The sequence below is a fragment of the Entelurus aequoreus genome, linkage group LG27 (assembly GCF_033978785.1).
Source record: "Entelurus aequoreus isolate RoL-2023_Sb linkage group LG27, RoL_Eaeq_v1.1, whole genome shotgun sequence".
NCBI lineage: Eukaryota > Metazoa > Chordata > Actinopteri > Syngnathiformes > Syngnathidae > Entelurus > Entelurus aequoreus.
In genome coordinates this window covers 31,744,973-31,817,061 of record NC_084757.1, presented here as the reverse complement: position 1 = coordinate 31,817,061, position 72,089 = coordinate 31,744,973, and the positions used below count along the sequence as shown (strand labels likewise).

Genomic DNA, 72,089 nt, shown 5'->3' with positions numbered 1-72,089 from the left:
TTGAAACGGAAGTATTGGGACACCATTGTATCCCAATACAAAAAGCTCTGTTTTCATCGCAAAATTCCACAGTATTCTGGACATCTGTGTTGGTGAATCTTTTGCAATTTGTTTAATGAACAATGAAGACTGCCAAAAAGAAAGCTGTAGGTGGGATCGGTGTATTAGCGGCTGGCTGCAGCAACACAACCAGGAGGACTTTGACTTGGATAGCAGACGCGCTATCCGACGCTAGCCGCCGACCGCATCGATGATCGGGTGAAGTCCTTCGTCGCGCCATCGATTGCTGGAACGCAGGTGAGCACGGGTGTTGATGAGCAGATGAGGGCTGGCGTAGGTGGAGAGCTAATGTTTTTAGCAAAGCTCTGTCGAGGTCCCGTAGCTAAGTTAGCTTCAATGGCGTCGTTAGCAACAGCATTGCTTGGCTTCGCCAGGCGGTACAGCATTAACCGTGTAGTTACAGGTCCAGAGTTTGGTAGTATTGTTGATCTTCTGTCTATCCTTCCAGTCAGGGGCTTATTTCGTCTGTTTCTATATGCAGTTAAGCACGATGCTATCACGTTAGCTCCGTAGCTAAAGTGCTTCGCCGATGTATTGTCGTGGAGATAAAAGTCACTGTGAATGTCCATTTCGCGTTCTCGACTCTCATTTTCAAGAGGATATAGTATCCGAGGTGGTTTAAAATACAAATCCGTGATCCACAATAGAAAAAGGAGAAAGTGTGGAATCCAATGAGCCAGCTTGTACCTAAGTTACGGTCAGAGCGAAAAAAGATACGTCCTGCACTGCACTGTAATACTTCACTCTCACGTTACTCATCCACGAATCTTTCATCCTGGCTCAAATTAATGGGGTAATCGTCGCTTTCTCGGTCCGAATCTCTCTCGCTGCTGGTGTAAACAATGGGGAAATGTGAGGAGCCTTTCAACCTGCGACGTCACGCTACTTCCGGTGCAGGCAAGGCTTATTTTATCAGCGACCAAAAGTTGCGAACTTTATCGTCGATGTTCTCTACTAAATCCTTTCAGCAAAAATATGGCAATATCGCGAAATGATCAAGTATGACACATAGAATGGATCTGCTATCCTCGTTTAAAATAAGAAAATTTCATTTCAGTAGGCCTTTAACACCAATGAGTTGAATGATGAACATTATCACATAATTGATTCTGAAATTGTAAAAAACACAAATAAAGATAGGATACTATTAACTGCAACATGTGTGTTATGATCCGCTGCCCGGATCATATTTCTGTTTGTTTTCTAGTCATTTGTGTTTTTCTGCTAGTCTTGGACTCCTTCTTAGTATCTGTTTAAGCACCTCTGAGTTTGGTTACCATAGTAACTAATTACGTTCACCTGCCGCTGGGGTTCCCGACACGCACCTGTTGGTCGTCATTGACATTATTATTTAAAGCCTGTCTTCTCAGTCAGTCGTTCTGGCTTCTTTGTTTTGCATCCCGCGACTGCCACGTAGGTTTGTTCTCGTTTCCTAACTCCTGCTAGTAGTTACTATCTGTGCTAAGTGTTAGCCTTAGCTTCCGGTGCGCTCGGCACCTCGTCCTGTCGGGTTGTTTTCTGTTTTATACCAGTTTTGTGTTATTGGATAATTAAATCATGTCTTTACCTGCAAGTCCTGTCCGGTTTTCGTCCTTTGCATCTTGGGAGAACAAAAATCCCGCAGAACCATGCATCCAGAACGTGACAATGTGTGTGTAAAAAAAACATTAATTATTTGTACAATTTCAGAATGTGTTTGTTCTATTTTTAAACAAAGAAAACAATCTGCAGTTGTCTTTATTTTAAAGTTATCTTGCCGTGATTTTACCAGTCCGGCCCACTTGGGAGTAGATTTTTCTCCATGTGGCCCCCCATCTAAAATTAGTTTGACACCCCTGGCCTAGATCTTCCTGCGAAAAGCAGATACGAGAAAAAAATCTAACTTTGAAACAGAATAGATCCCTAAATATTTGTTGAGTAATATCAAGGATTATCCGTCGGTCGCGTTCCCAGACATGTGGAACTATCTTGAGTTCCAGACGTCATTCTACACGACAAAGGAGATGAAAGCTTAAAAAGGCATGGATGGCTACAATTTATTTGTGTGTGGCTGGGTCAAGTAAAATAGTATCAAGACTCTCGCGGATAAATCACGCATGGTTTTTGTTCGGGTAAGGTTGGATTTTATCATTCAACTTTGCGTCTTGCGAGGACGCGTCCATGTAAACAAACAACGACTAGGACCCGACAGCTGCCACCCGTGACTGCATATCCATTTAACCAACTAACTATTATTCAATCATCACCATATTGGATTTTTGTCATGTTGTTTGTTAATAAAAGTCCACAACCATAAAATACTTCCAGTAAGATGTCTAATAAGAGCTATAAATGATGCAGATATTATAGTTTTTATGCATATATTTGATTAGGCCAACCTCACATAATGTGGATCGTTGGCATAAGAGCTGCAAACTAAAATACAGTAACGCCTCATTTGTGTTCTATGTTCTGCAGACGTCCAGCGGGTGTCAGCGGGGAGTCATGAAGAGATTCCCTCCGGGCAGCAGGAGTGGCACACCAGTGTGGGACAGAAGGAGCTACAGGCCCCCTCCCACATTGAAGAGGAGCAGCCCTGGGAGCAGCTTCATGATGAAGATGAAGCTCAGTCCTTACAGCTTCATCACAGTCAAAGTGAGGAGAACAGAGGGGCGGAGCTTGTAACTCAACACATCACAGAAGCTGATGGAGAGCATTGTGAAGATATAAACTCAGAACCAGACAGCATCTTTGCTCCACTGTCAGACATGGGCGACATGATGTCAGACTCTTCTGATCACAGTGACCACATCCAAAAACCTTTGGAGAGTAAAAATGACCCTAAAGGTGATACGAGACATCACACTAACAACAAACACTTTGACTGCTCTGAATGTGGAAAATCATTTAAACAGAAGAGTAATGTTACAGTACACATGAGAATACATACTGGAGAAAAACCTTTTACTTGCTCTGTTTGTAAGAAGAGTTTCTCCAGAAAGCAAGACATGCTATCACACATGAGAACACACACAGGTGAGAACCCGTTTAGTTGCTCTGTTTGTAAGAAGAGTTTCTCCAGAAAGCATGTCATGACCACACACATGAGAATACACACTGGAGAGAAACCGTTTAGTTGCACTGTGTGTGTTAAAAGGTTCAGGTTAAAGCACCATGTCAGTAAACACAAGTGTGTAACAGTCATGGAAGCTGCAGGGATTTAAAAACACTTAAACAGTGATTGTGCTAAATGTACTTTAAAAACACAGCATGTTTAATATGAATGTATATTTTATGTTGTATGTAGTGCTTCTCATCTTCTAGTGTTATATGTTGTCCTGTAATTACTTTTTAAGTCGCGTGCATTTATTTAATATGATTTTTGTAGCTATTATTTTATTTTATTTGCTAAATGTTAATTTTTTTTGTGTGTCTTATAAAATCACACATTCTTTCCACTGAATTTTGTTGATGTTTTTAATCAAATTTAAAAATATGAACTAATAAAATTGTTAACAAAATGTGGACTCTGGTAGATTAGCAGCATTGTTACATCATGAATGTTAACTACTGCAAAACATCAACCAAAGAAGAAAAAGGCTGAAGTTTGCAACACATCACTGAACTTTAGAGCCATCGTGAGTGGAGTTGTTTTTTTTCATTGCTGCATTTGTACTTATTTCACTACACATCTTCACTTTTAATCCTAAAGTCTTCCTCAAATATATTGTTGTAGGCTTCTGAGATTAATGTTTCTGATGTGTGTAGTCTGTGGAAAGGGTTGTTGTCCCTTGTGGATCCAATTGTTCACTTGCACATATTCATCATCATCATCATCATCATCATCATCATCATCATCATCAGACGTCACCGGTCCACTACTGTACGAAACCTTAGCATTAATGTTTTAATATAAGTGTGACCTCATTATTCCTTGATAATAAGACTACAAATACATATTTAAAGGCCTACTGAAAGCCACTACTACCGACCACGCAGTCTGATAGTTTATATATTAATGATGAAATCTTAACATTGCAACACATGCCAATACGGCCGGTGCAATTTTAAACTTGCCAGGAAACTTCCGCTTGAAAACGTTGCGGTATGATGACGTATGCGTGTGACGTCACGAGGTCAAGGGAAGTGTTTGGACCCAATTCAAATACCTCTGTTTTCTTCGACAAAATTCCACAGTATTCTGGACATCTGTGTTGGTGAATCTTTTGCAATTTGTTTAATGGACAATGGAGACTGCAAATAAGAAAGTTGTAGGTGTGATCGGTGTATTAGCGGCTGGCTGTAGCAACACCAACACCAGGAGGTTGTGTTGTGTTTTGAGCAGGATAGCAGACGCACTACGGTGAGTACAGCTTTGGCTTCCAAACATTTGATCGCTTGCCCGTACGTGCGTGTCGATATGTGCATGTCACGTAGTAACTTTGGGGAAATATATGTTTCTTGCCGACTCTGATGGCGGCCGGGGTGTCGTCAAAAGCGTACAACGCCCGCCGCCGCATCTAAGTTAGCTACGCAGCTAGGTTAGCTTCTGTTTTTTTAGCTTCGCCAAGCTGAATATTATTAATGGTGTATTTACATGTTCATGGTTTAATAGTATTGTTTATCTTCTGTCTATCCATCCAGTCAGGGTTTTTTTTAATTTAGTTTCTATCTGCATTTGAGACTGATGCTATCACGTTGGCTACGTAGCTAGGTTAGCTTCTATTTTTTTAGCTTCGCAAAGCTGAATATTATTAATCGTGTATTTACATGTTCAGTCACTGTGAATGTCCATTTTGCGTTCTCGACTGTCATTTTCAAGAGTATATAGTATCTGAGGAGGTTTAAAATACAAATCTGTGATCCACAATAGAAAAAGGAGAGAGTGTGGAATCCAATGAGCCAGCTTGTACCTAAGTTACGGTCAGAGCGAAAAAAGATACGTCCATCACTGCCTCTCAAGTCCTTCACTGTAACGTTCCTCATCTACGAATCTTTCATCCTCGCTCAAATTAATGGGGTAATCGTCGATTTCTCGGTCCGAATCTCTCTCGCTCTATTGTAAACAATGGGGAATTGTGAGGAATACTAGCTCCTGTGATGTCACGCTACTTCCGGTACAGGCAAGGCTTTTTTTTATCAGCGAGCAAAAGTTGCAAACTTTATCGTTGATTTTCTCTACTAAATCCTTTCAGCAAAAATATGGCAATATCGCGAAATGATCAAGTATGACACATAGAATGGATCTGCTATTCCCTTTTAAATAAAAAAAATTCATTTCAGTAGGCCTTTAAGCACTGTATTAGAGTGCCTCTTGTAGTACTCCAACTCGCCACACTGTGAGAAGTGGGGGTGATCATGAGCTAGCAGATGCATGTTGCTATCATGTTTTATCAGCGAGGAAGACATAATTTGTTTTTAGTTTTTGTCAGATCCAAGTTTAAATGCTCTGCTGAATAAATTAATCACTGTGGCTGCCAATATGGAGGATTATATATATATTTAAGATCAAATACTTCTCTTAACAGGTAGAAAAATGACACCACAATAAAAGTGAAACAGCAGCAGGACTCAGTAAATATTTTATTAATTTACTAATTAATTAACTATAAAGAGTAACATGACAGTGGATATTTCAAAATAGTTCACTAAGAAGTGGAAAATGGGAATGCTACATAAAATCCTTAACATAGACTGATACTGATACTGTGTAATCATTTATTTATCATAAAATATTTTTGGGATAGAAATTGATGTCCCCCCAATGTTAAACTCATTTCTACGCTCACCGTGTGAAGACTGGAGGTTAATGTACTAATAAACTAAAAACATTTACCAAAAATGATGTGTATATATGTTTCCCAATAACAAGTCCGTCTGTAAGGAAAACAAACACATTTATTCAACATTGTTATGATATAAGATGAAAGATGCTAACGTTAAACTAACTAGCGAGGTGATGCTGTGAAGAGCTGCTCCGCAAAATTGGCATACAACCAAAAAATACTTAAAATGTTATTATTAATGTTCACTTTCAATGTATTTATTTGGAACACCTCAAAACTTTACAACCACAGCTTTTGCTCAAGTGATCAACCGTCCAAAATGAGTGGGAAGAAGCAGAGCTTGTCCGGTCCGCCCCAGTGTAAAAAAAAAAAAAAATGCCACTCAATGATGTGTTCAGTTCAGTTCAGTTTATTTATTTATATCGCACATTTAAAAACAACCTCAGTTGGCCAAAGTGCTGTACATACATAAGACATAAGGGGCACATAGTGTCACATTTACATGGTAACACAGTAGGATGAATAAAATACAATAGTAAAATATATCTTAAAATAAGTGCAGAATATATCACCTAAAATACTAAAATGCAATAAATAAAAAAGGATAAAAAGATGGATGGATGGATGGATGGATGTTTTTAGCCTAGATTCAAATTGTCTCAGAGACTGGGAGGATCTAATAGATAGTGGAAAGTTGTTCCACAGTCTGGGCCCTGCCACTGAGAAGGCTCCATCTCCTCTGGCTTTTAGCCTAGTTTTTGGGACAGCCAGGAGGAGCTGGTCTGAAGACTTCAGAGTCCTGCTGGGACAATAAGGCTGCAGTAGCTCATTAAGATAGGGCGGGGCTTCTTGGTGTAAGCATTTAAAAACAATAAGTACAATTCTGAAATGAACTCTAAAAGTAACTGGGAGCCAGTGAAGGGAAGCCAGTAAAGGGGTAATGTGCAGTAAGTGCTTCTTGTTGGGGTAGTGTTCTTGAGTATGTCATCAAGATAATAACCGGTCCTCAGTCCACGTCTGTTTCATTGTAAGTGTCGATACTTGTAATTGAAAATTGTTGGAAACGTCAAGAAAAAAACAATCCACAGTCCACGTCTGTTTCATTGACCCAACCTGTGCATTGACTTGATGTTCAGAAACAGTAAGTGCTTCTTGTTGGGGTAGTCGTACATACATATTCTACATGACCACTAATGTAATACTTTCAAAATGATACTGCTTATGCAAATCTGGCCAGAGCAGCTCGGTGGAAATGTGTCTATTCATAGGAAAACAACCACATTTTCATCGGTCGTTAACACCCGGGAATTACCTATAGAATTGATGGTTGTTGTCCAAAAATGGAAAAGGGGGATGGAGGAAAATTTTAGACCATTCCAAACCAATTGAAACTACTTGACAAAGAAGGTGGAGTCGAGTTTAAATGAAAAAAACATATTTAAAAGGACATTTGTTCCAGTCTGTAGCACTTCGCCGTCTCACAAGACAGAAGTAAGAGGGAGGACTCATCCATGCGCTTATGGGAAATAAATGGACAACTCCCAGTCCTCGTCTGTTTCATTGACTCAACCTGAGCATCGACTTGATGTTCAGCAACGGTAAGTGCTTCTTGTTGGGGTATTTGTACATGCATATTCTGCATGAACACTGATGTTTTTCAACTGACTGCTGAAAAACTTTAGCGACAATCTATTGATACCTGAAATTATTTTTGATCTGTCTTGATTTCAGACAAGCAAAATGTGATGGTTTGCCAGTCAGACTACCTAAACATGAGCACTGACTTGTCTTTGTATAGAGTAAGTACTATTTGTTGAGGTAACCTTGTTGAAATAATAAATTCCTATTAACTTTATTTTGAACAACACATTAAAATCCCCCTAAATAGAGACACTGATACTTTGGTAGTTCATAAGTGTTTCTCTTCGGGGTAGTTTCTGTTGTGGACTCACATAAGTTATATGCCCTTGTGTTTAATGCTCTACATGACCAATACTTCCCAAACAAAGGCGCCGACTAGATTTGAATTGCAGTAAGTGCTTCTTGTTGGGGTAGTGTTCTTGAGTACCTCATCAAGAAAATAACCGTTCCTCAGTCCACGTCTGTTTCATTGACCCAACCTGAGCATTGACTTGATGTTCAGAAACAGTAAGTGCTTCTTGTTGGGGTAGTCGTACAGACACAATCTACATGACCACTAATGTAATACTTTCAAAGTGACAAATTGTCGATACTTGTAATTGAAAATTGTTGGAAACGTCACCTTGAAATCACCTCAAATAGAGACGCTGATGCTTGGGCAGTCCATAAGTGCTTCTCTTTGGGGTTGTTTCGTGTGTGGACTCTCACAACTTATGCGATTGTGTTTAATGCTCTGAATTGTTCACCAATACTTCCCAAACAAAAGCGCTGACTTGTTTTTTACTGCAGTAAGTGCTTCTTGTTGGGGTAGTGTTCTTGAGTACCTCATCAAGAAAATAACCAGTCCTCAGGCCACGTCTGTTTCATTGACCCAACCTGAGCATTGACTTGATGTTCAGAAACAGTAAGTGCTCTACATGACCACTAATGTAATACTTTCAAAGTGACAAATTGTTGATACTTGTAATTGAAAATTGTTAGAAACGTCACCTTGAAATCACCTCAAATAGAGACGCCGATGCTTGGGCAGTTCATAAGTGCTTCTCTTTGGGGTTGTTTCGGGTGTGGACTCTCACAACTTATGCGATTGTGTTTAATGCTCTGGATTGTTCACCAATACTTCCCAAACAAAGGCGCTGACTTGTTTTTTACTGCAGTAAGTGCTTCTTGTTGGGGTAGTGTTCCTGAGTACCTCATCAAGAAAATAACCAGTCGTCAGTCCACGTCTGTTTCATTGACCCAACCTGAGCATTGACTTGATGTTCAGAAACAGTAAGTGCTTCTTGTTGGGGCAGTCGTACAGACACAATCTACATGACCACTAATGTAATACTTTCAAAGGGATAAATTGTCGATACTTGTAATTGAAAATTGTTGGAAATATCCACTTGAAATCACCTCAAATAGAGACGCTGATGCTTGGGCAGTCCATAAGTGCTTCTCTTTGGGGTTGTTTCGGGTGTGGACTCTCACAAAACATTTGCCCTCATGTTTAATGCTCTGAATTGTTCACCAATACTTCCCAAACAAAAGCGCTGACTTGATTTTTACTGCAGTAAGTGCTTTTTGTTGGGGTAGTGTTCTTCACCACTAATGTAATACTTTCAAAGGGACAAATTGTCGATAATTATAATAAAAAATAGACATTTTCTACATGACCACTAATGTAATACTTTCAAAATGATACTGCTTATGCAAATCTGGCCAGAGCAGCTCAGTGGAAATGTGTCTATTCATAGGAAAACAACCACATTTTCATCGGTCGTTAACACCCGGGAATTACCTATAGAATTGATGGTTGTTGTCCAAAAATGGAGAATGGGGATGTAGAAAATTTTAGACCATTCCAAACCAATTGAAACTACTTGAGAAAGAAGGTGGAGTCAAGTTTAAATGAAAAAAACATATTTAAAAGGAGATTTGTTCCACTCGGTAGCATTTCGCCGTCTCACAAGACAGAAGTAAGAGGGAGGACTCATCCATGCGCTTATGGGAAATAAATGGACGACTCCCAGTCCTCGTCTGTTTCATTGACTCAACCTGAGCATCGACTTGATGTTCAGCAACGGTAAGTGCTTCTTGTTGGGGTATTTGTACATGCATATTTTGCATGAACACTGATGTTTTTCAACTGACTGCTGAAAAACTTTAGAGAAAATGTATTGATACCTGAAATTATTTTTGATCCGTCTTGATTGCAGACAAGCTAAATGTGATGGTTTGCCAGTCAGACTACCTAAACATGAGCACTGACGTGTCTTTGTATAGAGTAAGTACTAATTGTTGGGGTAACCTTGTTGAATTAATAAATTCCTATTAACTTTGTTTTGAACATCACATTAAAATCCCCCTAGAGACACTGATACTTTGGTAGTTCATAAGTGTTTCTCTTCGGGGTAGTTTCTGTTGTGAACTCACATAAGTTATATGCCCTTGTGTTTAATGCTCTCCATGACCAATACTTCCCAAACAAAGGCGCCGACTAGATTTTTACTGCAGTAAGTGCTTTTTGTTGGGGTAGTGTTCTTGAGTACCTCGTCAAGAAAATAACCTACAGTCCACGTCTGTTTCATTGACCCAACCTGAGCATTGACTTGATGTTCAGAAACAGTAAGTGCTTCTTGTTGGGGCAGTCGTACAGACACAATCTACATGACCACTAATGTAATACTTTCAAAGTGACAAATTGTCGATAATTGTAATAAAAAATTGTTGGAAATAGCCCCTTGAAATCACCTCAAATAGAGACGCTGATGCTTGGGCAGTTCATAAGTGCTTCTCTTTGGGGTTGTTTCGGGTGTGGACTCTCACAAAACATTTGCCCTTGTGTTTAATGCTCTGAATTGTTCACCAATACTTCCCAAACAAAAGCGCTGACTTGTTTTTTACTGCAGTAAGTGCTTTTTGTTGGGGTAGTGTTCTTGAGTACCTCCTCAAGAAAATAACATACAGTCCACGTCTGTTTCATTGACCCAACCTGAGCATTGACTTGATGTTCAGAAACAGTAAGTGCTTCTTGTTGGGGCAGTCGTACAGACACAATCTACATGACCACTAATGTAATACTTTCAAAGTGACAAATTGTCGATACTTGTAATTGAAAATTGTTGGAAACGTCACCTTGAAATCACCTCAAACAGAGACGCTGATGCTTGGGCAGTTCATAAGTGCTTCTCTTTGGGGTTGTTTCGGGTGTGGACTCTTACAACTTATGCAATTGTGTTTAATAATCTGAATTGTTCACCAATACTTCCCAAACAAAAGTGCTGATTTGTTTTTTACTGCAGTAAGTGCTTTTTGTTGGGGTAGTGTTCTTGAGTATGTCTTCAAGATAATAACCGGTCCTCAGTCCACGTCTGTTTCATTGACCCAACCTGAGCATCGACTTGATGTTCAGAAACAGTAAGTGCTTCTTGTTGGGGCAGTCGTACAGACACAATCTACATGACCACTAATGTAATACTTTCAAAGGGATAAATTGTCGATAAATGTAATGAAAATTTGTTCGAAATATTCCCTTGAAATCACCTCAAACAGAGACGCTGATGCTTGGGCAGTTCATAAGTGCTTCTCTTTGGGGTTGTTTCGGGTGTGGACTCTCACAAAACGTATGCCCTTGTGTTTAATGCTCTGAATTGTTCACCAATACTTCCCAAACAAAAGTTTTGACTTGATTTTTACTGCAGTAAGTGCTTTTTGTTGGGGTAGTGTTCTTGTGTACCTCATCATGAAAATAACCCACAGTCCACGTCTGTTTCATTGATCCAACCTGAGCATTGACTTGATGTTCAGAAACAGTAAGTGCTTCTTGTTGGGGTAGTCGTACAGACATATTCTACATGACCACTGATGTAATACTTTCAAAATGATACTGCTTATGCAAATCTGGCCAGAGCAGCTCGGTGGAAATGTGTCTATTCATAGGAAAACAACCACATTTTCATCGGTCGTTAACACCCGGGAATTACCTATAGAATTGATGGTTGTTGTCCAAAAATGGAGAAGGGGGATGTAGAAAAATTTAGACCATTCCAAACCAATTGAAACTACTTGACAAAGAAGGTGGAGTCAAGTTTAAATGAAAAAAACATATTTAAGAGGAGATTTGTTCCACTCGGTAGCATTTCGCCGTCTCACAAGACAGAAGTAAGAGGGAGGACTCATCCATGCGCTTATGGGAAATAAATGGAAGACTCCCAGTCCTCGTCTGTTTCATTGACTCAACCTGAGCATCGACTTGATGTTCAGAAACAGTAAGTGCTTCTTGTTGGGGCAGTCGTACAGACACAATCTACATGACCAATAATATAATACCTTCAAATTGACAAATTGTTGATACTTGTAATTGAAAATTGTTAGAAACGTCACCTTGAAATCACCTCAAACAGGGACGCTGATAATTGGGCAGTTCATAAGTGCTTCTCTTTGGGGTTGTTTCGGGTGTGGACTCTCACAAAACATTTGCCCTTTTGTTTAATAATCTGAATTGTTCACCAATACTTCCCAAACAAAAGCGCTGACTTGATTTTTACTGCAGTAAGTGCTTCTTGTTGGGGTAGTGTTCTTGAGTACCTCGTCAAGAAAATAACCAGTCCTCAGTCCACGTCTGTTTCATTGACCCAACCTGAGCATTGACTTGATGTTCAGAAACAGTAAGTGCTTCTTGTTGGGGCAGTCGTACAGACACAATCTACATGACCAATAATATAATACTTTCAAAGTGACAAATTGTCGATACTTGTAATTGAAAATTTTTGGAAACGTCACCTTGAAATCACCTCAAATAGAGACGTTGATGCTTGGGCAGTCCATAAGTGCTTCTCTTTGGGGTTGTTTCGGGTGTGGACTCTCACAAAACTTATGCCCTTGTGTTTAATAATCTGAATTGTTCACCAATACTTCCCAAACAAAAGCGCTGACTTGATTTTTATTGCAGTAAGTGCTTTTTGTTGGGGTAGTGTTTTTGAGTACCTCATCAAGAAAATAACCGGTCCTCAGTCCACGTCTGTTTCATTGACCCAACCTGAGCATTGACTTGATGTTAAGAAAAAGTAAGTGCTTCTTGTTGGGGCAGTCGTACAGACACAATCTACATGACCACTAATGTAATACTTTCAAAGCGACAAATTGTCGATACTTGTAATTGAAAATTGTTGGAAACGTCACCTTGAAATCACCTCAAACAGAGACGCTGATGCTTGGGCAGTCCATAAGTGCTTCTCTTTGGGGTTGTTTCGGGTGTGGACTCTCACAAAACATTTGCCCTTGTGTTTAATAATCTGGATTGTTCACCAATACTTCCGTAACAAAAGCGCTGACTTGATTTTCACTGCAGTAAGTGCTTATTTTTGGGGTAGTGTTCTTGAGTACCTCATCAAGAAAATAACCCTCAGTCCACGTCTGTTTCATTGACCCAACCTGAGCATTGACTTGATGTTCAGAAACAGTAAGTGCTTCTTGTTGGGGTAGTCGTACAGACACAATCTACATGACCAATAATGTAATACCTTCAAAGTGACACATTGTTGATTACGTCACCTTGAAATCACCTCAAACAGAGAAGCTGATGCTTGGGCAGTCCATAAGTGCTTCTCTTTGGGGTTGTTTCGGGTGTGGACTCTCACAAAACATTTGCCCTTGTGTCTAATGCTCTGAATTGTTCACCAATACTTCCCAAACAAAAGCGCTGACTTGATTTTTACTGCAGTAAGTGCTTCTTGTTGGGGTAGTGATCTTGAGTACCTCGTAATCAATCAATCAATTCCTTTATTGTCATTGTCATAATAACACTTAAGTCATACATGTCAACGAGATTTTTTTTTAGCTTTGTCCAGCGGCATAGAAACTGCATTAAAGTGCAGGTTGACCATAGTTCACAGTTTAGCATTGTCAGGAAGATGGCGAATAAAGGGGGCGTGGGGGTGGGAACAGTCAGATGTCTGATGGGTGTTACGTTGATGTTGCAGTAATGCAGTGTCCAGAGCACAATTATTGAGGTGGTGAAGAGTGAGGTAATGAGATGGTCCGGGGCAGCAAAGGGGCAGGCTGTTCATTTAGCAGTCTCACAGCCTGGGGATACAGACTGTGAGACATTCTGGTGGTCCTGGCGCGAATCGATCTGTACCTTCTTCCAGAGGGTAGCAGGTTGAAGAGGCCATGTGCTGGGTGGTGTCTGTCCTTCAGGATGTTGTGTACTCGCTTTAGGCAGCGAGTTGTGTACATGGCTCATCAAGAAAATAACCAGTCCTCAGTCCACGTCTGTTTCATTGACCCAACCTGAGCATTGACTTGATGTTCAGAAACAGTAAGTGCTTCTTGTTGGGGCAGTCGTACAGACACAATCTACATGACCACTAATGTAATACTTTCAAAGTGACAAATTGTCGATACTTGTAATTGAAAATTGTTGGAAACGTCACCTTGAAATCACCTCAAACAGAGACGCTGATGCTTGGGCAGTCCATAAGTGCTTCTCTTTGGGGTTGTTTCGGGTGTGGACTCTCACAAAACATTTGCCCTTGTGTTTAATGCTCTGAATTGTTCACCAATACTTCCCAAACAAAAGTGCTGACCTGATTTTTACTGCAGTAAGTGCTTTTTGTTGGGGTAGTGTTTTTGAGTACCTCGTCAAGAAAATAACCTACAGTTCACGTCTGTTTCATTGACCCAACCTGAGCATTGACTTGTTGTTCAGAAACAGTAAGTGCTTCTTGTTGGGGCAGTCGTACAGACACAATCTACATGACCACTAATGTCATACTTTCAAAGGGATACATTTTCGATAAATGTAATGAAAATTTTTTCGAAATATTCCCTTGAAATCACGTAGGTCTAGATTCCATTAAACATTTAGCGCTCACATTTAAATATAGATTTACATTGAAAATTTAGCACTCACATTTAGATATAGATTTAGATTCAAGATTTAGATTTGAAATTAAGATTTAGATTGAATATTTAGCATTCACATTTAGATATAGATTTAGATTTAAGATTTAAATTTATATTGAAGATTTAGCACTCACATTTAGATATACATTTAGATTTAACATGTAGGTTTGAATTTAAGATTTAGGTTTAGTTTTAACATTTGGCGCTCACATCTAGATTTAGATTTAGAAGACATAGGTTTAGATTAACATTTAGATTTAATATATAGGTTTAGATTTAATGTTTAGCACTCACATTTAAATTTAGATTCAAGATTTAGGTTTAGTTTTAAGATTTAGGTTTAGATTTAACATATAGATTAACATTTAAGATTTATGTTTAGATTCAACATTTAGATATAATATTTAGAGACAACATTTAAATGTGATAAAAATGGTATTTCTCTAAATTAGGGCAGCTCAGAAAGAGTGATTTAAATACAAAAATAAGCCCAAAATTACTGGCATTTGTTTTGATAGAGTTACAATTCCACAAAAATGAAGTAAGGACAAGGCATTGCTTTTAATTTCATACAGTATTAGTTTTTACAGTGTAAGTACATGACTATAGCCCATGTGACATACTCCTGTGCAGTAGATGGCAGTATGCACCTTTCATGTCATTGCTGCAAGCTGCCGTTAAACTAAAGGAAGAATTAGTCAAAGGTTCTTTGATATCAAAGAGCTGCTACTTCAAAGAGCAGGATCTTTTAAAGCCGGATCGTTCGCGAACGACCCATCACTCGGTGTTGGCAGCAAATGGTAACAACGTCTTCATCTCATCTCTTTTTGCACTCCAACTAATTACTTACTTACTTACTTTTAAAATCAGCTTTTCATTCCGCGTCTTACATTTAAAACATGAGCCAAGACATAAAGCCGGAAGTTAGCAACACGCTGGAAAAAATGTGCGAATTCCAAAAGGTGAGAAAGTTGATGGAGGAGCGACTAAATGTTACTGCTGAAGAAATATTTGGAGTGTTGGAAAGAACCATAGCAGAGTACGAGGAGGAACTTTCTAGGACAAAGGAGGAGAACAAACGTCTACAAGAACTACTGGATGCTGTTTTCAAACCTCAAGTTGTGCTACACAGAGCAGGTTTGTTTATTTGACATTGTCTTCATGATGATTATCCTGTAGAAACAAGATTGTTTCTTTTAGATTTGTTTGTGTTTTATAACAGTCAGAAAAGAAAACTTCAGTCCAGAACAATTGGGAGATGACACCTTTTTAAAATGAGTGATTTATCTAGTTTCTATTTGACATAAAAATCATTGTGTTGAAAGCCTCTGCATGAATTTAGATATAGAAACAAGTTGCAAGGTTATAAATGTATGAATGGCTTTGATGTGTATATCTGGAGCTTTGTTTAAAATGAAAAATTATATTTTGTGTATTTTAAACATGACATGAGGGAAGAAGTTTCTATTTTAACTCAGTTACATACTCAGATTTGTTCCCTCCTGTTTGAAACTCTTCAATAATATATATTTGTATTCAGTCACGTGACTTCTTCCGGGGAAGTGAAAAATGTGGTGGTCAACCAAGCCAAGATGGCTGTTGTGCAGCAACCTGTGCGCGAACTCTCTGAGTACACAAAGGGCCTAGATCAGGGGTGTCAAACATACGGTCCACGGGCCGGATCAGGCCCTCCAACAGGTTTTATCCGGCCCGCGGGATGAGTTTGCTAAGTACACAAATGAGTCAACATTTTTGAATGAAAGAAACTGCTGTTCTAAATGTGTCCTCTAGATGTCACAATAGCAATTATTTGTATCTTTGTAGATGATGCTACATATGTAAAAAAACACATGATGTTAGTGCACCAGTCGGGCAAAATGAGCACACTACATAAATAACATGCTGTAATTTTTTTGATATTATTTTTTTATCTTGATAGATTGAAAATTAAAGGCCTACTAAAAGCCACTACTACCGACCACGCAGTTTGATAGTTTATATATCAATGATGAAATCTTAACATTGCAACACATGACAAAGCTGTAGGTGGGATCGGTGTATTAGCGGCTGGCTGCAGCAACACAACCAGGAGGACTTTGAGTTGGATAGCAGACGCGCTATCCGACGCTAGCCGCCGACCGCATCGATGATCGGGTGAAGTCTTTCGTCGCGCCGTCGATCGCTGGAACGCAGGTGAGCACGGGTGTTGATGAGCAGATGAGGGCTGGCGTAGGTGGAGAGCTAATGTTTTTAGCATAGCTCTGTCGAGGTCCCGTAGCTAAGTTAGCTTCAATGGCGTCGTTAGCAACAGCATTGCTTGGCTTCGCCAAAAATACAAATCTGTGATCCACAATATATAAAAAGGAGAAAGTGTGGAATCCAATGAGCCAGCTTGTACCTAAGTTACGGTCAGAGCGAAAAAAGATACGTCCTGCACTGCACTCTAGTCCTTCACTCTCACGTTCCTCATCCACGAATCTTTCATCCTGGCTCAAATTAATGGGGTAATCGTCGCTTTCTTGGTCCGAATCTCTCTCGCTGCTGGTGTAAACAATGGGGAAATGTGAGGAGCCTTTCAACCTGTGACGTCACGCTACTTCCGGTACAGGCAAGGCTTATTTTATCAGCGACCAAAAGTTGCGAACTTTATCGTCGATGTTCTCTACTACAGTAAATCCTTTCAGAAAAAATACGGCAATATCGCGAAATGATCAAGTATGACACATAGAATGGATCTGCTATCCCCGTTTAAAATAAGAACATTTCATTTCAGTAGGCCTTTAACACCAATGAGTTGAATGATGAACATTATCACATAATTGATTCTGAAAGTGTAAAAAACACAAATAAAGATAGGATACTATTAACTGCAACATGTGTGTTATGATCCGCTGCCCGGATCATATTTATGTTTGTTTTCTAGTCATTTGTGTTTTTCTGCTAGTCTTGGACTCCTTCTTAGTATCTGTTTAAGCACCTCTGAGTTTGGTTACCATAGTAACTAATTACGTTCACCTGCCGCTGGGGTTCCCGACACGCACCTGTTGGTCATCATTGACATTATTATTTAAAGCCTGCCTTCTCAGTCAGTCGTTCTGGCTTCTTTGTTTTGCATCCCGCGACTGCCACGTAGGTTTGTTCTCGTTTCCTAACTCCTGCTAGTAGTTACTATCTGTGCTAAGTGTTAGCCTTAGCTTCCGGTGCGCTCGGCACCTCGTCCTGTCGGGTTGTTTTCTGTTTTGTACCAGTTTTGTGTTATTGGATAATTAAATCATGTCTTTACCTGCAAGTCCTGTCCGGTTTTCGTCCTTTGCATCTTGGGAGAACAAAAATCCCGTAGAACCATGCATCCAGAACGTGACAATGTGTGTGTAAGAAAAACATTAATTATTTGTACAATTTCAGAATGTGTTTGTTCTATTTTTAAACAAAGAAAACAATCTGCAGTTGTCTTTATTTTCAAGTTATCTTGCCGTTATTTTACCAGTCCGGCCCACTTGGGAGTAGATTTTTCTCCATGTGGCCCCCCATGTAAAATTAGTTTGACACCCCTGGCCTAGATCTTCCTGCGAAAAGCAGATACGAGAAAAAATCTAACTATGAAACGGAATAGATCCCTAAAGATTTGTTGAGTAATATCAAGGATTATCCGTCGGTCGCGTTCCAAGACATGTGGAACTATCTTGAGTTCCAGACGTCATTCTACACGACAAAGGAGATGAAAGCTTAAAAAGGCATGAATGGCTACAATTTATTTGTGTGTGGCTGGGTCAAGTAAAATAGTATCAAGACTCTCACGGATAAATCATGCATGGTTTTTGTTCGGGTAAGGTTGGATTTTATCATTCAACTTTGTGTCTTGCGAGGACGCGTCCATGTAAACAAACAATGACTAGGACCCGACAGCTGCCACCCGTGACTGCATATCCATTTAACTAACTAACTATTATTCAATCATCACCATATTTCATGTTTGTCCTGTTGTTGGTTAATAAAAGTCCACAACCATCAAAGACTTCCAGTAAGATGTCTAATAAGAGCTATAAATGATGTAGATATTATAGTTTGTATGCATTTATTTGATTAGGCCAACCTCACATAATGTGGATCGTTGGCATAAGAGCTGCAAACTAAAATACAGTAACGCCTCATTTGTGTTCTATGTTCTGCAGACGTCCAGCAGGTGTCAGCGGGGAGTCATGAAGAGGAGTGGCACACCAGTGTGGGACAGAAGGAGCTACAGGCCCCCTCCCACATTAAAGAGGAGCAGCCCTGGGAGCAGCTTCATGATGAAGATGAAGCTCAGTCCTTACAGCTTCATCACAGTCAAAGTGAGGAGAACAGAGGGGCGGAGCTTGTAACTCAACACATCACAGAAGCTGATGGAGAGCATTGTGAAGATATAAACTCACAACCAGACAGCATCTTTGCTCCATTGTCAGACATGGACGACATGATGTCAGACTCTTCTGATCACAGTGACCACATCCAAAAACCTTTGGAGAGTAAACATGACTCTAAAGGTGATACGACACATCACACTAACAACAAACACTTTGACTGCTCTGAATGTGGAAAATCATTTAGACAGAAGAGTAATGTTACAGTACACATGAGAATACATACTGGAGAAAAACCTTTTACTTGCTCTGTTTGTAAGAAGAGTTTCTCCCAAAAGCATGCCATGACCACACACATGAGAACACACACTGGTGAGAAACCTTTTACTTGCTCAACTTGTGGTAAAAGATTCAACAGCAAGAATGACATGATTAGACACATGAGAACACACACAGGTGAGAAACCTTTTACTTGCTCTGTTTGTAAGAAGAGTTTCTACAGAAAGAACAACATGACCGCACACATGAGAACACACACTGGAGAGAAACCATTTAGTTGCACTGTGTGTGATAAAATATTCAGGTTTAAGCAGCAGGTCAGTCAACACAAGTGTGTAACAGCCATGGAAGCTGCAGGGATTTAAAAACACTTAAACAGTGATTGTGCTAAATGTACTTTAAAAACACAGCATGTTTAATATGAATGTATATTTTATGTTGTATGTAGTGATTTTCATTATCTATCGTTATATGTTGTCCTGTAATTACTTTTTAAGTTGTGTGCAGTTATTGAATAATATATATGTAGCTACTATTTTATTATATTTTATTATATTTTCTCATTGATATTTTCATTTGTTTTTTTCACACGTTTCCAAATTGCATTTTATTGATGTTATTATAATAATAATAATAATAATGGATTAGATTTATATAGCGCTTTTCTAGACACTCAAAGCGCTTCACAGAGAAGTGAGAACCCATCATTCATATTTACAACTCATTCATTCATCATTCATTCTCCGGTGTGAGCGGCACCGGGGGCAAGGGTGAAGTGTCCTGCCCAAGGACACAACGGCAGCGATTTTGGATGGTAAGAGGCGGGGAGCGAACCTGCAACCCTCAGGTTTCTGGCACGGTTGCTCTACCCACTACGCCATACCGCCCCCCGAATATAATTAAAAGTATGAAATAATAAAATTGTTAACAAAATTTGGACTAGATTAGTAGCATTGTTACATCATGAATGTTAACTACTGCAAAACATCAACCGAAGAAGAAAAATGCTGAAGTTAGCAACACATCACTGAACTTTAGAGCCATCGTGAGTGGAGTTGGTGGTTTTTATTGCTGCATTTGTACTTATTTCACCATACATTTCACTTTTAATCCTAAAGTCTTCTTCAAATATATTGTTGTAGGCTTCTAAGATTTGTGTTTCTGATGTGTAAAGTCTGTGGAAAGGGTTGTTGTCCTTGTGGATCCAATTGTTTACTTGCACATATACATCTTCATCATCATCATCACCATCATCAGACGTTACCGGTCCACTATGGACAAAACCTTAGCATTAATGTTTTAATATAAGTGTGACTTCATTATTCCTTGTTAATAAGACTAAAAATACAGACTTAAGCACTGTATTAGAGTGCCTCTTGTAGTACTCCAACTCGCCACACTGTGAGAAATGGGGGCGATCGTGAGCTAGCAGATGCATTTTGCTATCATGTTTTATCAGCGAGGAAGAGAGCATTTGTGTTTACTTTTTTGTCAGAGCCAAGTTTTAATGCTCTGCTGAATAAATGAATCACTACGGCTGCCAATATGGAGGATTATATATATTTAAGAACAAATTATTTCCTTAACTGGTAGCAAAATGACTCCACAAAAAGTGAACCAACAGCAGGACTCAGTAAATATTTTCTTAATTTACTAATAATTAACTATAAAGAGTAGCATGACAGTGGAAATTTCACAAGAGTTCACCGAAAATTGGAAATTGGGAATGCTACATAAAATTCTTTAGTGATGTTTAAGATGCAGATGAACGAGGTGGAACCGTGCAGTTAAAAAAGGGATATTTGTTGATAAACAAACAAAAACCGAGAGCAACAGGGAACTATGCAGAAAACAAAACAAACTGCTGAAACCCAGGCCTTTTCAGCATCCACACTTATAACAATTGATTCAATGTTCCATCCATCCATCCATCCATCTTCTTCCGCTTATCCGAGGTCGGGTCGCGGGGGCAGCAGCCTAAGCAGGGAAGCCCAGACTTCCCTCTCCCCAGCCACTTCGTCTAGCTCTTCCCGGGGGATCCCGAGGCGTTCCCAGGCCTGCCGGGAGACATAGTCTTCCCAACGTGTCCTGGGTCTTCCACGTGGCCTCCTACCGGTCGGACGTGCCCTAAACACCTCCCTAGGGAGGTGTTCGGGTGGCATCCTGACCAGATGCCCGAACCACCTCATCTGGCTCCTCTCGATGTGGAGGAGCAGTGGCTTTACTTTGAGCTCCTCCCGGATGACAGAGCTTCTCACCCTATCTCTAAGGGAGAGACCCGCCACCCGGCGGAGGAAACTCATTTCGGCCGCTTGTACCCGTGATCTTGTCCTTTCGGTCATAACCCAAAGCTCATGACCATAGGTGAGGATGGGAACGTAGATCGACCGGTAAATTGAGAGCTTTGCCTTGCGGCTCAGCTCCTTCTTCACCACAACGGACCGATACAGCGCCCGCATTACTGAAGACGCCGCACCGATCCGCCTGTCGATCTCACGAACCACTCTTCCCTCACTCGTGAACAAGACTCCGAGGTACTTGAACTCCTCCACTTGGGGCAAGATCTCCTCCCCAACCCGGAGATGGCACTCCACCCTTTTCCGGGCGAGAACCATGGACTCGGACTTGGAGGTGCTGATTCTCATCCCAGTCGCTTCACACTCAGCTGCGAACCGATCCAGTGAGAGCTGAAGATCCTGGCCAGATGAAGCCATCAGGACCACATCATCTGCAAAAAGCAGAGACCTAATCCCGCAGCCACCAAACCGGATCCCCTCAACGCCTTGACTGCGCCTAGAAATTCTGTCCATAAAAGTTATGAACAGAATCGGTGACAAAGGGCAGCCTTGGCGGAGTCCAACCCTCACTGGAAACGTGTCCGACTTACTGCCGGCAATGCGGACCAAGCTCTGACACTGATCATACAGGGAGCGGACCGCCACAATCAGACAGTCCGATACCCCATACTCTCTGAGCACTCCCCACAGGACTTCCCGAGGGACACGGTCGAATGCCTTTTCCAAGTCCACAAAGCACATGTAGACTGGTTGGGCAAACTCCCATGCACCCTCAAGGACCCTGCCGAGAGTATAGAGCTGGTCCACAGTTCCACGACCAGGACGAAAACCACACTGTTCCTCCTGAATCCGAGGTTCGACTATCCGGCGTAGCCTCCTCTCCAGTACACCTGAATAGACCTTACCGGGAAGGCTGAGGAGTGTGATCCCCCGATAGTTAGAACACACCCTCCGGTTCCCCTTTTTAAAGAGAGGAACCACCACCCCGGTCTGCCAATCCAGAGGTACCGCCCCCGATGTCCACGCGATGCTGCAGAGTCTTGTCAACCAAGACAGCCCCACAGCATCCAGAGCCTTAAGGAACTCCAGGCGGATCTCATCCACCCCCGGGGCCCTGCCACCGAGGAGCTTTTTAACTACCTCAGCAACCTCAGCCCCAGAAATAGGAGAGCCCACCACAGATTCCCCAGGCACTGCTTCCTCATAGGAAGACGTGTTGGTGGTATTGAGGAGGTCTTCGAAGTATTCCCTCCACCGATCCACAACATCCGCAGTCGAGGTCAGCAGAACACCATCCTCACTATACACGGTGTTGATAGTGCACTGCTTCCCCTTCCTGAGGCGGCGGATGGTGGTCCAGAATCGCTTCGAAGACGTCCGGAAGTCGTTTTCCATGGCTTCCCCGAACTCCTCCCATGTCCGAGTTTTTGCCTCCGCGACCGCTGAAGCCGCACACCGCTTGGCCTGTCGGTACCTGTCCGCTGCCTCAGGAGTCCTATGAGCCAAAAGAACCCGATAGGACTCCTTCTTCAGCTTGACGGCATCCCTCACCGCCGGTGTCCACCAACGGGTTCTAGGATTACCGCCACGACAGGTACCAACTACTTTGCGGCCACAGCTCCAATCAGCCGCCTCGACAATAGAGGTGCGGAACATGGTCCACTCGGACTCAATGTCCAGCACCTCCCTCGCGACATGTTCAAAGTTCTTCCGGAGGTGGGAATTGAAACTCTCTCTGACAGGAGACTCTGCCAGACGTTCCCAGCAAACCCTCACAATGCGTTTGGGCCTGCCAGGTCTGTCCGGCATCCTCCCCCACCATCGCAGCCAACTCACCACCAGTTGGTGATCGGTAGAAAGCTCCGCCCCTCTCTTCACCCGAGTGTCCAAAACATGAGGCCGCAAATCCGATGACACAACTACAAAGTCGATCATGGAACTGCGGCCCAGGGTGTCCTGGTGCCAAGTGCACATATGGACACCCTTATGCTTTAACATGGTGTTCGTTATGGACAATCCGTGACGGGCACAAAAGTCCAATAACAACACACCACTCGGGTTCAGATCCGGGCGGCCATTCTTACCAATCACGCCTCTCCAGGTTTCACTGTCGTTGCCAATATGAGCGTTGAAGTCCCCCAGTAGAACGAGGGAATCACCCGGGGGAGCACCCTCAAGTACTCCCTCGAGTGAATCCAAAAAGGGTGGGTACTCTGAGCTGCTGCTTGGCGCGTAAGCGCAAACAACAGTCAGGACCCGTCCCCCCACCCGAAGGCGGAGGGAAGCTACCCTCTCGTCCACCGGGTTGAACTCCAACATGCAGGTTCTGAGCCGACAAGGATTGCCACCCCAGCCCGTCGCCTCTCACTGCCGGCAACGCCAGAGTGGAAGAGAGTCCATCCCCTCTCGAGAGAACTGGTTCCAGAGCCCTTGCTGTGCGTCGAAGTGAGTCCGACTATGTCTAGCCGGAACTTCTCCACCTCGCGCACTAGCTCAGGCTCCTTCCCCCCCAGCGAGGTGACGTTCCACGTCCCAAGAGCTAGCTTCTGTAGCCGAGGATCGGACCGCCAAGTTCCCTGCCTTCGGCTGCCGCCCAGCTCACATTGCACCCGACCTCTATGGCCCCTGCTATGGGTGGTGAGCCCATTGGAGGGGGGACCCACGTTGCCTCTTCGGGCTGTGCCCGGCCGGGCCACATGGGGACAGGCCCGGCCACCAGGCACTCGCCGTCGTGCCCCAACTCCGGGCCTGGCTCCAGAGGGGGGCCCCGGTGACCCGCGTCCGGGCGAGGGAAATCTGAGTCTCGGTTCTTGTATTTCCATAGAAGTCTTCGAGCTGCTCTTTGTCTGATCCCTCACCTAGGACCTGTTTGTCTTGGGAGACCCTACCAGGGGGCATGGAATCCCCCGGACAACATAGCTCCTAGGATCATTGAGACACGCAAACTCCTCTACCACGATAAGGTGGCAGCTCAGAGAGGAGTGATTCAATGTTTTTTTTTATATATGATCCATATTATGTAGTGTCTTTCTTATATTGTCTTGTGTTTGGCGTTGATGTATAAAACCTGTTTGATCATTATGTATCAATATAGGTAAGAAATCATGATGGAAGTAAATAGTTTATACATTGAGAACAGATATTGGCCTGTAAGATCCACACTCATTTCTATCATTGCCTTCTTTTGGTATAGCTGCGCCCCGGGCTGATGTAACAGTTGGTTGGGGGGCGCATAATAAATAAAAAATAACATAACATAACATAACATAGCTGATGGACCTTAATTGCCTGCACCTGTCGAGCCCTTTTTTAATTTGAGTGACAGTTCTACCGGCGAATGGGAGCACACACATGGCCAGGGAAGCCAATCGGCAGCGGTGAAGAGGGCCGTCACTCCTGAAAAAAAAGAGTTTGATGGAACGGAGGCGAAGGTTGAGGGTGGCAGATTGGCCAGGAGGCAGGAGTGGAAGTGGACCAAGGATCATGGCTGACAGTGAGAGTGTCAATTGTTTGAATCTTTGTGGCCGTTGTGCATAATCTGATTTGTGACTGCAGGGTGTAGATGGAAAGGGGATAGTGAGGGGATGTATGAGGAAGGTATGGACATGGATAGGACTATAGAGAGGAAAGAAGGGCAGAGGAGGTCATGAAGGAAAGTCGAGTGCTAAAAGAGTGCACGAAGATGATGAAGGAGTAGAAAGGAGGAAAAAAATTATAATTGCAAGATTATATATACATTTAAAGGCCTACTGAAACCCACCACGCAGTCTGATAGTTTATATATCAATGATGAAATCTTAACATTGCAACACATGCCAATACGGCCGGGTTAACTTATAAAGTGCAATTTTAAATTTCCCGCCAAACTTCCGGTTGAAAAAGCCTTTGGAGGATGACGTATGCGCGTGACGTAGCCCGGGGAACAGAGGTATGCCTTCCCTATTGAATACAATACAAAAAAAGCTCTGTTTTCATTTCATAATTCCACAGTATTCTGGACATCTGTGTTGGTGAATCTTTTGCAATTTGTTTATTGAACAATGGAGACTGCAAAGAAGAACGTTGTAGGTGGGATCGGTGTATTAGCGGCTGGCTGTAGCAACACAACAAGGACTACTTACTTGGATAGCAGACGCCTAGCCGATGCTAGCCGCCCACACCGCACGGATGATCGGGTGAAGTCCTTCGTCGCGCCGTCGATCGCTGGAACGCAGGTGAGCACGGGTGTTGATGAGCAGAGCAGATGAGGGCTGGCTGGCGTAAGTGGAGCGCTAATGTTTTTATCATAGCTCCGTAAGGTCCGGTTGCTAAGTTGCTAAGTTAGCCTCAGCGTCGTTAGCAACAGCATTGTTAAGCTTTGCCAGGGTGAGATCTATTAACCGTGTAGTTACATGTACATGGTTTAATAGTATTGTTGATCTTCTGTCTATCCTTCCAGTCAGGGATTTATTTCTTTTGTTTCTATCTGCATTTGAGACAGATGCTATCACGTTAGCTCATGCTAAAGAGCTTTGTCGATGTATTAACCGTGTAGTTACATGTACATGGTTTAATAGTATTGTTGATCTTCTGTCTATCCTTCCAGTCAGGGATTTATTTCTTTTGTTTCTATCTGCATTTGAGACAGATGCTATCACGTTAGCTCATGCTAAAGAGCTTTGTCGATGTATTGTCGTGGAGATAAAAGTCACTGTGAATGTCCATTTTGCGTTCTCGACTCTCATTTTCAAGAGGATATAGTATCCAAGGTGGTTTAAAATACAAATCCGTGATCCTCAATAGAAAAAGGAGAGAGTGTGGAATCCAATGAGCCAGCTTGTACCTAAGTTACGGTCAGAGCGAAAAAAAATATGTATTTCACTGCATTCTAGTCCGTCACTCTAACGTTCCTCATCCACGAATCTTTCATCCTCGCTCAAATTAATGGGGTAATCGTCGCTTTCTCGGTCCGAATAGCTCTAGCTGCGTTGAAAACAATAGGAAAATATGAGGGAGTGAACAACTGACAACGTCACGCTACTTCCGGTAGGGGCAAGTTTTTTTTTTATCAGAGACCAAAAGTTGCGAACTTTATCGACGTTGTTCTCTACTAAATCCTTTCAGCAAAAATATGGCAATATCGCAAAATGATCAAGTATGACACATAGAATGGATCTGCTATCCCCGTTTAAATAAGACAAATTCTTTTCAGTGGGCCTTAAAGGCCTACTGAAAGCCACTACTACCGACCACGCAGTCTGATAGTTTATACATCAATGATGAAATCTTAACATTGCAACACATGCCAATACGGCCGGGTTAACTTATAAAGTGCAATTTTAAATTTCCCGCTAAACTTCCGGTTCGAAACGCCTCTGAGGGTTGACGTATGCGCGTGACGTCAATCATTGAAACGGAAGTATTCGGACACCATTGAAGTCAATACGAAATAGCTCTGTTTTCATCTCATTATTCCACAGTATTCTGGACATCTGTGTTGGTGAATCTGTTGCAATTTGTTCATTGCATTATGGAGAAAGAAGCTGAGCAAGCAAAGAAGAAAGTTGTCGGTGCGAAGTGTCTATTTTGCGAGGGAAGTCAGCAACAACACGTACACAGCCGGCGCTTCTTTGTTTACATTCCCGAAAGATGCAGTCAAGATCGAAGAACTCGGACAACAGAGACTCTTACCAGGAGGACTTTGATTTGGATACACAGTTGCGATAACGTGAGTACACAGCTGCGCTTCCAAACATTTGATCGCTTGCTATAACTAGCTCGAGCTAGTAGCTAGGAGCTAGGAGCTAGCATTAGGATTAATTTGTGGCATATTAAATATAAGCCTGGTTGTGTTGTGGCTAATAGAGTATACAGGTAAAAGCCAGTAAATTAGAATATTTTGAAAAACTTGATTTATTTCAGTAATTGCATTCTAAAGGTGTAACTTGTACATTATATTTATTCATTGCACACAGACTGATGCATTCAAATGTTTATTTCATTTAATTTTGATGATTTGAAGTGGCAACAAATGAAAATCCAAAATTCCGTGTGTCACAAAATTAGAATATTACTTAAGGCTAATACAAAAAAGGGATTTTTAGAAATGTTGGCCAACTGAAAAGTATGAAAATGAAAAATATGAGCATGTACAATACTCAATACTTGGTTGGAGCTCCTTTTGCCTCAATTACTGCGTTAATGCGGCGTGGCATGGAGTCGATGAGTTTCTGGCACTGCTCAGGTGTTGAGAGCCCAGGTTGCTCTGGCATTCTGCATCTTCCTTTTCACAATACCCCACAGATTTTCTATGGGGCTAAGGTCAGGGGAGTTGGCGGGCCAATTTAGAACAGAAATACCATGGTCCGTAAACCAGGCACAGGTAGATTTTGCGCTGTGTACAGGCGCCAAGTCCTGTTGGAACTTGAAATCTCCATCTCCATAGAGCAGGTCAGCAGCAGGAAGCATGAAGTGCTCTAAAACTTGCTGGTAGACGGCTGCGTTGACCCTGGATCTCAGGAAACAGAGTGGACCGACACCAGCAGATGACATGGCACCCCAAACCATCACTGATGGTGGAAACGAAAGCAAATTTTGCATTTCCTTTGGAAATCGAGGTCCCAGAGTCTGGAGGAAGACAGGAGAGGCACAGGATCCACGTTGCCTGAAGTCTAGTGTAAAGTTTCCACCATCAGTGATGGTTTGGGGTGCCAGCTGAATATCAGGTCCCACCCACGCGCTTCCAAACATTTGATTGCTTGCCCGTACGTGCGTGTCATGTACGTAACTTTGATTAAATATATAAGCTTTATGAACCTTGGGTTAGGTGAACGGTTGTTTGGGCTGAGTGAGTGTGTGTGTTGTGCAAGTGTTTGATTTGTATTGGCGGGTTATATATACGGGATCCCGTCCATATTACCCGCTCGAGCTATAACTAGCTCGAGCTAGTAGCTAGGAGCTAGCATAACAAACACCTAGGTGTTTTTATGCGGGATTAATTTGTGGCATATTAAATATAAGCCTGGTTGTGTTGTGGCTAATAGAGTATATATATGTCTTGTGTTTATTTACTGTTGTAGTCATTTCCAGCTGAATATCAGGTCACCCCCGGCTCTCACAGCATCTTCCACTCCCCACTAGTCCTTCACTTGCACTTTCCTCATTTAAAAATATTTCATCCTCGCTCAAATTAATGGGGAAATCGTCGCTTTCTCGGTCCGAATCTCTCTCACTTCATGCGGCCATCATTGTAAACAATAGGGAACTTTGCGTATATGTTCAACTGACTACGTCACGCTACTTCCGGTAGGGGCAAGCCTTTTTTTATCAGATACCAAAAGTTGCGATCTTTATCGTCGTTGTTCTATACTAAATCCTTTCAGCAAAAATATGGCAATATCGCGAAATGATCAAGTATGACACATAGAATAGATCTGCTATCCCCGTTTAAATAAAAAAAATTCATTTCAGTAGGCCTTTAAAGTCAGATCAAGACATGAACGATATTAGTTTGATGACACTGGTTAAAGGATTAAAGAAGGACTTTGGAGAGGTGGAGATGGCCAAAGTGCTAAAGGACGGAAGCCTTTTGATCAAATGTAAAAATGGAGAGCAAAAGAACAAAGCAATGGGATTGCAATAAGATAATAAAGGAAAAAATGGAAGTGGGAGAACGAAAGGGGGCTAGAGGAGTCGTGACAGGAATCCTAAGAGGAGAAAATGTACAATATTTGAAAAGAGAAATAAAAGGGGGAACTGTCACAATGATGAAGAGATTTATGGCATTTAGAAACTGAGAAAATATGTAATAAACTGTACAGAATAGGCAAGAAATAAGAATGAGAAGATCAAAATAATCGTCAAAGCAGCAGCAAAGTTGTTAAATGTAAAAGAACTATGTTGGGAGGGGCGGCGTGGCGAAGTTGGTAGAGCGGCCGTGCCAGCAATCGGAGGGTTGCTGGTTACTGGGGTTCAATCCCCACCTTCTACCATCCTAGTCACGTCCGTTGTGTCCTTGGGCAAGACACTTCACCCTTGCTCCTGATGGCTGCTGGTTAGCGCCTTGCATGGCAGCTCCCGCCATCAGTGTGTGAATGTGTGTGTGAATGGGTGAATGTGGAAATACTGTCAAAGCGCTTTGAGTACGTTGAAGGTAGAAAAGAGCTACAAGTATAACCCATTTATAACAGGTGCAAGGTGAACTACAGAGAGTAGGTGAAAAGGAGTCATGTGACCACAATCCAACACCATGTTAATTGTTCAGTGGAATGCCAGAAGTCTAATAGCAAACGGACAAGAATTAAAGGGATTTATTAATAATATGAAAACTAAACCACATATAATATGTATTCAGGAAACATGGCTGAAGCCCAAGTTGAACTTTATAATACAATTATATATAACAATACGTAAAGATAGGGATGATGGGCAAGGAGGGAGGTGTGCCATATTTATTAAAGAAGACATGCTTTATACAATATTAAAAGTAACACAAGAACTAGAAATAGTAGGAGTAGAAGTATGGAATAATAAAGAAAGGTACAAAGTGCTAAACTTCTATAATCCATGCAAGAAACTACAAATACATCAACTAGAAACAATAGTGGAGCACTGGAGTGGAAATATCACTTGGTGTGGTGACTTTAATGCAGTATAAAAGGCACCAAGCTAAAGTAAGGTATGTTCTTAAAAAGACCGCTGGAGAACATTTTGTGAGTCACTAAATAGAACTACTCCTTTAGGCCAAGTGTGGGGAACGATTAAGAAAATGTCAGGGATCAGAAGGGAACATAAACATCATGTGATGAAAGATGGGACACAGTTTGTAGTTGAAAATAAAGAAAAAGCAGAACTTTTAGCAAAAACATCTGTTAAAGTGCACAGTAATGATAGTTTGAGAAATGTAGAAAAAGAAAAGAGAGGATAAACAATTAGTTTAAATATTGGGGAAATGACGGAGGATAACGATAATGGCTTTAGCAACACTATATGTGACATTTTCTTTGGATGAAATGGTTCGAATATTGAAAAAGGTTAAAAATACGACCCCAGGAAAAACCAGGGGCCGTACTTATCAAGCTTCTTAGAGTGCCATTTTACACTTAAGTCCTGAGAATTTGCGAAATTTAGTCCTACTCTCAAACTTAAGAATATAAGCTTTTTATCAACGTTCTTAAGTCTAAGAATCACTCCTACTCTCCACGATATTTAAGAGACCTTCAGAGGTGTCTTAAGTGGTTAGGAGTTGCCAGCAGGGGATGGCACTGAGGCGAGAGAGACGTGCGCGAACGTTCAGGGAACGGAACGGAACAATGTTTTTGTTTTTAATTGATGACGAGCAGCTGATCAAACGGTATCGTTTAGACAGAGCGGATATTATTTTTGTCACAGATTTAATACTTTTCGATTCCTTGTTGATTTCTGCATGTGTCTGCAGTGGGCTAGTATATATAGAGCCACCCACACCAGTTTCAAATTAGTTGCCTAATTAATGAATTGGAAAGAAAATGTTATGACAGTAGCGTATGTGTGTGGCCGTGAGGTGAGTGACGTCAGTGAGTGTGTGGGCGATACAAGAGAGGGAGCGGTAGCGTGAGTGCCGGCGGGGACTAGTTTGTTTTGTATTATTTTGTAGTTTCTGGTCAAAATATACACTTCCATTGTCCACTTAAATATTTCCAAGATATTTCTTTCTTCTTAGACAACGGATTCCATTCCGTGATTGGTCATTTCTATGGACACAGAAATGACGTCACCTAAAATTCCGTTTACGGCACATAGTAATGTCGTAATTCAGCTCTGAGTGTGACACTTAAGATTCAGTCCTACACTTCGCTGAAAGTGTGAGTAAGACGCTTGATAACTAACTTTTAAGTGCAGCTTTCAGCGAAGAATTTATTTACTCTTAAGTCAACTCTTAGCAGACTTCTTAGGAGTAATTCTAAGAAGCTTGATAAGTACGGCCCGAGGTGCGTTACCAGGTGATCAAAAACTTAGGTAACATAGGCAAAGAAGTGGTCTTGAAATTATATAATAGGATATATGAAGAAGGGAAATGACCAGCTGAGTGGAAAGAAGCTGTAATAATTCCGATATGCAAACCAGGAAAAGACCCGGAAGAGGCAGGTAATTATAGGCCGATAGCATTGACCTCAAATTTGGGCAAAGTTATGGAAAGCATGATTAACGAAAGACTAGTCTATTATTTACAGTCAAAAGAAATGATAAAAAACTACCAAAGTGGATTTCGGAAAGTAAGAAACACAAACGACCAGCAGTCCAGCTGGAAGAGGAAATTAGAAAAGGACAAATAAATAAAGTATATTTTTGACATAGAGAAAGCTTCTGATATGTTGTGGAAATGCTGATAAAATTAGATAAAATTGGGATTACAGGGAAAATGTATAGATGGATAAAAAACTTCTTAACAAGTAGCAACATTTTAGTAAAAATAGAAAATGAATATAGTAGAGTATATGAAGTGGAAAATGGAACCCTTTAAGGGATTATAATAAGTCCAGTATTATTTTCAATATTGATAAATGAAGTGTTTAGTGAAGTGGAAGGGTTAGTGGATGTGGCACTGTTTGTGATGATGGAGTGATGTGGAAGAGAGGTAGAAATACTAATCATATAGAAAAGAAGATTCAAAATGCGGTAAATTATGTTCAAGAATGGGGAACAGCTTGGAGTTTAAGATTGTCTGTTGGAAAGACTAAAGTCGTGAATTTTACAAAGAGGAATGTTCAAAACAAGCTCCAAATTAAACTCTATGGAGAAAATATAGAAGAGGTACAAGTATTTAAATATTTGGGAATATGGTTTGATAAAAATATTAACATCAGCAAAATAGTGGAGAAAAGTAAAAAGGTGTTAAATATAATGAGGGCTTTGAGGGGTAAAGACTGGGGGGCTGATAGACAGACATTGAAATCAATATATATCACTTTAATTCCATCTGTTATTGATTATGGATGCATTATTTATCAATCTGCTTCAAAAACATGACTTGGGAAAATAGACAGGATCCAATCACAGGCATTAAGGTCAAGTTGTGGAGCTACTAAATCAACCCCAGTTGCAGCATTACAAGTAGACATGAATGAAAAACCTTTAGATATGAGGAGAGATCAACTCTCAGTAGTTTATTGGGCAAACTTAAAAGGGTCCAAGCAAGGACATCCAACTCACCAAGTAGGTAGGTAGGTAGGTCTTTATTGTCATTGCACAAGTACAAATAAACTTTGTTTTAAGCACAAACCCGTTCAAGATTAGACAAGCAAACAGTGTACAGGGTTACAGAACAGGAACGCTGATGGGTCGCCACAAGGCGCTCCATAAAAGTGTTACTAAACTGCCAAGAAAAAAAGAAGGAAACAATGAAGTTTCGGGTGGATAATAGGAGACATATGTGAAAAAGCTCAAATTGACAATACTAAAGTGGGGCGGTTCAGCTCGGTTGGTAAAGCGGCCGTGCCAGCAACTTGAGGGATGCAGGTTTGATCCCCGCTTCTGCCATCCTAGTCACTTCCGGTGTGTCCTTGGGCAAGACACTTTACCCACCTGCTCCCAGTGCCACCCACACTGGTTTCAATGTAACTTAGATATTGGGTTTCACTATGTAAAGCGCTTTGAGTCACTTGAGAAAAAGTGCTATATAAATATAATTCACTTCACTTCACTAAAGTTAGCCCTACAATACCAATCCCTGCAATACCACCGTGGACCCCCCACCCTGGGCGACCGGTGCAATGGACGTCGAGTGGATCTAGTTCATAGTGTGAGAGTCCAGTCCATAGTGGATCTAACATAATAGTGAAGGAAGGAAGAAGATATTAATACTAGAATGAGATTAGGACATACATATCTAAATAGTTGATTGAAAATGGTAGGAAACATAATACAGGCTGTGTGACTGCATGTTGTCATCAGATAGAAAGTGTAGCACATGTTTTAATACATTGTAGGAAATACAATAAAGGGAAATACTGGGAAATAAGTTAGCGAAAGAGAAGATTAGGTTAGCAGTGGAAGATATTTTAGGATTGCACTCAGAACACGTAGGTTATAAAGCATTATACACATATTTAAAAAACACTGGGTTAAATAAAATAATATAGTGTAGAGATCCACCTCGGTCCACACTCCATTTCAGAAGGTGGCGGTAATGCACACCAGAAGGTTGCTTGTCAACTGCCATTAAAGGAAAAAGAAGAAGAAGAAGGGGAAAAAAATGGCGGTTCACTCCTTCGTCTCTGAGACAGTCCTTCTCTTAGCAGCAATTGATACAGACTAAGTTATGTTAGGTTTCTGAAACTTGTATCAAGCATGTTCCTACTGCGGTTCGAAATAGTGGTACAGTATTTATACCAGTGTGACGTCACGTAACATTATCAGGTAATGAGAAGGGACTTTTATTTTGAAGGCGAGTTGCTCCCTCCTCTAGTTTCCGGTAGTCTCCACGTGACAGTCAGACGCTCACTCGTTTACACACGAGACAGATTGACGTGTTTCAGCGCTCCAAGTTTGTTGTTTCTTCCCACGAAGTGTCTTGGAAACATTGTCTGTAAGTCCTGGCTCTGTTTTATGACTGACATGAAGACGTTGTGTGAATGTAGAAATAGTACTGATAGCTTGTTCTCCTCTTTTAGCTTGTTGCTACTTAGCATGTAGCTTCTCTGCTCGCCAGCTCACTGCTCTAAGGGAGGGTGCAATGTTTGTGTCTCTCCTCCTCACTATATCATCTATATTATCCCCTGTTGTTTGCAACCATTCTGTGACGTTATGAGCTAGGCCAGTGTTTTTCAACCACTGTGCTGCGGCACACTAGTGTATTTGGGTTAAAAATATTTTTTGCAAAGCAGTAATTATAATCTGCAAATGATGTGTTGTTGTTGAGTGTCGGTGCTGTCTAGAGCTTGGCAGAGTAACCGTGTAATACTCTTCCATATCAGTAGGTGGCAGCCAGTAGCTAATTGCTTTGTAGATGTCGGAAACAGCGGGAGGCAGTGTGCAGGTAAAAAGGTGTCTAATGCTTAAACCAAAAATGAACAAAAGGTGAGTGCCCCTAAGAAAAGGCATTGAAGCCTAGGGAAGGAAGTGCATAACGAAACTAAAACTGAACTGGCTACAAAGTAAACAAAAACAGAATGCTGGACGACAGCAAAGACTTACTGTGGAGCAAAGACGGCGTCCACAAAGTACATCCGAACATGACATGACAATCAACAATGTCCCCACAGAGAAGGATAAAAACAACTGAAATATTCTTGACTGCTAAAACAAAGTAGATGCAGGAAATATCGCTCAAAGGAAGACATGAAACTGCTACAGGAAAATACCAAAAAAAGAGAAAAAGCCACCAAAATAGGAGCGCAAGACAAGAACTAAAACACTACACACAGGAAAACAGCAATAAACTCCAAATAAGTCAGGGTGTGATGTGACATGTGGTGACAGTACACCTACTTTGAGACAAGAGCTATAGTGATGCATGCTTGGTTATGGTTTGAATTCATATCCAACACTTGCGACAACGACTTTTTACTGTCAGCTGAGTTTTGTTTTTTAATGATTTCTGCTGGTGGTGTGGATCCGCATTTTTTCAACGCAAAAAATGTGCCTTGGCTCAAAAAAGGTTGAAAAACACTGAACTAGGCAATATAAGAACTACACTACCCAGCATGCAACAGTAGTGACGAGCATGCGCGGTAGCCCGGAAAGGTTGTATGTCGCCATGCCTACATATGTAAATCTTATTCATGTGTGGATTTGAGTGTTACACGGGCTATGTGCGGCTATTTACATAAGTTAATGTTTACATGCTATTGTATGGGCTGTGTGTGTATGTGTGAAAACATGTTATGCCGCACACATTTATGGAAATGTGCTTACTTAGTAGTGTTTATTTCACATATATTTTGTGTCTCTTTATACAGTTTCACAGTTTTAGTGGGATGCGGAGGGGGTTGGGTTGCTATCAGCATCATACTTGCCAACCCTCCCGATTTTTCCGGGAGACTCCCGAATTTCAGTGCCCCTCCCGAAATTCTCCCGGGGCAACCATTCTCCCGATTTTCACCCGGACAACATTATTAAGGGCGTGCCGTGATGACACTGCCTTTAGTGTCCTCTACAAACTGTCCACTTTTACACCATACAATCAGCGTGCCGGCCCAGTCACATGTTGTATGCAGCTTCTGCATACACACGAAAGTGACTGCAAAACATACTTGATCAGCAGCCGTACAGGTCACACTGACGGTGGCCGTATAAACAACTTTAAAACTGTTACAAATATGCGCCACACTGTAAACCCACACCAAACAAGAATGACAAACACATTTCGGGAGAACATCCGCACCGTAACACAACATAAACACAACAGAACAAATACCCAGAATCCCTTGCATCCCTAACTCTTCCGGGCTACAATATACACCCCCGCTACAACCAAGCCCCCCCAATTTCCCGAATTATAAGGTCTCAAGGTTGGCAAGTATGATCAGCATACTTCAGTCATCCACAATTAAAACATCTGAGAAATGGACATTAAAACAGTGTAGGTCTCACTTCGTAGGATATGTACAACGAGCGGTGAACATAGTGAGCTCAGAAAGTATAAGAACAAGTATATACATTTGATTATTTACAATCCGGGGAGGTGGGATGTGATGGGGGGAGGAGGTTAGGCTAGGGGTGTAGCTGCCTGGAGGTGTTGTTTTAGTGCGGTTTTGAAGGAGGATAGAGATGCACTTTCTTTTACACCTGTTGGGAGTGCATTTCTTTCCGTTGTTGACAGGAAGGAAGCGTTCGAGTATTGCCGGGAAAAGAGGGGAGACGCACATTGGAGTTGTTGTGTGGTTGAATCGCATCTTGTACAATAAAGACAAGACAAACTAAAGAAGTTGTATGAGCCTACATTCCTGGATTATTACAGTATTGTGTGTGTGTGTAACCGCCATTCTCTGTGTTGATGTCCTCACTCTTTATTTTGGTTTCCGAGGTATCTGAACATGTATTGTATGACTGCTAATGTTAAGGAAAGCAATGTCTACTGTTTACAACTTAAAGAGACTGCTGAAGTTTTAAAGGAGGAGTTATTTTGTCCGGTCTGAGTTGAAAATGTCCTATAAGCTAAACCGTTCTCCCTATGTGTGTTGTGTTTCATGTTTGAAGCCCAAAGTCATTCCAGTATTGATTTAAAACCAGAGTGGTTATGATTTACATTATTGCACTGATTTAATGGTGAATTGATTGTATTAAAAACAAATGCATACATCTCTAAAAACATAGTCTATTTAATAGACAGGATTGCACTTAAAAGAGTGATGTTTATGTGTCTAAATACATGATTTCTGTGAATATGTGGTTGTGATATGTTGCTCATTGATGTGTAGAAAGAAGAGTTAACCATTGTGCTTGAATTCAAACCAACAAATGGACATTGAAACTGAAACATTATTTCACTGGGGGAATGTTATTGATTTGTGTGCTGATTTTGAAAATTTGTAATAAATCAGACAGAGATTTGGGGTAGAAAATTGCGGTACACTCCTTCATTAATTTTTTCCGTTATTCTGTTTTCCAGGAGTTCACACAGGAGAGTGAAGACAGGGGAACCCGACAAAAATCCTTTGTTACTCCAGTTAATCACTTTTGAAACTCGTAACACACTCAATTGGAAAAATGTGCAAATTCCAAAAAGTGAGAATGCTGATGGAGCAGCGACTAAATGTTACTGTTAAAGAAATATTTGGAGTGTTGGAAAGAACCATAGCAGAGTACGAGGAGGAACTTTCTAAGACAAAGGAGGAGAACAAACGTCTAAAAAAACTACTGGATGCTGTTTTCAAACCTCAAGTTGTGCTACACAGAGCAGGTTTGTTTACATCTTTTTACCTTATCATGTAACGTAAAAGTCCATTCAAAAAGATTACACCGAATCAACAGCTTGTGTATTGCTCACAAAATTATTGTACTACACTTTTGATTTGTGAATGTTATTTGACATTGTCTTAATGATGATAACCCTGTAGAAACAAGATTGTTTCTTTTAGATTTGTTTGTGTTTTATAACAGTCAGAAAAGAAAACTTCAGTCCAGAACAATTTCGAGATGACACCATTTTAAAATGATTGATTTATCTATTTTCTATTTGTTATAAAAATCATTGTGTTGAAACCCTCTGCATGAATTTAGATATAGAAACACGTTGCAAGATTATAATGTATGAATGGCTTTGATGTGTGTATCTTGAGCTCTGTTTAAAATGAAAAAGTATTATTTGTATATTTGAAACATGACATGAGAGAAGAAGATTCTACTTTAACTCAGTTACATACTCAGTTTTTTTTCCCCCACTTGCTATATATATATACATATATATATATATATATATATATATATATATATATATATATATATATATATATATGTATATATATATATATATATATATATATATATATATTATATTATATTTATTCAGTAACGTACTTCTTCCGGGAAGTGAAAAACGTGGTGGTCAACCATGCCAAGATGGCTGTTGTGCAGCAAGGTGCGTGCAAACTCTCTGAGTACACAAAGGGCCTAGATCTTCCTGCGAAAAACAGATATGAGCATAAAATCTAACTGAAACGGAATAGATCCCTAAAGATTTGTTGAGTAATATCAACGATTATCCGTCGGTCGCGTTCCCAGACATGTGGAACTATCTTGGGTTCCAGACGTTATTCTACACGACAAAAGAGATCAATCAATCAATCAATGTTTATTTATATAGCCCTAAATCACAAATGTCTCAAAGGGCTGCACAAGCCACAACGACATCCTTGGTACAGATCCCACATAAGGGCAAGGAAAAACTCACCCCAGTGGGACGTCGATGTGAATGACTATGAGAAACCTTGGCGAGGACCGCATATGTGGGTAACCCCCAACTCTAGGGGAGACCGAATGCAATGGATGTCGAGTGGGTCTGACATAATATTGTGAGAGTCCAGTCCATAGTGGATCCAACATAATAGTGAGAGTCCAGTCCATAGTGGGGCCAGCAGGAAACCATCCCGAGCGGAGACGGGTCAGCAGCGCAGAGATGTTCCCAACCGATACACAGGCGAGCGGTCCACCCCGGGTCCCGACTCTGGACAGCCAGCACTTCATCCATGGCCACCGGACCTGTGTGTCCCCCCCTCCTCCACAAGGGAGAGAGGGGAGCAGAGGAGAAAAGAAAAGAAACGGCAGATCAACTGGTCTGAAAAAGGGGGGCTATTTAAAGTTTAGAGTATACAAATGAGTTTTAAGATGGGACTTAAATGCTTCTACTGAGGTATCATCTCTAACTGTCACCGGGAGGGCATTCCAGAGTACTGGAGCCCGAATAGAAAACGCTCTGTAGCCCGCAGATTTTTTTTGGGCTCTGGGAATCACTAATAAGCCGGAGTTCTTTGAACGCAGATTTCTTGCCGGGACATATGGTACAATACAATCAGCAAGATAGGCTGGAGCTAAACCGTGTAGTATTTTATACGTAAGTAGTAAAACTTTAAAGTCACATCTTAAGTGCACAGGAAGCCAGTGCAGGTGAGCCAGTATAGGCGTAATATGATCAAACTTTCTTGTTCTTGTCAAAAGTCTAGCAGCCGCATTTTGTACCAACTGTAATCTTTTAATGCTAGACATAGGGAGACCCGAAAATAATACGTTACAGTAATCGAGACGAGACGTAACGAACGCATGAATAATGATCTCAGCGTCGCTAGTGGACAAAATGGAACGAATTTTAGCGATATTACGGAGATGAAAGAAGGCCGTTTTAGTAACACTCTTAATGTGTGACTCAAACGAGAGAGTTGGGTCGAAGATAATACCCAGATTCTTTACCGAGTCGCCTTGTGTAATTGTTTGGTTGTCAAATGTTAAGGTATTATTAAATAAATGTCGGTGTTGAGCAGGACCGATAATCAGCATTTCCGTTTTCTTAGCGTTGAGTTGCAATAGTTAGCGGACATCCATTGTTTAATTTCATTAAGACACGCCTCCAGCTGACTACAATCCGGCGTGTTGGTCAGCTTTAGGGGCATGTAGAGTTGAGTGTCATCAGCATAACAGTGAAAGCTAACATCGTATTTGCGTATGATGTCACCTAGCGGCAGCATGTAAATACTAAAGAGTGCAGGGCCAAGATCCGAACCCTGGGGAACTCCGCACGTTACCTTGACATAGTCCGAGGTCACATTGTTATGGGAGACGCACTGCATCCTGTCAGTAAGATAAGAGTTAAACCAAGACAAGGCTAAATCTGACATACCAACACATGTTTTAATACGCTCTAATAAAATATTATGATTGACAGTATCGAAAGCGGCGCTAAGATCAAGAAGCAGCAACATAGATGACGCATCAGAATCCATCGTTAGCAATAGATCATTAGTCATTTTTGCGAGGGCTGTCTCCGTAGAGTGATTTGCCCTGAAACCGGATTGAAAAGGTTCACAGAGATTGTTAGACACCAAGTGTTCATTTAGCTGCTGTGCAACAATTTTTTTCGAGGATTTTCGAAATAAACGGAAGGTGGGTAGTTTACCATGAGGTCAGGATCGAGGTTAGGTCTTTTGAGCAGAGGATGAATAACCGCTTTTTGAATGCTAGGGGAACAGTGCCAGAGGAAAGTGATAAGTTTATCACATTTAGCACTGATGGACCTAATAATACAAAAAGCTCCTTGATAAGTTTCCCAGGAAGTGTGTCAAGTAAACATGTTGTTTGTTTTATCCCACTTACACGCCGTAATAATTCCTCTAATGTTATTTCATCAAAAAGAGAGAGACTATTTTGGAGGGCGGTATCCGTCGTATATACAGTCGTATCTGTGTTAATGTAACCCAGTTGTAGCTGGGATGCGTTGTCTTTAATCTCCTTTCTAATGAGTTCAATTTTCTTATTAAAGAAATTCATAAAGTCATCTGCCAAGTGGGTGGAGCTATTGGGAGAAGTCCCTTGTTGGGTTAGCGATGCTACTGTACTAATTAAAAATGTAGGAAGCAGTGCCTGGGGAATCTGTGGTGGGCTCTCCTATTTCTGGGGCTGAGGTTGCTGAGGTAGTTAAAAATGGGGTGGATGAGATTTGCCCGGAGTTCTTAAGGCTCTGGATGCTGTTGGGCTGTCTTGGTTGGCAAGACTGTGCAGCATCGCGTGGACATCAGGGGCGGTGCCTCTGGATTGGGCAGGCGGGGTGGTGGTTCCTCTCTTTAAGAAGGGGAACCGGAGGGTGTTTTCCAACTATCGTGGGATTTTTAAGATGCAGACGTTTGAGGTGGCACCGTGCAGTAAAAAAATAAAGGATATTTATTGATAAACAAACAAAAAAAATTATGAAACGTACGTTTTTCAGTTTTCGGATACGATTGCAGTGCAATTTATTCCCATTCTCTGAATTTTCTTCATCAATAAATACAATTGTGAAAACAGAAAAAGTACTTTAGAGTTTCAATGCATACAGAGATGACATGTGCCATTTTGTGTTTTTCACTACAGCATCTATTCAGACAGCAAGCAGCAGCAGCACATTTACTGCTGAGAGACAGACTCAACATGTAGATCCAGGTTAGTGTTTTTTTGTAACATACTCTAATAACAATGATTTTTCAATTAAAAAGTATACAACATATATGTTCAACTGTAATACATCTAAATCAATATCAGACTAATTTTTCTCATAATCCTTTTTAAATACTCTCAAGACATCCTGGCCTATTCATCAGAAAGCGTTGTCTTATTTTGGCTGCATTAAAATGAGTGCCTAAATGTATTTTCTTACCAAAAATATCATGCTGCAAGACAATGGATATTAATCGTACATATTGGCTTGCATGGGCAGCACGGTGGATATGGTTTAGTGCTGGTGCCTCATAAAAAGATGATCCTGGGTTTGGTACCGGTACCAAAATTATTTTGATACTTTTCGATACTTTTCTAAATAAAGGGGACCAAAAAATATTGCATTATTGGCTTTATTTTAACAAAAAATCTTATGGTACATTAAACATATGTCTCTTATTTCAAGTTTGTCCTTAAATAAAATAGAGAAAATACAAGACAACTTGTCTTTTATTAGTAAGTAAGCAAACAAAGGCTCCTAATTAGTCTGCTGATGTATGCAGTAACATATCGTGTCATCTTCCATTCTATTATTTTGTCAATATTATTAAGGACAAGTGGTAAAAAATGAATTATTAATCTACTTGTTCATTTACTGTTAATATCTGCTTACTTTCTCGTTTAACATGTTCTGTCTACACTTCTGTTAAAATGTAATAATCACTTTTTCTTTTGTTTGGATGCTTTACATTTGCTTTGGATGATACCACAAATTTGGGTATCGATCCGATACCAAGTCGTTGTTCTTATTCAAAGTCCTCAGGTGTCAAGGGACATATTTCCTGAGTTTATAAACATAATATGGATTTTTTTTAAAACGAAAGATGTTGTGATGCCAAAAAATATCGACGTAATCACAGTAGTATCGACTTGATAGGCTATTGTACTTGGTATCATTACAGTGGATGTCAGGTGTAGATCCACCAATGGCGTTTGTTTACATTTTGACGCCGGTGAAGCATGTTTAGCTATTCTTCGTCCTGCAGTGATAATAATACTTGTAAGAAACTTACTTTATTTGTCGCCATGGAGGTGAGGATTAGTGAATTAGAAGTAGCTAAAACACTGCTGACAGCGGATGGACGTTAGCCGCTAGCTAGCTAGTCATGTCGTAAAGCACCTCTTCCTGAGGGCGTTTCAGTGTTATAACTTCACCTTTATTGTTAGTTTTTAAGCCAAAAAGCATCAGTTCTCCCTTTTCTGTCTACACACTGTGTCTGCTTGTAAGTACTCCGTGATTGTGCGCTGCCGAACATGCTTGTCTGCTCATAAAACCAGCAATGTCACGACGTGACGACGACGGGGGAGCTGTGGGGTGCGGGACCGGTACTTTTCAGAGGCGGTATCGTATGGAATATGATTCATTAGTATCGCGGTACTGTACTAATAGCGGTATACCGTACAACCCTAGTCTACATATGTCTATTTTACATTCTACTCCATTGAATTAACAATCCACTGGGGCTGCATTGCACTGTTTTTGTACTTGTTTTAACTGTCCTTGTTCATATGTTTGTTTGTAAATGTTGAACTTTATAAATAAAGGTATATGGGGGGGAAAAAAAGTGTACATTTGGCGAATTCTTCCGAAGCAACACTCCCAGTCAGAGGGGGATGGCCTAAAGATATGCAAAAATGGGCTATTCACAAACAAACAAAGGAACTCATCACCCCCAGACGACACACCCACCACAGACATAAATCTGCAAACTGCACCAAAACATTTAGAACAGAAGAACTCTTTGGCAATCGAGGCGAAACGCAACAAACAGGAAAAAGAAGTCATCTAGCTGTTCAAAGTGGGGACCCGAGGTGGACCACTCCTCTGTGCATCAGTTGCCATGGGGACGTCTCTGCACTGCTGACTTGTCTCCACTCAAGATGATCCCCTGCTGGCCCCACTATGGACTGGACTCTCACATTATTAACTAGATCCACTCCACATCCATTGCACGGGTCGCCCAGGTCAGAGGTTTCTCATTGTGCCCATTGGGTTGAGTTTTTACTTGCCCTGATGTGGGATGTCGTTGTGGCTTGTGCAGCCCTTTGAGACACTCGTGATTAAGGGCTATTTAAGTCAACTTTGATTGATTGATTGATTGATCTTAATTCAACTTTTAAAATCAGCTTTAAGTCCGCGGGTTTGATCGTAAAGAAGAAGAAAAGCCGGAAGTTAGCAACACGCAGGTTTTGTTTGTTTAAAAAATGTGTCCGGTCAGAAAGCTGAGAATGTTGATGGAACAACGACTACATTCTGTCGTTGAAGAAATATTTGGACTGTTTGAAAGAACCATAGCAGAGTACGAGGAGGAACTTTCTCGGACGAAGGAGGAAAAAGACCGACAACAAGAACTATTAGATGCTGTTTTCAAACCTCAAGTTGTGCTACACAGAGCAGGTTTGTTTACATCTTTTTACTCCATCATGTAATTTAAAAGTAACTTTAAATACGTGCACTGAATTAATATTTTGCATTTTGTTTGGTAAATGCATAGATGGGGTCCAGTTGGTTATACTACAACTCTTGTTTTGAAAAAATGCTATTTTGCAGATTTTTAAGAAATATGTGTGGGATATCATACGTAGCATAACTTTTATAACGAGCTATGATTAAACATTTTACCAACTAAAAAACACATTGCACATATATGGTCTTCATTCTGCCAGTCTGTTATGGTACAAGTCTTATTTTGAAAATACAATATTTTGCTGAGTTTTGAGTAATAGTAGTTATTAATTTTTTAATAACATCATGATAATACTTCATAACAACTCAAATAACACTAGTTGGTTGTTATCATATATAGCATATATTATAATTATTTAGGGAAAACAACTATGCAAAAAATGTTTTAGAAATATATTACTCATTCATTTTTAAAACCTTTATTATAAATATCATATCTAAAAACACACACACATAGATGGTACCTACCTTGATAATGTAGTTGTATAATTCCCGGTTGCTAGGGGATTGGTAGGCGGAAGTGACGTAGGTCCCCCCTCACCCATTAGATATATAACAACGGGCGGGTGGCGGGCGGGTGTGGTTTTGATAAAATGTTGGTTCGGGTGGATGGCGGGTGGATGACGACTTTTGTGATGCGGTTGTGGATGAAATAATTGCCTATCCGCGCATCTGTAATACCAACACATCCCCAAAAAAATCCCTCACTCATAAACAAATATAACGGTGTCGGAAAAGGAGTAGGAAGAAGCAGAACTTATTTATTCTACCCATTTTCATATCATAGCAGTTTAATCATTTGTTGTTCTCTGTTTTTTAACAGAACAGTGAACAAGTAAATACATTATTTTTACAATAAGTACGTAAACAAATAATAAATACTTAAATATTAGACACGTGAACATCTACACAACAATAATAATAATAAAGAAAAGGTTGAAGATGTTTATCATAATTCTTATTCTTTGTACTTAGTGAACACTTGTAGTTTGAACAGTTTCTTAAACTTAGTGCTTTGTGTGATTTCCTTGCTTAAAGGCCTACTGAAATGATTTTTTAAAATTTAAACGGGAATAGCAGATCCATTCTATGTGTCATACTTGATCATTTCGCGATGTTGCCATATTTTTGCTGAAAGGATTTAGTAGAGAAAATCGACGATAAAGTTCACAACTTTTGCTCGCTGATTAAAAAAAAGTCTTGCCTGTACCGGAAGTAGCGTGACGTCACAGGGGCTAGTATTCCTCACAATTCCCCATTGTTTACAATGGAGCGAGAGAGATTCGGACCGAGAAAGTGATGATTACCCCATTAATTTGAGCGAGGATGAAAGATTCGTAGATGAGGAACGTTACAGTGAAGGACTTGAGAGACAGTGATGGACGTATCTTTTTTCGCTCTGACCGTAACTTAGGTACAAGCTGGCTCATTGGATTCCACACTCTCCTTTTTCTATTGTGGATCACGGATTTGTATTTTAAACCACCTCGGATACTATATCCTCTTGAAAATGACAGTCGAGAACGCGAAATGGACATTCAGTGCCTTTTATCTCCACGACAACACATCGGCGAAATGCTTTAGCTACGAGCTAACGTGATAGCATCGTGCTTTAACTGCATATAGAAACAAAAAAATAAACCCCTGACTGGAAGGATAGATAGAAAATCAACAATACTATTAAACCGTGGACATGTAAATACACGGTTAATGCTTTCCAGCTTGGCGAAGGTTAACAATGCTGTGCTAACGACGCCATTGAAGCTAACTTAGCAACCGTACTGCACAGAGCTATGCTAAAAACATTAGCTCTCCACCTACGCCAGCCAGCCCTCATCTGCTCATCAACACCCGTGCTCACCTGCGTTCCAGCGATCGGCAGAAGGACGAAGGACTTCACCCGATGCGTTTGGCGGCCCGGAGACGTAGGAAGTCAAGGTGAGGTCGGCGGCTAGCGCGGCTAGCGCTCCAACAAAGTTGGTTGTGTTGCTGTAGTCCGCTGCTAATACACCGATCCCACCTACAACTGTCTTCTTTGCAGCCTTCATTGTTCATTAAACAAATTGCAAATGATGTCCAGAATACTGTGGAATTATGAAATGAAAACAGAGCTTTTTGTATAGGATTCTACGGGTACCATAACTTCCGTTAGTCTGACTTCGTCACGCGCATACGTCATCATACCGCGACGTTTCAGCCGGATATTTCCCGGGAAATTTTAAATGTCACTTTATAAGTTAACCCGGCCGTATTGGCATGTGTTGCAATGTTAAGATTTCATCATTGATATATAAACTATCAGACTGCGTGGTCGGTAGTAGTGGCTTTCAGTAGGCCTTTAATAATTTCATAATTTAATTCCACATTCTGATATGCTAAATATTTTAAGTGTTGTACAAATATACAAATGTTTTAAATTAGATTTTTCTCTAAGGTTATATTTTTCCTCTTTTCTTGAGAAGAATTGTTGTAAATTCTTGGGTAGCAGATTATAGTTTGCTTTGTACATAATTTTAGTTGTTTGCAAGCTCACCGAGTCATTGAAATTCAATATATTTGATTCAATAAATAAATAGTTTGTATGTTCTCTAAAACCAACATTTATGTATTATTTTAACTGATCTTTTTTGTAACACCGTTAGTGAATGAAGCGCACATTTGTAGTTGTTTCCCCATATTTCTACACAATAACTCATATGTAACACTAGTGAGCAGTAAAGAATATGGAGTGATTATTGGTCTAGAACATATTTCTATTATGTTGTTAAACATTTTGTAATAATTTCAGAAAATTGTAGAAGTAAAGAAACAGGTCTGTAGTTTGTAAACTGGTCTTCAGTCTTATAAATTGGTACGACTTTTGTTATTTTCATTTTGTTCGGGAATTTGCCTGTTTGAAATGATAGGTTGCTGATATATGTTAAAGGTTCTGAAATCTCTTCAATAATCTCTTCAATGTAATGTAGTATTTAGTAGATAGATACCACACTGTCCTTTCAACCATTCCTAAAAGACTACAATTTAGCCTCCAACAAATAACAGGACTTAGAAATGTTCCGGTCTCAGATGCTGCTTTTGTGCCATTTTTTGCAACTGAATGGGATGCTAACGTGGGTGATTCCAGTCTAACAATTGATTTTGGTCTGGTAGTGGTCGTTCCACTGTGATCGTTCTATCATACAATACCTCAATGCTGACGAGGCACAATTCCATTCTAACGACTATTGTGCGCATTGACAGAAATGTTGCTCTTTTGCATCTCAACAGTTGTTTTTTTTCACTACAATAGATTGGCACAAGCTACTAGACTGGATCTGACAAATCTAAGGCTATGAGCGTGAATTGATAAAGCCTACTTGAGTGAGAGGTGGAAGGTTTTCATAGGTATCGTTATAGACTACTGACATTCTGGTCTTGTGACAACCCTTGTAGAGTGTATCTTTTACAAAACAGGACCCCCACCACCCAGCTAGTGGTGCATATTTGACCACACTTTTTATTGACGACCATTTTACAACAACTCCTTTCTTTGCCAACATGTTCTCATTTGCAATGAGAGCTATAGTGTGTTTTTTCTGTAAAACACACACACACACACACACACACCCACACACACATTCTTGTATGTGTTACCTTCTTGAGACCTCTGAAAAAGGCCTACCTCTTTAGGACCACCCTTTCTAGATATACTAGGATTTGTATTTACAACATTAATAGTACAGTCGTGGTCAAAAGTTTACATACACTTGTAAAGAACATAATGTCATGGCTGTCTTGAGTTTCCAATAATTTCTACAACTCTTATTTTTTTGTGATGGCGTGATTGGAGCACAAACTTGTTGGTCACAAAAAACATTCATGAAGTTTGGTTCTTTTGGGAATTTATTATGGGTCTACTGAAAATGTGAGCAAATGTGCTGGGTCAAAAGTATACATACAGCAATGTTAATATTTGTTTACATGTCCCTTGGCAAGTTTCACTGCAATAAGGCGCTTTTGGTAGCCATCCACAAGCTTCTGGTAAGTTTCTGGGTGCATTTCTGACCACTCCTCTTGACAAAATTGGTGCAGTTCAGCTAAATTTGTTGGTTTTCTGACATGGACTTGTTTCTTCAGCATTGTCCACACATTTAAGTCAGGACTTTGGGAAGGCAATTCTAAAACCTTAATTCGAACTTGATTTAGCCATTCCTTTACCACTTTTGACACGTGTTTGGGGTCATTGTCCTGTTGGAACACCCAACAGCACCCAAGACCCAACATCCGAGCTGATGATTTTAGGTTGTCTTGAAGAATTTGGAGGTAATCCTCCTTTTTCATTGTCCCATTTACTCTCTGTAAAGCACCAGTTCCATTGGCAGCAAAACAGGCCCAGAGCATAATACTACCACCAACATGGTTGACGGTAGGTGTGGTGTTCCTGGTATTAAAGGCCTCACCTTTTCTCCTCCAAACATATTGCTGGGTATTGTGGCCAAACAGCTAAATGTTTGTTTCATCTCACCACATAACTTTCCTCCAGAAGGTCTTATCTTTGTCCATGTGATGTTAGATGAAACAAAAATTATTTATTTTTTTACTAAATTTTCCAGATAGCTTGCTTATTTGGCCTACTTCACATGTGAATAGTTTGAATACTGCAAACTAAAATACAGTAACACCTCATTTTTGTTTTATGTTCTGCAGACGTCCAGCAGGTGTCAGCAGAGAGTCAAGAAGAGATTCCCTCTAAGCAGCAGGAGTGGAGCTCCAGTGTGGGACAAAAGGAGCTCCAGCCCCCACACATTAAAGAGGAAGAGGAGGAACTGTGGGGGAAGCTTCAAATGTTGGTGGAGGCTAATGATGAAGATGGAGCTCAGTCCTTACAGCTTCATCACAGTCAAAGTGAGGAGAACAGAGGGGCGGAGCTTGTAACTCAACACATCACAGAAGCTGATGGAGAGCATTGTGAAGATATAAAGTCAGAACCAGACAGCATCGTTGGTCCACTGTCAGACATGGACCACATGATGTCAGACTCTTCTGATCACAGTGACCACATCCAAAAACCTTTGGAGAGTAAAAATGACTCTAAAGGTGATACGAGACATCACACTAACAACAAACACTTTGACTGCTCTGAATGTGGAAAATCATTGAGACAGAAGAGTCATTTTACAAGACATATGAGAATACATACTGTAGAGAAACCTTTTACTTGCTCTGTTTGTAAGAAGAGTTTCTCCAGAAAGCATCACGTGATCACACACATGAAAACACACACTGGGGAGAAACCTTTTACTTGCTCAGCTTGTGCTAAACGATTCAACACTAAGAATGAAATTATATTACACATGAGAATACATACTGGAGAGAAACCTTTTACTTGCTCTGTTTGTAAGAAGAGTTTCTCCAGAAAGCATCACATGATCACACACATGAGAACACACACGGGAGAGAAACCGTTTAGTTGCACTGTGTGTGTTAAAAGGTTCATGTATAAGCAGCTTGTCAGTAAACACAAGTGTGTAACAGTCATGGAAGCTGCAGTGATTTAAAAACACTTAAACAGTGATTGTGCTAAATGTACTTTTAAACACAGCATGTTTAATATGAATGTATATTTTATGTTGTATGTAGTGCTTCTCATCTTCTAGTGTTGGCCTGCAGTTACTTTTTAAAGGCCTACTGAAAGCCACTACTACCAACCACGCAGTCTGATAGTTTATATATCAATGATGACATCTTAACATTGCAACACATGCCAATACGGCCGGGTTAACTTATAAAGTGCAATTTTAAAATTCCCGCCACACTTCCGGTTGAAAAACTCCTTTGGATATGATTCATGCGCGTGACGTCATAAAAGCAACGGAAGTGTTTGGACCCCATCGGACCCGATAGAAAAGCCTCTTGTTTTCTTCGACAAAATTCCACAGTATTCTGGACATCTGTGTTGGTGAATCTTTTGCAATTTGTTTAATGAACAATGGAGGCTGCAAAGAAGAACGTTGTAGGTGGGATCGATCGGTGTCTTAGCGGCTAAGTACAATACTGTAATATCTGTGATATTTGCATTAGTGTACTGTGTCTTTAAGGGTTTGGGGAATGCGCATGCGCGAGTGAGTTGGCGGAGAACTCGAGTGTGTGTGAGCTCGTGTATGTGTGCGCGTTACTTTTTGAACTACAACCAGTTACCGCTTGTTAATAAAGCGATTGAGCAATTTGTTTAATGGACAATGGAGACTGCAAATAAGAAAGTTGTAGGTGCGATCGGTGGAGTGGCGGACTACAGCAACACCAACACCAGGAGGTTGTGTTGTGTTTTGAGCAGGATAACAGACGCACTACGGTGAGTACAGCTTTGGCTTCCAAACATTTGATCGCTTGCCCGTACGTGCGTGTCGATATGTGCATGTCACGTACGTAACTTTGGGGAAATGTATGTTTCTTGCCGACTCTGATGGCGGCCGGGGTGTCGTCAAACGCGTACAACGCCCGCCGCCGCATCTAAGTTAGCTACGCAGCTAGGTTAGCTTCTGTTTTTTTAGCTTCGCCAAGCGGAATATTATTAATCGTGTATTTACATGTTCATGGTTTAATAGTATTATTGATCTTCTGTCTATCCATCCAGTCAGGGTTTTTTTTTAATTTAGTTTCTATCTGCATTTGAGACTGCTGCTATCACGTTGGCTACGTAGCTAGGTTAGCTTCTATTTTTTTTAGCTTCGCAAAGCTGAATTATTAATCGTGTATTTACATGTTCAGTCACTGTGAATGTCCATTTCACGTTCTCGACTCTCATTTTCAAGAGGATATAGTATCCGAGGTGGTTTAAAATACAAATCTGTGATCCACAATAGAAAAAGGAGAGTGTGGAATCCAATGAGCCAGCTTGTACCTAAGTTACGGTCAGAGCGAAAAAAGATACGTCCATCACTGCCTCTCAAGTCCTTCACTCTAACGTTCCTCAACTACGAATCTTTCATCCTCGCTCAAATTAATGGGGTAATCGTCGCTTTCTCGGTCCGAATCTCTCTCGCTCCATTGTAAACAACGGGGAATTGTGAGCAGCACTACCGCTTGTGACGTCACGCTACTTCCGGTACAGGCAAGGCTTTTTTTATCAGCGAGCAAAAGTTGCGAACTTTATCGTCGATTTTCTCTACTAAATCCTTTCAGCAAAAATATGGCAATATCGCGAAATGGTCAAGTATGACACAGAATGGATCTGTTAAATAAAAAAAATTCATTTCAGTAGGCCTTTAAGTTGTGTGCATTAATAAAATATTATATATGTGGCTAATGTTTTATTTAATTTTCTCATTGTTAAAGAGAGTAAATCTTAGTATTTTCATTTTTTTTGTGTCTCTTATAAAATCACAGATTTTTTCCATTGGATTTTGTTGATGTTATTATCCAATTAAAAGTCTGAATTAATAAAATTGTTAACAAAATGTGGACTCTGGTAGATTAGCAGCATTGTTACATCATGAATGTTAACTACTGCAAAACTTTAACCAAAGAAGAAAAATGCTGAAGTTAGCAACACATCACTGAACTTTAGAGCCATCGCGAGTGGAGTTGGTTGTTTTTATTAAAGATTAAGATTAAAGATTAAAGTACCAATGATTGTCACACACACACTAGATGTGGTGAAATTTGTCCTCTGCATTTGTCCCATCCCCTTGGGGAGCAGTGGGCAGCAGCGGCGCCGCGCCCGGGAATCATTTTGGTGATTTAACCCCCAACTCGCTGCATTTGTACTTATTTCACCACACATCTTCACTTTTAATCTTAAAGTCTTCTTCAAATATATTGTTGTAGGCTTCTAAGATTTGTGTTTCTGGTGTGTGTAGTCTGTGGAAAGGGTTGTTGTCCCTTGTGGATCCAATTGTTCACTTGCACATATTCATCATCATCATCATCATCATCATCATCATCATCATCATCATCAGAGGTCACCGGTCCACTACTGGATGAAAGTTTAGCATTAATATTTTAATATAAGTGAGACCTAATTATTCCTTGATAATAAGACTAAAAATACAGATTTAAGCACTGTATTAGAATGCCTCTTGTAGTACTCCAACTCGCCACACTGTGAGAAGTGGGGGTGATCGTGAGCTAGCAAATGCATGTTGCTATCATGTTTTATCAGCGAGGAAGACAGCATTTGTGTTTTGTTTTTGTCAGATCCAAGTTTTAATGCTCTGCTGAATAAATGAATCACTACGACAATATCCATCCATCTTCTTCCGCTTATCCGAGGTCGGGTCACGGGCGCAGCAGCCTAAGCAGGGAAGCCCAGACTTCCCTCTCCCCAGTCACTTCGTCCAGCTCTTCCCGAGGGATCCCGAGGCGTTCCCAGGCCAGCCGGGAGACATAGTCTTCCCAACGTGTCCTGGGTCTTCCCCGTGGCCTCTTACCGGTCGGACGTGCCCTAAACACCTCCCTAGGGAGGCGTTCGGGTGGCATCCTGACCAGATGCCCGAACCACCTCATCCGGCTCCTCTCGATGTGGAGGAGTAGCGGCTTTACTTTGAGCTCCTCCCGGATGGCAGAGCTTCTCACCCTATCTCTAAGGGAGACACCCGCCACCTGGCGGAGGAAGCTCATTTCGGCCGCTTGTACCCGTGATCTTGTCCTTTCGGTCATAACCCAAAGCTCATGACCATAGGTGAGGATGGGAACGTAGATCGACCGGTAAATTGAGAGCTTTGCCTTCCGGCTCAGCTCCTTCTTCACCACAACGGATCGATACAGCGTCCGCATTACTGAAGACGCCGCACCGATCCGCCTGTCGATCTCACGATCCACTCTTCCCTCACTCGTGAACAAGACTTTGAGGTACTTGAACTCCTCCACTTGGGGCAGGGTCTCCTCCCCAACCCGGAGATGGCACTCCACCCTTTTCCGGGCGAGAACCATGGACTCGGACTTGGAGGTGCTGATTCTCATCCCAGTCGCTTCCCACTTGGCTGCGAACCAATCCAGTGAGAGCTGAAGATCCTGGCCAGATGAAGCCATCAGGACCACATCATCTATGGCCATTACAATTGATTAAATCACAATTATTGAAATTCAACGATTTGGTGCATTTGCAAACAGCTAAAATGATGTCTCAAGCAAACTATAACCTGCTACCCAATAATGTACAACACTTCTTCTCAACAAAAGAGGAGGAATATAACCTTACATACAAATCTAATTTAAAACATTTGTATGTTCATACAACACTTAAAACCTTTAGCATATCAGTATGTGGAATTAAATTATGGAATGGAATAACCAAATAAAGACAAAGACATCAAACAAAGCAGCAATATGATTCAGTTTAAAAGTGTTCACAAAGTACACAGAACAATAATTATGATGAACATCTTGAACCTTTTTTTATTTTTATTTTTTGTTGTTTTGTTTTTAGATACAATTGTTCATGTATTTAATATTTGTTTACTTACTATGGTATATTATTTAATTATTCACTGTTCTGTTACAGAGAACAAGGACAAGGGATAACATTGCTATGGTATGAAAAGGGGTAGGATTAAATAAGCTCAGCTTCTTCCTACTCCTTTCCGGGCGTGCTGTAATGAAACAACTGGACATATGTGATGCATTACATTGTATTAGTATTGTATGCATGTTCAAAATGAACTGAAACTGAACTGCACTAAACTGAACTGTTACTCTTTATAGTTAATTAATTAGTAAATTAATAACATATTTACTGAATACTGCTGCTGTTTCACTTTTTTGTGGTGTCATTTTTCTACCTGTTAAGAGAAGTATTTGAACTTAAATATATATATATTCCTCCATATTGGCAGCCATAGTGATTCATTTATTCGGCAGAGCCTTAAAATTTGCATCTGACAAAAACTAAACACAAATGCTGTCCTCCTCGCTGATAAAACATGACAGCAACATGCATCTGCTAGCTCATGATCACCCCCACTTCTCACAGTGTGGCGAGTTGGAGTACTACAAGAGGCACTCTAATACAGTGCTTAAAGGCCTACTGAAAGCCACTACTACCGACCACGCAGTCTGATAGTTTATATATCAATGATGAAATCTTAACATTGCAACACATGCCAATACGGCCGGGTTAACTTATAAATTGCGATTTTAAATTTCCCGCCACACTTCCGGTTGAAAACGTCTAGATATGATGACGTATGCGCATGACGTAAACGGTTGATAGAAGTATTGGTACCCAATTGAATACAATACAAAAAAGCTCTGTTTTCATCTCAAAATTCCACAGTATTCTGGACATCTGTGTTGGTGAATCTTTTGCAATTTGTTTAATGAACAATGCAGACTGCAAAGAAGAAAGTTGTAGGTGGGATCGGTGTATTAGCAGGGGACTACAGCAACACAGCCAGGAGGACAGAGATGGATAGCAGACGCGCTAGCCGGCTAACTCACCTTAACTTCCTCCGTCTCGCCGACCGCTTCTGTGATCGGGTGAAGTCCTTCATCGCACCGTCGATCGCTGGAACGCAGGTGAGCACGGGTGTTGATGAGCAGATGAGGGCTGGCTGGCGTAGGTGGATAGCTAATGTTTTTAGCATAGCTCTGTGAGGTCCGGTTGCTAAGTTAGCTTCAATGGTGTCGTTAGCAACAGCATTGTTAACCTTCGCCAGGCTGGAAAGCATTAACCGTGTATTTACATGTCCACGGTTTAATAGTATTGTTGATCTTCTGTCTATCCTTCCAGTCAGGGATTTATTTATTTTGTTTCTATATGCAGTTAAGCATGATGCTATCCCGTTAGCTCCGTAGCTAAAGTGTTTCGTCGATGTATTGTCGTGGAGATAAAAGTCACTGTGAATGTCCATTTCGCGTTCTCGACTCTCATTTTCAAGAGGATATAGTATCCGAGGTGGTTTGAAATACAAATCCGTGATCCACAATAGAAAAAGGAGAGAGTGTGGAATCCAATGAGCCAGCTTGTACCTAAGTTACGGTCAGAGCGAAAAAAGACATGTCTTGCACTGCATTCTAGTCCTTCACTCTAACGTTCCTCATCCACGAATCTTTCATCCTCGCTCAAATTAATGGGGTAATCGTCGCTTTCTTGGTCCGAATCGCTCCAGCTGCATTGAAAACAATAGGAAAATGTGAGGAGCCTGTCAACTGACTACGTCACGCTACTTCCAGTAGGGGCAAGGCTTTTTTTTAATCAGATACCAAAAGTTGCGATCTTTATCGTCGTTTTTCTCTACTAAATCCTTTCAGCAAAAATATGGCAATATCGCGAAATGATCAAGTATGACACATAGAATGGATCTGCTATCCCCGTTTAAATAAAAAAAAAATCATTTCAGGAGGCCTTTAAATCTGTATTTGTAGTCTTATTATCAAGGAATAATGAGGTCACACGTATATTAAAACATTAATGCTAAGGTTTCGTCCAGTAGTGAACCGGTAACGTCTGATGATGATGATGATGATGATTATGATGTAGATGATGATGATGATGTTGATGATGATGATGATCATCATCATATGTGCAAGTGAACAATTTCCACAGACTACACACATCAGAAACATCAATCTTAGAAGCCTACAACAATATATTTGAAGAATATTTTAGTATTAAAAGTAAAGATGTGTGGTGAAATGAGTACAAATGCAGCAATAAAAACAACCAACTCCACTCGCGATGGCTCTAAAGTTCAGTGATGTGTTGCTAACTTCAGCCTTTTTCTTCTTTGGTTGATGTTTTGCAGTAGTTAACATTCATGATGTAACAATGCTGCTAATCTACCAGAGTCCACATTTTGTTAACCATTTTATTAATTCATACTTTTAGTTGGATAATAACAATTTGATAATAACAATAACATGCAATGAAAAAAATGTGTGATTTTATAAGACACAAAAAAAACCCACATGAAAATAAGATGTCCTCTCTTTAATAATGATAAAATAAAATAAAATAGTAGCTACATATATAATATTCAATAAATGCACACAACTTAAAAAGTAATTACAGGCCAACATATAACACTAGAAGATGAGAAGCACTACATACAACATAAAATATACATTCATATTAAACATGCTGTGTTTTTAAAGTACATTTAGCACAATCACTGTTTAAGTGTTTTTAAATCCCTGCAGCTTCCATGACTGTTACACACTTGTGTTGACTGACATTCTGCCTAAACCTGAATGTTTTATCACACACAGTGCAACTAAATGGTTTCTCTCCAGTGTGTGTTCTCATGTGTGTGGTCATGACTTGCTTTCTGGAGAAACTCTTCTTACAAACAGAGCAAGTAAAAGGTTTCTCACCTGTGTGTGTTCTCATGTGTAACATCATTTCATACTTAGTTTTGAATCTTTTGGCACAAGTTGAGCAAGTAAAAGGTTTCTCGTCAGTATGTATTCTCATGTGTGTGGTCATGACATGCTTTCTAGAGAAACTCTTCTTACAAACAGAGCAAGTAAAAGGTTTCTCGCCAGTATGTGTTCTCATGTGTCTTGTAAAATGACTCTTCTGTCCAAATGATTTTCCACATTCAGAGCAGTCAAAGTGTTTGTTGTTAGTGTGATGTGTCGTATCACCTTTAGAGTCATTTTTACTCTCCAAAGGTTTTTGGATGTGGTCACTGTGATCAGAAGAGTCTGACATCATGTCGTCCATGTCTGACAGTGGAGCAAAGATGCTGTCTGGTTCTGAGTTTATATCTTCACAATGCTCTCCATCAGCTTCTGTGATGTGTTGAGTTACAAGCTCCGCCCCTCTGTTCTCCTCACTTTGACTGTGATGAAGCTGTAAGGACTGAGCTTCATCTTCATCATGAAGCTGCTCCCAGGGCTGCTCCTCTTTAATGTGGGAGGGGGCCTGTAGCTCCTTCTGTCCCACACTGGTGTGCCACTCCTCTTCATGACTCCCCACTGACACCCGCTGGACGTCTGCAGAACATAGAACACAAATGAGGCGTTACTGTATTTTAGTTTGCAGCTCTTATGCCAACGATCCACATTATGTGAGGTTGGCCTAATAAAATATATGCATAAAAACTAAAATATCTAAATCATTTATAGCTCTTATTAGACATCTTACTGGAAGTATTTTATGGTTGTGGACTTTTATTAACCAACAACAGGACAAACATGAAATATGGTGATGATTGAATAATAGTTAGTTAGTTAAATGGATATGCAGTCACGGGTGGCAGCTGTCGGGTCCTAGTCGTTGTTTGTTTACATGGACGCGTCCTCGCAAGACACAAAGTTGAATGATAAAATCCAACCTTACCCGAACAAAAACCATGCATGATTTATCCGTGAGAGTCTTGATACTATTTTACTTGACCCAGCCACACACAAATAAATTGTAGCCATCCATGCCTTTTTAAGCTTTCATCTCCTTTGTCGTGTAGAATGACGTCTGGAACTCAAGATAGTTCCACATGTCTGGGAACGCGACCGACTTATAATCCTTGATATTACTCAACAAATCTTTAGGGATCTATTCCGTTTCAAAGTTAGATTTTTTTCTCGTATCTGCTTTTCGCAGGAAGATCTAGGCCAGGGGTGTCAAACTAATTTTAGAAGGGGGGCCACATGCATAAAAATCTACTCCCAAGTGGGCCGGACTGGTAAAATCACGGCAGGATAACTTAAAAATAAAGACAACTGCAGATTGTTTTCTGTTTAAAAAAATAGAACAAACACATTCTGAAATTGTACAAATAATTACTGTTTTTTTTTTACACTTACATGTTGCAGTCAATAGTATTCTATCTTTATTTGTCTTTTTTACACTTTCAGAATCAATTATGTGGTAATGTTCATCAGTCAACTCATTGGTGTAAATTTCCAATCTATCAAGATAAAAAAATAATATCAAAATCAAATTACAGGATGTTATTTATGTAGTTTGCTCATTTTCCCCGACTGGTGCACTAACATCATGTGTTTTTTTTTTTTTTTTTTACATATGTAGCATCATCTACAAAGATACAAAATAATTGCTATTGTGACATCTAGAGGACACATTTAAAACAGCAGTTTCTTTCATTCAAAAATGTTGACTCATTTTTGTACTTAGCAAACTCGTCCCGCGGGCCGGATAAAACCTGTTGGAGGGCCTGATCCGGCCCGTGGACCGTATGTTTGACAAACTTAAAGTACCAATGATAGGTGTGGTGAAATGTGTCCTCTGCATTTGACCCATCCCCTTGTTCACCCCCTGGGAGGTGAGGGGAGCAGTGGGCAGCAGCGGTGGCTGCGCCCGGGAATCATTTTGGTGATTTAACCAACAATTCCAACCCTTGATGCTGAGTGCCAAGCAGGGAGGCAATGGCTCCCATTTTTATAGTCTTTGGTATGAATCGGGCGGGGTTTGAACTCACGACTTACTGATTTCAGGGTGGACAATCTAACCACTAAGCCACTGAGTAGTGAAGAAGTAACGTGACTGAATACAAATATATATTATTGAAGAGTGTCAAACAGGTGGGAATAAATCAGAGTATGTAACTGTGTTAAAATAGAAACTACTTCCCTCATCCATCCATCCATCCAATTTCTACCGCTTGTCCCTTTCGGGGTCGCGGGGAGTGCTGGAGCCTAAACCTAAAGGCGGGGTACACCCTGGACAAGTCGCCACCTCTTCCCTCATGTCATGTTAATTAAAATATTTTTATTGAGCGAAATATAATTTTAAATTTCAAACAAAGCTCCAGATATACACATCAAAGCCATTCATACATTCTAATCTTGCAACTTGTTTCTATATCTAAATTCATGCAGAGGCTTTCAACACAATGATTGTTATGTCAAATAGAAAATAGATAAATCACTCATTTTAAAAAGGTGTCATCTCCCAATAGCAAAATCTCAAAGAAACAATCTTGTTTCTACAGGATAATCATCATGAAGACAATGTCAAATAAACAAACCTGCTCTGTGTAGCACAACTTGAGGTTTGAAAACAGCATCCAGTAGTTCTTGTAGACGTTTGTTCTCCTCTTTTGTCCTAGAAAGTTCCTCCTCGTACTCTGCTATGGTTCTTTCCAACACTCCAAATATTTCTTCAGCAGTAACATTTAGTCGCTCCTCCATCAACTTTCTAACCTTTTGGAATTCGCACATTTCTTCCTGCGTGTTGCTAACTTCCGGCTTTATGTCTTGGCTCATGTTTTAAATGTAAGACGCGGACTGAAAAGCTGATTTTAAAAGTAAGTAAGTAAGTAATTAGTTGGAGTGCAAAAAGAGATGAGATGAAGACGTTGTTACCATTTGCTGCCAACACCGAGTGATGGGTCGTTCGCGAACGATCCGGCTTTAAAAGATCCTGCTCTTTGAAGTAGCAGCTCTTTGATGTCAAAGAACCTTTGACTAATTCTTCCTTTAGTTTAACGGCAGCTTGCAGCAATTACATGAAAGGTGCATACTGCCATCTACTGCACCGGAGTATGTCACATGGGTTATAGTCATGTACTTACACTGTAAAAACTAATACTGTATGGAATTAAAAGCAATGCCTTGTCCTTACTTCATTTTTGTGGAATTGTAACTCTATCAAAACAAATTAGCAGTCATTTTGGGCTTAACTTTTTATTTAATTCACTCTTTCTGAGCTGCCCTAACTTAGAGAAATGTAATTTTAGAAGTTTAAAAAAACGTTTCAAACTTTGCAAATGCACAGATTAGTACAACAAGGAAGAGCTACGTATGCTAAAGCTACACATGGAGGAGACAGGAAGTGATGATAACCGCTAATTTAGCTCAAGTTGTAAAGTAGCAAAACAAGATAAGACTAAATTCTTAGTACATTTTCACACACAGGTTGGGCTATTATAAAGGTTTATATGTAAATATACAAGTCAAGTCAGAGATCATCCCCCCCAAAAAATAATGTGATGACATACGTTTTTCCATGATTGAAAAGATGAAGTAGATGACTGAAGTGGACTATATCTGTTGATGACACTTACTTTGACATGCACAAGCAATACAAGTACAAATGTATGGAGGTACATACTTCATTTGCATATGTGTGCTACCTGAATTGAGCATTAAGCCACGGAAGACAATGTTGGATTGAAAATGTGACTGTGGAGCAAAATGTATGCACAATTTACACCAAAACATGTTGAAATGGCGGCAGAGATATGAAGGAGTTAAACAAGCCAGCCTTTTATTTGCTGTTCACAAATATATTTACCATATGGCTAAAAGGCAACACAATGGCTCCTAGCAGTAACTGGGATTTGACAAATACCCAGGTCAAACATTGTTTGTGCAAGAGGAGCTCTGAAAGGTAAAATCCTGGTTATCCCAGCACCATATAACTAATATACAATATATTGCCAAAAGTATTTGGCCACCCATCCAAAATGATCAGAATCAGGTGTCCTAATCACTTGGCCCAGCCACAGGTGTATAAAATCAAGCACTTAGACATGGAGACTGTTTCTACAAACATTTGTGAAAGAATGGGCCGCTCTCAGGAGCTCAGTGATTTCCAGCGTGGAACTGTCATAGGATGCCACCTGTGCAACAAATCCAATCGTGAAATTTCCTCACTCCTAAATATTCCAAAGTCAACTTTTGGCTTTATCATAAGAAGTTTGGGAACAACAGCAACTCAGCCACAAAGTGGTGGGCCACGTAAATTGACAGAGAGGGGTCAGTGGAGGAATTATGGTGTGGGGTTGTTTTTCAGGAGTTGGGCTTAGCCCCTTAGCTCCAGTGAAAGGAACTTTGAATGTTCCAGGATACAAAAACATTTTGGACAATGTCATGCTCCCCAACTTTGTGGGAACAGTTTGGAGCGGGCCCCTTCCTCTTCCAACACCAGTGCACCAGTGCACAAAGCAAGGTCCATACAGACATGGATGACAGAGTCTGGTGTGGATGCACTTGACTGGCCTGCACAGAGTCCTGACCTGAACCCTATAGAACACCTTTGGGATGAATTAGAACGGAGACTGCGAGCCAGGTCTTCTCGACCAACATCAGCGTGTGACCTCACCAATGCGCTTTTGGAAGAATGGTGGAAAATTCCTATAAACACACTCCGCAACCTTGTGGACAGCCTTCCCAGAAGAGTTGAAGGTGGACCGACATCATATTGAACCCTATGGGTTAGGAATGGGATGGCACTTCAAGTTCATATGTGAGTCAAGGCAGGTGGCCAAATACTTTTGGCAATATAGTGTATGTATGATAATATATGATAATATGCTGAAGTTTAGCGAATTAAACAATTTTAACATAATTTAAAAATGCATTTAAAAACTATACTAAAAGTTCTACCACAACTGGGATTCAAACCAAAGACCTTCTGCTTCACACAGCAGTCAAAAGTCAATAAATCATTGAGTTTTGTCGAAATGAAACGTGATTGGTGTGAACTTCTTTTTAAGAAGACGTTTTTCTTTAATGTATAACACTATTGTTTGTTTTGTCCCTTTCTCTTAGAATCTCCTAATGGCTTCATTCCAAGATTGAACATTTCCCATGTGCAGAATGGAGTATACTGCACTATTGGACAGATGATGTCTACCATCCTAGTCCAGGGTGGGGAATCTCCAGCTCCTCTTGTAGTGGACTACATGATGACAGGAAACATCTCTCAGGTGAATGTCACTCCCAATGATGGAGCTGACATGGAACTACGAGAAGCCCTCAACAAAGTATGACATGGATGTGATGCTTACACCCAATATTTGAAGGTGTCCTCATTCTCATTTTCTCATGATGCACTTTGAGGTTGATCAAGCAGCAACCAAGGATCGACTGGCACAAGCAGTTGGATGCTAAGAAATTCTGCAAATGTAAAAAAAAAAAAAAGCCAGGTGTGACTAAATAAACCCCACACATTTAACCCCTTAATACAGGGGTCTTCGACTTTTTTCAGGTCCTTTAGATGAGAGAGAGGCAGCAATATGCATAAATTACAATACAAAAATATATATTTCAAAAATGTATTTGGACATCATGTTGAAGTCAGACCTAGACTTTAATTCACAACTTATCCCACTTCTTTCTTATCTTTTCAGACCCCTGGTGTTACTCAACTTAGTCGTCCCTCGCCACTTTGCGCTTCAAATAATGTCCATTCACTCAATCACTGCATGCGTGCGTCTATACATACTAGTGTTGTCCCGATAACCAATACCGGTACCGGTACCGGTACCAAAATGTATTTCGATACGTTTCAGTACTTTTCGATACTTTTCTAAATAAAGGGGACCACAAAAATTGCATTATTGGCTTTATTTTAACAAAAAATCTTAGGGTACATTAAACATATGTTTCTTGTTGCAAGTTTGTCCTTAAATAACATAGTGAACATACTAGACAACTTGTCTTTTAGTTGTAAGTAAACAAACACAATTATTAATCTACTTGTTAATTTCCTGTTAATATCTGCTTACTTTCTCTTTTAACATGTTCTATCTACACTTCTGTTAAAATTTAAGAATCACTTATTTTTCTGTTATTTGGGTGATACCACAAATTTAGGTATCAATCTGATACCAAGTCTTTACCGGATCATATATTGGTCATATTCAAAGTCCTCATGTGTCAAGGGACATATTTCCTGAGTTTATAAACGTAATATAAATACATTAAAAAAAACGAAAGAAGATGTTGCAATGCCAAAAAATATCAATATAACCATAGTAGTATCGACAAGATACGCTATCTGCTGTGACAACTAGAAACACACGAGCCTCCACCAGGGGGCAGTGTAGCGTACCCAGATGTGAAACCTCTTTTGCACAATCAGCCTTTTCATATAAAGCCATAAAGGAATGGAACGACCTGAAAACAAACTTGAAAAGTCTAACAGATTACTCTTCATTCACAATTGAAGTTAAAAAGTGGCTTTGGAGCAATCAAAGCTGCTCACACGGTCACTAAGATGGGCATTACATCAACCTAATGTGTATTATATTCATCCATGAGAGCATTTTTTATTGTAAATTGTGAGGTGTGTCTGTTAAAATCATGGTTGTTTTTACAAATGATGACAGATGTGAACAAAAGCATGTATTGTCTTTGTGTGATGATGTAAATGAGGTGTGGTTGTATTGTATATTAAGTATGTGTCCATGAAAGGGCATTTTATGACATTTTTCTTAATACTTGTGTATGATTTTATTGTCATAATTTTATTGCATGATTTTTGTATCCCTTTAATTTAGGTAGCCAGGGACTGCAGATGGAAATTAGCTATTTAGCTATAATCTGGTACAGAACATATCTGTCTTTGAGCTTAATGTTTCTGTACATTGTCCCTTCAAATAAAGACTAAACTAAAACCGGTCAATCCTTGCTTCCTGGGGAAGATCTTCCCTGGCAAGCAATTGGTACTCCAGTACTTGTACCCGGAGGCTGGTCAGGTCCAATCGCAGCTGCGGCAGACATTTATTTTTTTTGGGGGGGGGGGGCGTGGCCTCCAGCTCCAGCTGAATACCGGGAGTTTGTCGGGAGAAAATCTCTGTCGGGAGGTTGTCGGGAGAGGCGCTGAATATCGGGATTCTCCCGCTAAAAACGGGAGGGTTGGCAAGTATGCCAAGTGGGCCGGACTGGTAACATCACGGCAGGATAACTTAAAAATAAAGACAACTTGAGATTGTTTTGTTTGTTTAAAAATAGAACAAGCACATTCTGAAAATGTACAAATCATAATGTTTTTTTTGTTTGTTTTTGTTTTCCACTTACATGTTGCGGTTAATAGTATTCTATCTTTATTTGTCCTTTTTTACACTTTCAGAATCAATTATGTGATAATGTTCATCAGTCAACTCATTGGTGTTAATTTTCAATATATCAAGATAAAAAAATTATATCAAAAGGAAATTACAGTATGTTATTAATGTAGTTTGCTCATTTTCCTCGACTGATGTACTAACATCATGTGATTTATTTTGTACATACGTAGCATAATCTACAAAGATACAAAGAATTGCTATTGTGACATCCAGTGGACATATTTAGAACAGCTGTTTCTTCCATTAAAAAATGTCAGGTTAATTTTTTTATACTTAGCAAACTCATCCCGCGGGCCGGATAAAACCTGTTCGCAGGCCTTATCCGGCCCTCGGGCCGTACGTTTGACACCCCTGTTGTAGAGAAAGAAGTTGGTGAAGGTCTTCATGCTCGGACCCTCACTGAGGAAGAGCAGGCGTTTATTCGGACACTGAATCCTGGACACATCCTAGCAGAGTTCCTTTCTAGTCCTAAACTAATTTTTGTCCTTGATGAGACAAAACTAGGGATGTCCGATAATATCGGACTGCCGATATTATCGACCGATAAATGCTTTAAAATGTAATATCGGAAATTATCGGTATCGATTTCAAAATTATCGGTATCGGTTTCAAAGAGTATAATTTATGACTTTTAAAAACGCCGCTTTGTACACGGATGGAGGTGTAATACAGAGCGCCAATAATCCTTCAAGGCACTGCCTTTGCGTGCCGGCCCAGTCACACAATATCTATGGCTTTTGACACACACAAGTGAATGCAAGGCATACTTGGTTAACAGCCATACAGGTCACACTGAGGCTGGGCGTATAAACAACTTTAACACTGTTACAAATATGCGCCACACTGTGAACCCACACAAACAAGAATGACAAACACATTTTGGGAGAACATCTGCACCGTAACACAACATAAACACAACAGAACAAATACCCAGAACCCCTTGCAGGACTAACTCTTCCGGGACGCTACATTATACACCCCCCGGCCCCCGCCCCCTGCCCCCCGTCCACCCCAGTACATCACCGCACCCTGCATCCGTGTCGACAGCGAACGTCTGTTTAGAACAGAAATCGCATACATTGTGACCAGGGCCGGCCCGTGGCATAGGCCGTAAAGGCAAATGCTAAGGGCGCCGTCCATCAGGGGGCGCCACGCCAGTGCCACAAATGTTGGAGAAAAAAAAGAAAAAAAAAGTTGGTACTATTATTTCTAAATACAAATGTGTGCCCCCTCCCTTCCCGTATCATGACTCTTTTTGGACGTCACAACCAAAAAATCAACACAAGATGTCAAAACGGCCAAAACTGTCAGGTGCCCAGGGAAGAAAAAAGAGAAAAGAAGAGGCGAACGAGAAAAAGACAGAGGTAGCAGGTAGGTAACGTTAGCCTACATGAAATTATTTGTCTGTTACAGAATGTGATAGTAACCTGGCTTTTTAGCATTAAGCTAATGTTACATGATTCGGCAATTGCTAATCAATAAATAGCTAGTTCTGGTTTAACGTCGGGTTAATATTGTGGAGGGGGCTAAATTATTATGGAAAATAATAATGTAACAATAGGTAATTACAGTACTCCCACCTTACATTCCTCAGGGACATTTGTATTAGATCTTTTAAGCAGGTGTTTTTTGTTTACATTGTTATTTCCTTCTGGTTAGCTAATGTTTGCCCTGCAGGTAATAGTCACTTTTCCACCCCTTTATATATTAGGTATAGTTGTAAGCCTAGTTGTTAAAGTGCAAATCATTAATGTTAATTAAGCAATATCACATGAGAGGGAATGCTGTTTTTTAATTTGAGCACTGCTGTGATTCGGTTAAAGATAATCATAACATAACATTCTCATATAATATGTTTGAAAAAAGGTCAAAGACAAAGCTATTCGGTTTCTTGTGAGTATATACACTTCACTGCCGATGTGGGGGGGTGCCACCTAAAATCTTGCCTAGGTTGCCAGATTGGTTAGGGCCAAGCCTGATTGTGACAATGCTGAGATGCTTGTTTTCATTCAGAAGCATCTACCTCTCACACGTCATGACAAGGAGAAAAAGAATTAGCCCACTCTTTGAGCTTCATCTGTTGCACAAATAGACTAATAGTCTGGACTGAGTGAAGCTGTTTTATTTATGTTTTGTGCCTTTTTTCCCCATGCACTTTAAAGGATGGCCGTGTTTTCTACTAGTCTAGACTGAAGCAGTTTTATTAATGTTCATGCACTTTAAAGGATGGCTGTGTTATCTACTAGTCTAGACTGAAGCAGTTTTATTAATGTTCATGCACTTTAAAGGATGGCCGTGTTTTCTACTAGTCTAGACTGAAGCAGTTTTATTAATGTTCATGCACTTTAAAGGATGGCTGTGTTATCTACTAGTCTAGACTGAAGCAGTTTTTTATATTTGTGCCTTTCTTGTTTATATTTGCATATTTTTGTTACTCGTACGAATACGTTAGGAACAGGGCAGATTGAGCCCAGTTCATAGTATACTCTGGACTGAAGCTGTGTGCCTTCATTGTTTTTGTAGCTGTTGTTTTGAGGCATGTTTAAAAATATATATATATATATATGCACTTTGTGAAAGTCAAAGTACAGTGTTTCCAATAGTTGTAGTGAGTATCAGGATTATTTCAGGGAGAGCATGTCCCAAATTCCAAGGTGCTGTTTTGAGGCATGTTAAAAAAAAGAATGCACTTTGTGACCATGTTGGCACTTTTTTCCATAACTTGAGTTGAAGTTGTTCTCTTATTCTGGAAAACCTTGTTACATTGTTTAATGCATCCAGCGGGGCATCACAACAAAATTAGGCATAATAATGTGTTAATTCCCCAACTGTATATATCGTATCGGTTAGTATCGGTATCGGTAATTAAGAGTTGGACAATATCGGAATATCGGATATCGGCAAAGAAGCCATTATCGGACATCTCTAGACAAAACACATTCCAATTGCTCACACATGCTCAAATGAGCTCCAGATTTTTGTAAACCCTAAGAATCTGGCAGATGATGATGACTTTGACTACCATTGTCTGGTAGCTCTCATGAATGGGTCCATGTTCAGTGCATTAAAGCCAGTGTTGTCTGACGGTATTAACAGAACGGCACGTGTTAAATGTACAACATTACTTTTTGACATTACAACTTTCTTGTTCACTGCCTTTATTAGCATGAATTCAAGAGAAACAAACATGTCTGAATATGTTCATGCATCTAGGACATTTTCTCTGGATCGCAACCGCACTGCTCAGATTGTGTTTAAAGGCCTACTGAAAGCCACTACTACCGACCACGCAGTCTGATAGTTTATATATCAATGATGAAATCTTAACATTGCAACACATGCCAATACGGCCGGGTTAACTTATAAAGTGCAATTTTAAATTTCCCGCTAAACTTCCGGTTGAAAACGTCTAGGTATGATGACGTATGCGCGTGACGTCAATCGTTGAAACGGAAGTATTCGGACACCATTGAATCCAATACAAAAAGCTCTGTTTTCATCTAAAAATTCCACAGTATTCTGGACATCTGTGTTGGTGAATCTTTTGCAATTTGTTTAATGAACAATGAAGACTGCAAAGAAGAAAGCTGTAGGTGGGATCGGTGTATTAGCGGATGGCTGCAGCAACACAACCAGGAGGACTTTGACTTGGATAGCAGACGCGCTATCCGACGCTAGCCGCAGACCGCACGGATGATCGGGTGAAGTCCTTCGTCGCTCCGTCGATCGCTGGAACGCAGGTGAGCACGGGTGTTGATGAGCAGATGAGGGCTGGCTGGCGAAGGTGGATAGCTAATGTTTTTAGCATAGCTCTGTGAGGTCTAGATTCAAGATTTAGGTTTAAATTTAACATGAAGCGCTCACATTTAACATTTAGCGCTCACATTTAAATATAGATGTAGATTGAAAATTTAGCACTCACATTTAGATATAGATTTAGATTTAAGATTGAAATTTAAAATTAGATTGAAGATTTAGCACTCACATTTAGATATATATTTAGATTTAACATGTAGGTTTGAGTTTAAGATTTAGGTTTAGTTTTAACATTTGGCACTCACATCTAGATTTAGATTTACATTTAAGATATGATTGATTGATTGATTGATTGATTGATATAGGTTTAGATTTATCATTTAGCACTCAGATTTAAATTTAGATTCAAGATTTAGGTTTAGTTTGAACATTTAGTGCTCAGATTTAGATTTAAGAATTAGGTTAAGATTTAAGATTTAGGTTTAGATTTAACATATAGATTATTATTTAAGATTTATGTTTGGATTCAACATTCAGATATAATATTTAGAGTCAACATTTAAATGTGATAAAAATGGTATTTCTCTGAATTAGGGCAGCTCAGAAAGAGTGATCTAAATACAAAATAAGCCCAAAATTACTGGCATTTTGTTTTGATAGAGTTACAATTCCACAAAAATGAAGTAAGGACAAGGCATTGCTTTTAATTTCATACAGTATTAGTTTTTACAGTGTAAGTACATGACTATAGCCCATGTGACATACTCCGGTGCAGTAGATGGCAGTATGCACCTTTCATGTCATTGCTGCAAGCTGCCGTTAAACTAAAGGAAGAATTAGTCAAAGGTTCTTTGATATCAAAGAGCTGCTACTTCAAAGAGCAGGATATTTTAAAGCCGGATCGTTCGCGAACGACCCATCACTCGGTGTTGGCAGCAAATGGTAACAACGTCTTCATCTCATCTCTTTTTGCACGCCAACTAATTACTTACTTACTTACTTTTAAAATCAGCTTTTCATTCCGCGTCTTACATTTAAAACATGAGCCAAGACATAAAGCCGGAAGTTAGCAACACGCAGGAAGAAATGTGCGAATTCCAAAAGGTGAGAAAGTTGATGGAGGAGCGACTAAATGTTACTGCTGAAGAAATATTTGGAGTGTTGGAAAGAACCATAGCAGAGTACGAGGAGGAACTTTCTAGGACAAAAGAGGAGAACAAACGTCTACAAGAACTACTGGATGCTGTTTTCAAACCTCAAGTTGTGCTACACAGAGCAGGTTTGTTTATTTGACATTGTCTTCATGATGATTATCCTGTAGGAACAAGATTGTTTCTTTTAGATTTGTTTGTGTTTTATAACAGTCAAAAAAGAAAACTTCAGTCCAGAACAATTGGGAGATGACACCTTTTTAAAATGAGTGATTTATCTAGTTTCTATTTGACATAAAAATTATTCTGTTGAAAGCCTCTGCATGAATTTAGATATAGAAACAAGTTGCAAGATTATAAATGTATGAATGGCTTTGATGTGTATATCTGGAGCTTTGTTTAAAATGAAAAATTATATTTTGTGTATTTTAAACATGACATGAGGGAAGAAGTTTCTATTTTAACTCAGTTACATACTCAGATTTGTTCCCTCCTGTTTGAAACTCTTCAATAATATATATTTGTATTCAGTCACGTGACTTCTTCCGGGAAGTGAAAAACGTGGTGGTCAACCAAGCCAAGATGGCTGTTGTGCAGCAACCTGTGTGCGAACTTTATGAGTACACAAAGGGCCTAGATCAGGGGTGTCAAACATACGGCCCACGGGCCGGATCAGGCCCTCCAACAGGTTTTATCCGGCCCACGGGATGAGTTTGTTAAGTACAAAAATTAGTCAACATTTTTGAATGAAAGAAACTGCTGTTCTAAATGTGTCCTATAGATGTCACAATAGCAATTATTTGTATCTTTGTAGATGATGCTACATATGTAAAAAAAAAAAAAAAACACATGATGTTAGTGCACCAGTCAGGGAAAATGAGCAAACTACATAAATAACATCCTGTAATTTGATTTTGATATTATTTTTTTATCTTGATAGATTGAAAATTAAAGGCCTACTGAAAGCCACTACTACCGACCACGCAGTCTGATAGTTTATATATCAATGATGAAATCTTAACATTGCAACACATGCCAATACGGCCGGGTTAACTTATAAAGTGCAATTTTAAATTTCCCGGGAAACTTCCGGCTGAAAACGTCTAGGTATGATGACGTTTGCGCGTGACGTCAATCGTTGAAACGGAAGTATTCGGACACCATTGTATCCCAATACAAAAAGCTCTGTTTTCATCGCAAAATTCCACAGTATTCTGGACATCTGTGTTGGTGAATCTTTTGCAATTTGTTTAATGAACAATGAAGACTGCCAAAAAGAAAGCTGTAGGTGGGATCGGTGTATTAGCGGCTGGCTGCAGCAACACAACCAGGAGGACTTTGAGTTGGATAGCAGACGCGCTATCCGACGCTAGCCGCCGACCGCATCGATGATCGGGTGAAGTCCTTCGTCGCGCCATCGATTGCTGGAACGCAGGTGAGCACGGGTGTTGATGAGCAGATGAGGGCTGGCGTAGGTGGAGAGCTAATGTTTTTAGCAAAGCTCTGTCGAGGTCCCGTAGCTAAGTTAGCTTCAATGGCGTCGTTAGCAACAGCATTGCTTGGCTTCGCCAGGCGGTACAGCATTAACCGTGTGGTTACAGGTCCAGAGTTTGGTAGTATTGTTGATCTTCTGTCTATCCTTCCAGTCAGGGGCTTATTTCGTCTGTTTAGATATGCAGTTAAGCACGATGCTATCACGTTAGCTCCGTAGCTAAAGTGCTTCGCCGATGTATTGTCGTGGAGATAAAAGTCACTGTGAATGTCCATTTCACGTTCTCGACTCTCATTTTCAAGAGGATATAGTATCCGAGGTGGTTTAAAATACAAATCCGTGATCCACAATAGAAAAAGGAGAAAGTGTGGAATCCAATGAGCCCTTGTACCTAAGTTACGGTCAGAGCGAAAAAAGATACGTCCTGCACTGCACTCTAGTCCTTCACTCTCACGTTACTCATCCACGAATCTTTCCTCCTGGCTCAAATTAATGGGGTAATCGTTGCTTTCTCGGTCCGAATCTCTCTCGCTGCTGGTGTAAACAATGGGGAAATGTGAGGAGCCTTTCAACCTGTGACGTCACGCTACTTCCGGTGCAGGCAAGGCTTATTTTATCAGCGACCAAAAGTTGCGAACTTTATCGTCGATATTCTCTACTAAATCCTTTCAGCAAAAATATGGCAATATCGCGAAATGATCAAGTATGACACATAGAATGGATCTGCTATCCCCGTTTAAAATAAGAACATTTCATTTTAGTAGGCCTTTAACACCAATGAGTTGAATGATGAACATTATCACATAATTGATTCTGAAATGATAAAAAACACATATAAAGATAGGATACTATTAACTGCAACATGTGTGTTATGATCCGCTGCCCGGATCATATTTCTGTTTGTTTTCTAGTCATTTGTGTTTTTCTGCTAGTCTTAGACTCCTTCTTAGTATCTGTTTAAGCACCTCTGAGTTTGGTTACCATAGTAACTAATTACGTTCACCTGCCGCTGGGTTTCACGACACGCACCTGTTGGTCATCATTGACATTATTATTTAAAGCCTGTCTTCTCAGTCAGTCGTTCTGGCTTCTTTGTTTTGCATCCCGCGACTGCCACGTAGGTTTGTTCTCGTTTCCTAACTCCTGCTAGTAGTTACTATCTGTGCTAAGTGTTAGCCTTAGCTTCCGGTGCGCTCGGCACCTCGTCCTGTCGGGTTGTTTTCTGTTTTGTACCATTTTTGTGTTATTGGATAATTAAATCATGTCTTTACCTGCAAGTCCTGTCCGGTTTTCGTCCTTTGCATCTTGGGAGAACAAAAATCCCGCAGAACCATGCATCCAGAACGTGACAATGTGTGTGTAAAAAAAACATTAATTATTTGTACAATTTCAGAATGTGTTTGTTCTATTTTTAAACAAAGAAAACAATCTGCAGTTGTCTTTATTTTCAAGTTATCTTGCCGTGATTTTACCAGTCCGGCCCACTTGGGAGTAGATTTTTCTCCATGTGGCCCCCCATCTAAAATTAGTTTGACACCCCTGGCCTAGATCTTCCTGCGAAAAGCAGATACGAGAAAAAAATCTAACTTTGAAACAGAATAGATCCCTAAAGATTTGTTGAGTAATATCAAGGATTATCCGTCGGTCGCGTTCCCAGACATGTGGAACTATCTTGAGTTCCAGACGTCATTCTACACGACAAAGGAGATGAAAGCTTAAAAAGGCATGGATGGCTACAATTTATTTGTGTGTGGCTGGGTCAAGTAAAATAGTATCAAGACTCTCGCGGATAAATCATGCATGGTTTTTGTTCGAGTAAGGTTGGATTTTATCATTCAACTTTGTGTCTTGCGAGGACGCGTCCATGTAAACAAACAACGACTAGGACCCGACAGCTGCCACCCGTGACTGCATATCCATTTAACTAACTAACTATTATTCAATCATCACCATATTGGATTTTTGTCATGTTGTTTGTTAATAAAAGTCCACAACCATAAAATACTTCCAGTAAGATGTCTAATAAGAGCTATAAATGATGTAGATATTATAGTTTTTATGCATATATTTGATTAGGCCAACCTCACATAATGTGGATCGTTGGCATAAGAGCTGCAAACTAAAATACAGTAACGCCTCATTTGTGTTCTATGTTCTGCAGACGTCCAGCGGGTGTCAGCGGGGAGTCATGAAGAGATTCCCTCAGGGCAGCAGGAGTGGCACACCAGTGTGGGACAGAAGGAGCTACAGGCCCCCTCCCACATTAAAGAGGAGCAGCCCTGGGAGCAGCTTCATGATGAAGATGAAGCTCAGTCCTTACAGCTTCATCACAGTCAAAGTGAGGAGAACAGAGGGGCGGAGCTTGTAACTCAACACATCACAGAAGCTGATGGAGAGCATTGTGAAGATATAAACTCACAACCAGACAGCCTCTTTGCTCCACTGTCAGACATGGACCACATGATGTCAGACTCTTCTGATCACAGTGACCACATCCAAAAACCTTTGGAGAGTAAAAATGACCCTGAAGGTGATACGAGACATCACACTAACAACAAACACTTTGACTGCTC

General features: G+C 40.4%; 5 protein-coding genes across 8 annotated transcripts in view; 4 read left to right on the top strand and 1 right to left on the bottom strand.

Annotated features, from left to right (window-relative positions):
* Positions 1-3,538, top strand: part of LOC133644700 (zinc finger and SCAN domain-containing protein 2-like) — a 4,980-nt gene extending 1,442 nt beyond the window's left edge. Inside the window, exon 3 of the mRNA XM_062039397.1 lies at positions 2,518-3,538. Coding sequence (XP_061895381.1) covers positions 2,518-3,263 — 746 coding nt within the window. The 3' untranslated portion in view covers positions 3,264-3,538. The remainder of the gene's footprint in view (positions 1-2,517) is intronic.
* Positions 3,539-15,084: 11,546 nt separating this feature from the next.
* On the top strand, positions 15,085-20,134 carry LOC133644694 (zinc finger protein OZF-like). The gene is made up of 2 exons (XM_062039389.1): positions 15,085-15,494; positions 18,530-20,134. The coding sequence occupies exons 1-2, from the start codon at positions 15,257-15,259 to the stop codon at positions 19,339-19,341; spliced, it is 1,050 nt and encodes a 349-aa protein (XP_061895373.1). The 5' UTR covers positions 15,085-15,256; the 3' UTR covers positions 19,342-20,134.
* Positions 20,135-24,655: 4,521 nt separating this feature from the next.
* Positions 24,656-49,065, top strand: LOC133644690 (zinc finger protein OZF-like). Of its 2 annotated transcripts, none has more exons than XM_062039386.1 (4): positions 24,656-24,766; positions 36,842-37,132; positions 40,789-40,857; positions 48,065-49,065. In XM_062039386.1, exons 2-4 carry the CDS (start codon positions 36,940-36,942, stop codon positions 48,913-48,915), a joined length of 1,113 nt encoding a protein of 370 aa, XP_061895370.1. In that variant the 5' UTR covers positions 24,656-24,766; positions 36,842-36,939; the 3' UTR covers positions 48,916-49,065. The 2 variants fall into 2 exon arrangements, with proteins under 2 accessions (XP_061895370.1, XP_061895369.1); XM_062039385.1 differs by lacking the exon at positions 24,656-24,766 and adding an exon at positions 33,465-33,817.
* Positions 49,066-55,175: 6,110 nt separating this feature from the next.
* Positions 55,176-58,753, bottom strand: LOC133644696 (zinc finger and SCAN domain-containing protein 2-like). Of its 3 annotated transcripts, XM_062039393.1 has the most exons (4): positions 58,694-58,753; positions 58,625-58,647; positions 58,288-58,554; positions 55,176-56,293 (listed from the first exon to the last, which is right to left on the bottom strand). In XM_062039393.1, the coding sequence occupies exons 3-4, from the start codon at positions 58,523-58,525 to the stop codon at positions 55,482-55,484; spliced, it is 1,050 nt and encodes a 349-aa protein (XP_061895377.1). In that variant the 5' UTR covers positions 58,526-58,554; positions 58,625-58,647; positions 58,694-58,753; the 3' UTR covers positions 55,176-55,481. The 3 variants fall into 3 exon arrangements, with proteins under 3 accessions (XP_061895377.1, XP_061895376.1, XP_061895375.1); XM_062039392.1 differs by having other exon boundaries at positions 58,288-58,647; positions 58,694-58,748; XM_062039391.1 differs by lacking the exon at positions 58,694-58,753 and having other exon boundaries at positions 58,288-58,677.
* Positions 58,754-67,794: 9,041 nt separating this feature from the next.
* Positions 67,795-72,089, top strand: part of LOC133644692 (zinc finger protein 33A-like) — a 5,242-nt gene continuing 947 nt past the window's right edge. Inside the window, exons 1-2 of the mRNA XM_062039387.1 lie at positions 67,795-68,152; positions 71,678-72,089. The exon at positions 71,678-72,089 is cut by the window's right edge and continues 947 nt beyond it. Of these exons, the coding sequence (XP_061895371.1) occupies positions 67,915-68,152; positions 71,678-72,089 (650 nt within the window). The 5' untranslated portion in view covers positions 67,795-67,914. The remainder of the gene's footprint in view (positions 68,153-71,677) is intronic.

Bases quoted from the DNA above. Each gene is read 5' to 3' on its own strand.
- LOC133644694 (XM_062039389.1), top strand. From the start codon at position 15,257: ATGAGCCAAGACATAAAGCCGGAAGTTAGCAACACGCTGGAAAAAATG. The intron at 15,495-18,529 runs GTTTGTTTATTT...TATGTTCTGCAG, and splicing joins AGTTGTGCTACACAGAGCAG to ACGTCCAGCAGGTGTCAGCG.
- LOC133644690 (XM_062039386.1), top strand. From the start codon at position 36,940: ATGTGCAAATTCCAAAAAGTGAGAATGCTGATGGAGCAGCGACTAAAT. The intron at 37,133-40,788 runs GTTTGTTTACAT...TTTTCACTACAG, and splicing joins AGTTGTGCTACACAGAGCAG to CATCTATTCAGACAGCAAGC. The intron at 40,858-48,064 runs GTTAGTGTTTTT...TATGTTCTGCAG, and splicing joins GACTCAACATGTAGATCCAG to ACGTCCAGCAGGTGTCAGCA.
- LOC133644696 (XM_062039393.1), bottom strand. From the start codon at position 58,525: ATGAGCCAAGACATAAAGCCGGAAGTTAGCAACACGCAGGAAGAAATG. The intron at 56,294-58,287 runs GTTTGTTTATTT...TATGTTCTGCAG, and splicing joins AGTTGTGCTACACAGAGCAG to ACGTCCAGCGGGTGTCAGTG.